The 72,089-nt window shown below is 35.6% G+C and overlaps 1 pseudogene; it reads right to left on the bottom strand.

Moving 5' to 3' along the window:
- Positions 1-14,387: 14,387 nt before the first annotated feature.
- On the bottom strand, positions 14,388-63,270 carry LOC130217847 (ephrin type-A receptor 2-like; annotated as a pseudogene).
- Positions 63,271-72,089: the final 8,819 nt, after the last annotated feature.

The following is a 72,089-nucleotide window of genomic DNA, read 5'->3' as shown; positions in this document are numbered from 1 at the left end:
GTAGGACACTGCGCATGACCCGTTGGCGAATTGTGCAACTTTGTAGACCCACACCTGTTGCTTAGGTCAACTTTGCTAAAATATTCATATAATATTTCTAATTATGGCATTGCTTTCCACACAACTAGCCTAATTAGTAATTACTAAAAAAAACACAAATGCTTGATCACGGCTCCACCCGGCCGAAGATAGTGGCAGGAAATATTGGGTTGGTCAAATCTGGGCTCAGCCTCGGGCAGAGAATCTAACTTTACATAGTAAAAGTAAAATTACATGGCTCAAAAAGTTAGTTTTAAATGCTTATAAAAATATAAAGAGTAAGAAAGTTGAAACAGTCTTTGAATCTACGTTTTCTTTACAAATCCTGTTTTGTGAACATGATATACCTATTACTATGGAGACATGTTAATAAGCATCTCTCAATCAATATCCGTGGTCAGTGAAAACCACACTGCTATGTCACGTTAGCAGCGGGCCTCAATATCAATGAGATTTGGATCCTATTTTAATGTCAGCAAATAAAAAAGAAGCTTGTTTGTTTATGTCACTCCCATATGCCTGCATACACGCTATACCCACACACAGTTGCACAAGGTTGGTTTTTGCATCATAGGTGCCCTTTAAAGTAATATCTTTCACAAAGATTATGACGATAATAATGTACCAAATTTGTGAAGTTGCACTACACCAATATCCTAAGCATAACAATTATTTTACTTAAGATAATTGTTTTTAATTAAATTTAAAACCTAATCATCCGTGTATTCAGTTCTGTGTCATTTAGTATTATCTAAAAAAAAAACATTAAATTGGTATTATTTTAGTATCATATATTTAGTATCATAAACTGACACGGTGGCTCAATGGTTAGCACTGTTGCCTCACAGCAAGAAGGTCGCTGGTTTGAGCCCCGCTGGGTCAGTTGGTATTTCTGTGTGGAGTTTGCATGTTGTTCTCGTGTTCGTGTGGGTTTTTCTCAGGTGCTCCGGTTTCCCCCACAGTCCAAAGGACATGCACTATAGATTAATAAAAAAGCTAAATTGGCCGTAGTGTATGGTGTGGAATGAGGGTTGTATGTTTCCCAGCACTGGGTTGCAGCTAGAAGGGCAACCGCTGCGTAAAACATATGCTGGATAAGTTGGCGGTTCATTCTGATGATTAATAAGGGCTAAGCCGAAAAGGAAATGAATAACCATTTAGTGTTTATTCTTGCTATGTTTATTAACTTTTTTAATGTTTTTTTTTATTTATTAGTTTATTAGAAATATTTAAGTAGCAACAATTTTAAAATAGTGTTCAGTACGTTAATACCAAAAATGGTATTAGTTGTTTGGCTTTTGAAAACTTTGAATAACCCTGCCAAGCACCTTTGAAAAAATAAATAAATACGGGTTTATGCAAGACATTTAATTACTAAAACATCCACCTACATCTCTTTTTAACTTAAACTGCAGCACAATCCACCCCAAATGTCCTTATAATGACTTCCAATAAGCTGTTAGGCAAAACCTATTTTTTTTTTTTTAATGAGCATGTTAAAACACGAACACTCCATGTCGCTTAAATTCATCATCAGCCCTTGCAGAGCCACAGTAAGGGAATTTTCCAGTGCTGGTGCTTTGAAACAACACATTCTGCCTATAATAACTCACCACAAGCCCATAAACTCCGTGCCATTTGTTCAAAGTATTGTATTTTTTTCCATACGCCAGAAGTCATTATTGATCAAGATCTTGTGTGTTTAAGCTACAATCCATCCGCACTTAAAAGAAACCTGATCTGCTCTTCCTGTCCAGTGTTTTTCTTCCAGTGAAAAGGCCTTTCCCTGAGCACAGCACCGCTCAGCAGGTTTCCACTACTGTTGATTCCTCCTACTGTCTGCTGTTCTCACACTTCAGACAAAGATAATCTCACCCGCCTCACCTGCTGCTAGCCAGCAATCTCCAGACCCCCCACACTTGTTGCTAGAAAGAGAAACCCCTCCACATTCCTTATCTGCTCCACAGAAAATGCTGAAAGGTTGGACTCACAGATATGATCTGCATGTGGCATTTCTTGTCATTTCGACTGATGCCGAACATCTTGCGGCGGAGGCTTGGTCCATTGCTTGCAAATATGCCTGTCAGGAAGAGAGAAGCAGAGGAGAGATCAGGTTTTCCACTTCATTCCTGTTTCTTGGCTAATACTGTTAACCTAAACTGTTTTTAACTGCAGTAAATCTTGTAAGAAAACTTGAACTGACAATCTCATTACAAGGGGATTGAATGCTTCGGGACAGATGTGTTGAAGCATGGCAAGAATTCAGCTTGTGAGGATTCATAATATCTGCACAAGAAAGACTGTGTATTTTGGGGAAACAAAAGTCATTGTGTTGACTAGGGCCAGGAAAATGGGGACGTCACATGGTCTCATGACATAGAGATGAGGTCTCGGATCACCCTGAAGGGGTTTATTTTACAATAACGATGTCCTAGCTCTACACTGCGTCACTTTTTTATTGGCTATTTACTATTTAAGCATTAATTTCTAAATTGTTTCAGGGAAGGAGATCATGGAGTGGAACGAGAGAAGCCAAATTTGTTTAGGCTAGATAGAGGGTAGAACGCAAGTCATTAACAATGTTTTAATAAATAAAACAGGACTTTGTTTAGGCATATAGCACGAGTGATTGCTATTGTATGTTCCATGTATTGAACAGTTTAAAAATCAAGTTTATCATCTGTAACTTGAAGGATGGACAAAATTCTCAAAGCCAAGACAGACTAGTAGCTGCCTGTCATCAAGTAAAACACACAGTGTTGTTTGATTCTAGTGCAAATCCATTTTATTGAAAGAACCGGTTGAGTAAATGATTCCACACAAATGACTCAAACATTAAAATAAACAACCCCCAAAAAAGGTGTGAGTAATTTACTAAACACTTTATGCTGACTCGTTTAGTTGTGTCTGTCATCAAGCAAAAAAAACACAGTGATGTTTGATCTCATACAGACAATAACAAAATCTCATACTCATTCATTATTCATTCATTTTCCTTCGGCTTAGTCCCTTTAATAATCAGGGGTCGCCACAGCGAAATGAACCGCCAACTTATCCAGCATATGTTTTTATGCAGCGGATGCCCTTACAGCTGCAACCCAGTACTGGGAAACACCCATACACTCTCTCATTCACACACATACACTACGGACAAATTAGTTTATTCAATTCACCTACAGCACATGTCTTTGGACTGTGGGAGAAACTGGAGCACCCGGAGGAAACCCACACGAACACAGGGAGAACATGCTACTTATACATAAAAATGTCGAGGCTCGAACCAGCGACTTTCTTGTTGTGAGGTGACATCGCTTCCCACTGCACCACTACGCCACCCTAAAATTGCATACTTTCTTACTTAATTAGTAAGTGAGCTGCATAGTATTTTTTTTAAACAGTAGGCAAGAAGAAACCGGAGGACCTACTACTACAGGTTAGTCTCAGGTGCGCATTTGATGGCACTTTACTATTCCATGAGACCACGTGGCTAAAAAACTCACACAACTCAAACAATATAGCAAAGGAAAAAGTTCATATTTCACTGTCACAGCGTCAAGGTCTGAATGAAATGTATTAAGGCATACTGACAGATGAGTTACAGTCTAGTAAGCATAATTAGCCAAACTACAGTTCCTTGCACATTGTAAACACAGCGTGGGCTTCTACTCCCACGTGTGGAGATACTGCACACATCACAATAGTTTTCATGTGAAAGCGTCTCTAAATTTTGCACTTACTGATTGGTCATTTACTTGTGGGAAGCCTTGTTTCAGTGTATAGACATACACTCACCGGCCACTTTATTAGGTACACCTGTCCAACTGCTCGTTAACGCAAATTTCTAATAAGCAAATCAAATGGCAGCAACACAATGCATATAGGCATGTAGACATGGTGAAGACGATCTGCTGCAATTCAAACCGAGCATTAAAATGCGGAAGAAAGGTGATTTGATGTCAGAGGTCAGAGAAGAATGGCCAGACTAGTTCAAGCTGATAGAAAGGCAACAGTAACTCAAATAATCACTCGTTACAACCGAGGTATGCAGAAAAGCATCTCTGAATGCACAACACGTAAAACCTTGGGGCAGATGGGCTACAGCAGCAGAATACCACACCGGGTTGCCATACTGTCAGCTAAGAACAGGAAACTGAGGCTACAATCCACACAGGCTCACCAAAAATTGGACAATAGAAGATTCGAAAACATTGCCTGGTCTGATGAATGTCGATTTCGGCTGAGAGTCTGAATTTGGCATCAACAACATGAAAGCATGGATCCATCCTGCCTTGTATCAACGGTTCAGGCTGGTGATGGTGGTGGTGTAATGGTGTGGGGGATATTTTCTTGGCATAATATGGACCCATTAGTGCCATCTTGCCAACTCCACAGCCTACCTGAGTATTGCTGCTGACCATGCCCATCTTCTGATGGCTTCTTCCAGTTGAATTATGCGCCATATTATAAAGCACAAATCATCTCAGATTGGTTTTCTCAAACATGACAATGAGTTCACTGTACTTAAATGGCCTCCACAGTCACCAGATCTTAATCTAATAGAGCACCTTTGGGATGTGGTGGAATGGGAGATGCGATCTGCAGGAACTGCGTAATGCTATCATGTTAATATGGATCAAAATGTCTGAGGAATATTTCCAGTACCTTGTTAAATCTATGGTGTACCTAATAAAGTGGACAGTGAGTGTACATTCTTACATGCACAGAGGCATGTTCAGAGAGTAATGTAAGGTAGGAGGGAGGGGATGCAAAATACAATTTTTAAATGTAAATGCAAAACAATTTGTGTATTGTGGAGGTTGTACCAAACAGTTCAATAGTTTATCGAGCATAATTTTTGCTGTCTGTTTAAACTACTTATATAAAATGAGTTAAAACAACACAATTCTCAAATTTTTTGAGACAACTTAGTTGTTTCATGTCCAATCCACTTAAATTTGTAAAAACAATAAAAAGTTAACTTCATCAATTTGGGTTGGAACAACATGAAAGAACTGTGTTGAACCCAGCATTTTTTACATGGTATTGCAGGATCCCCAATATCTAATATTTTGTATGCAGCAAGTTTTTGTTGCCACCTACTGGTGTAACAGTGAAATGCTCAGCATACAAATTTAATTGAAGCATCAGAACTAAATTAGCCTGTTTGACCAATAAGAATCATTTATTACAGAGCACCAACTATTGTTTCTCTGTAATATGATCACTGTAATTAATACAATAAATATTTATCCAAGAGTGAAAACAGAACAAAAAACTCTGTTGAATCAAATGAGGAATGAGAAATAAAACATTCCAGTTCCCAACAAAGAATCACGGCGCCATTTCATATCTCTTCTTCTCAGTTGTCTTCACGTTGTCCTCCTTTGTTTGAAGTCGCCTCTTACAGCAGGCCAACAACATACATCTGCATCACCGTATTCAAGGCTCAGCTAAAAGGAAATTGCTTTAATCCAAAATTGGGTTGAAGCAATTTCCCCGGGCCCCTTCCTTAAGCGTGCCAGATACGGGGACCACCTCAGCAGAGGCTCATGCAGGGGATGAATAGCAGACCTCAGTGTCCTCAGGCATGTTCACTCTCGTTCCATATGCTGCCTAATTGGTTTAATTACTGTAATTATCTGCTGGGGTTCACTGTGCAGGCAGGAACGATTAATGGCTTCAAGAACACCATGCAGACAGGAAGCAGAAGAGAAGGGAACTGTGAAGAATGCCAGCAGAACGAGGCTCAATAAAGTTGAAAGGACTGTCACGGCCACTCGGGACAAGGCAAAACAGGTCTAATTGAAAGAATACTACAGAGAACTCGAGAAATAGAGCTTGTGTTGTCGAGCGGGTAATTATTTGACCTGAAAACCTACAACAACACAGGGAAATGTCACGGGAAGCAATCATGGTGGTTTTGTTACCGTTTGCGGCTGTCTTCTTTAAATCGTAACTGAGTAAACAAAGGAAAAAGTTCATATTTCACTGTCACGGCATCAAGGTCTGAATGAAATGTATTTAAGGCATATTGATAGATGAGTTACAGTCTAGTAAGCATAATTAGCCAAACTACAGTTCCCTGCACATTGTAAAAACGCAGATGAGATAAGCTGTGTTAAAGATAACACATCAATGACACTTTCATTGCAAAGCAGCATTGTTTATGCACTGTAGTAAATGTATACTGTGTCGGCAACTGCTAAACCCATACATCCGTTTGAGTCCTTGAACATTTAGGAGTAGAACGAAGCGCTACATTTAAGTTAAACACATGGCATTGGGTGTTGCCCTGTTAATAATACCCTCTTTCAAATGTGTTTTATTAAGCTGAGAACAACATGTGGCCTTTTGATATAACTAGGTTTAAAAATCTTGTCAAATTTTTCCAGTTCACATATGTTTTTACACACGTTACACATTGTCAACACATGTGTTTATATACTGCGCTGAAAAAAATCAACATACAGGGCAAATTGGTGCCACAAAGTAATGAAAAGCACAGAAGTTAAACCAGTGGTTCTCAACTGGTGCTAGTGTGGGGGCTACAGCCCAAAAATCATCACACATATTTTCTATAGGGTCACATACGATGCTAAACGCAAATATACACTCGCCGGCCACTTTATTAGGTACACCTGTCCAACTGCTCGCTAACGCAAATTTCTAATCAGCCAATCACATGGCAGCAACTCAATGCATTTGTGCATGTAGACATGGTCAAGACGATCTGCTGCGTTCAACCTGAGCATCAGAATGGGGAAGAAAGGGGATTAAGTGACTTTAAAGTGGCATGGTTGTTCAGGTTTTCTGCAGGTTTCTTTACGTTAACTTAAATCGTTTTAAAACCATTATAAATGCAAATTTTAGATTTATACAGGCATAAGACTAAGGATTTTTTTTCTAATGGCCCAGTTATTTCTGTAAATAGTTTTTGTATTAATGGAAGATCATGTGAAGGGATGTGTTGCTTTAGTTTTCTTTCCCTGCTTAGGAGAATTTGCTGTAAACATGTCTAACAGCTGTTATGATTTCTATCTCTTTGCAATAAAAACAACTATATATAAAAAAAGGTTTAGAAATGGATTTTTGGTGACTGGGTGTCGGCCTGATAGGGTAGCTTTAATTGAACATTGGAAAATTAATACCTGTTAAGACCTACAACACAATATTTCAGTGAATTTAAGACATTTTAAGGCCTAAAATTTAGTTTTTGAAATGTAAGACTTTTTAAGACCTCGCGGAAACCCTGTTGTTGGTGCCAGACAGGTTGGTCTGAGTATTTCAGAAACTGCTGATCTACTGGGATTTTCACGCACAACCATTTCTAGGGTTCACAGACACCGGTCCAAAAAAGATAAAATATCCAGGGAGCGGCAGTTCTGTGGAAGCAAATGTTTTGTTGATGCTAGAGGTCAGAGGAGAATGGCCAGATGGGTTCGAGCTGATAGAAAGGCAACAGTAACTGAAAAAATCACTCGTTACAATTGAGGTATGCAGAAGAGCATCTCTGAATGCACAACACGTTGAACCTTGAGGCAGATGGGCTAAAGCAGCAGATTGGGTGCCGGCCCGCACCGGGTGCCACCAAAATTGGACTATAAAAGATTGAAAAAAAAAAAAATGGTATAATGAGTCTCGATTTCTGCTGCGACATTCAGATGGTAGGGTCAGAATTTGGTATCAACAACATGAAAGCATGAATCCAACCTGCCTTGTTACAACGGTTAAGGCTGGTGGTGGTGGTGGTGTAATGGTGTAGGGGATATTTTCTTGGCACACTTTGGACCCATTAGTACCAATCAGGCATCATGTCAACGCCACAGCCTCCCTAAGTATTGTTGCTGACCATGTCCTTCCCTTTTTGATCATCTGATACTTCCAGCTACTTCCAGCATTATAGCACACCATATCATAAGGCGCGAATCATCTCAGACTGGTTTCATGAAAATGACAATGAGTTCACTGTACTCAAATGGCCTCCACAGTCACCAGACCTCAATCCAATAGAGCACCTTGGGATGTGGTGGAACGGGAGATGGATGTGCAGCCACTGCTGATGAATTGATGAATTGAATAAACTAAAAATGGCCGTAGTAGCATGTGTGTGAATGTGAGTGTGTGTGTGGTTTTTTCCAGTACTGGATTGCAGCTGGAAGGGCACCGCTGTGTAAAACATATGCTGGATAAGTTGGCGGTTCAGTCCACTGTGGAACCCTGATGAATAAAGGGACTAAGCCGAAGCAAAATGAATGAATGATAAATGGTTCCTAAGCAAAAGCCAACTTCAGCATCCTTAAAATTCATAAACAAAAAGTAGACAAAAGCATGTAAACCATGCATGCCAGATTACATTAAATGCAACAAGGATCGGTGTGGTTTTTTGCTGAATACATTGTTTTGTGCGGTAAATAATTGGTTGCAAACTGCAGAGCAAAAGAAACCATCAACATTAAAGAGGCATTTAAAAACCAAGAACTGTCATTTTTCCAGTTCAGCTTATGTAATGCTAATCATTGGGTTGGGTCTCTGCAGTCCAATTTAAATACACTGAATCATTTGATTTGAGAACATTTTGTCCACTTTTGTGTGCGAAAAAACTGCAGCTGGGTTGTCATTTGAAGCCCAGTGTAAAATCTACGCCCTAAAACAACTTCAAGAACCACTTGGTCGAACATAGGAAAACAAAACACCAGTGATGATGAGAAAAAACAACCGGTAAGTGTGGCGGCAATCCCCTGAAGACGTGGAAAAAACAGGTCAGAAAGACAACAAAGCATTGATTTGAAGAGGAGGAGAGTGAGTAGAGAGTGAGAAACACACAGAGAAAACTGAGGGAGGAAGACCAATATAGCCCCAAAATTGGAGGATGTGTTTTTTGGTCAGAAACCCATCTCTAAAATTAGCAGGGATGTAAATTCCACAACGGTTCTGGCTTTTTGTGTGTTCAGATGTAAAAGGGAGGGCGATGGAAAAGACAAGAAATAAATATAAAAGGAAAAACTCATACTTGAACTGTATAATGATGATTTTTACAATGGGAGCTCTTTAAAGAGCGGGACATTTTCAAAGCCACTGTAAAGAATGGAGGAAACCTAAAAATGAAAGCCACAGGCCTCACACGGGGACATTTCACCACTAAGGTTAAACCATGTGTACAGCGCATAAAGCACCACAGCCCAGCCTTCAACACAGTCCTCACCTATACTGCTGTAGCCCTGTAATTTAAGACGAACACACATATTAGGGAAAATATGACTACTAATCCACATTAAGAGTTAACTCTGTTCATGGGAATGGTCCTGTTTGCATGTTTATGTAAATGTATACCTCAATCATGTGCTGAGCAGTTGTTAAATATATAGCCTAGCCCCCTCACTTCAGAGCAACCTGACACTGATTTTCGCTTTCTTTTCATAGGTAACCTCTTTTGTATTTTTTTTTTACCGTCAACATGTCATTCACAACCCTTTTTTTTCCACAACGTGACGTACTTTCAGCTGAAATTGGATATTTGATAGATAAAGAAAAAGAAATGTGGGGAGTGACTTGTTTTTGTTCGTCGGAATTGACTGTTGCTTTTGAATTTTAAACATCACTGTAAATAAATGGTAACCCTACCTGAGTTATGAATTTGACCTCGCAAAACTTCGTACCCTGTGAGCAAGATTTTTTAAAAAGGCGTGATGTGAAATAAATCATTTTCCAGTAACGTTAAATGTCGTGTTTTAAGCTGTTTATTCACTAACATGACTCCAATGAGTCGACTCTTTTTCACCGAATCACACAATGCAGCAGGAGTCAGATTATCGAACTAATCCCGGTTCTTTTAATTAACTTTATTTATTTATTTATTTATTTATTTATTTATTTATTTATTTATTTATTTATTTATTATTTAATTTATTTATTTTATTTAGTTTTTTTATTTTTTTAATTTAAAGTAAAGAGGTAGATTAAATCAAATACAATTACATACATAGATACTAATACAAATAACATGAAAAAGTTGCAAAGACAAAACGCCAGGGGTAACAAAAATAAAAATAATTAAATAAAGTTCCACCTTAAAGAGAAACAAAGGAAGAATATAAGGATACAGTTTTTGTTGCTTTTGGATTAAAGAATGCTTGATAGTTTCCAAATATTGGTGTAGGTCATTTTTTAAAGAGTCGCTAAACTTTTGTTTGTGAATTTGAAACTTGGAACATAATTACATACACTTTTTAGAATTGTCAAACAACCCAAAGAAGATATCTTTAAAAGAAAAGGAAAAGTCACTCATAATTAAGATTGAATAAACACTAACAAATCTGACCAGAATCTCTGTGAAGGAGCACTGCCAGAACAAGTCTTCCTTCGAAGAGTGAGCAGTAATTATCAATGTCAGACTTATATTTCTGAAGACAGGTCTTAGTAGGATAACATTTGTGAATTAATTTAAATGTTACTTCTTTTACTTTTAATTACATCACCAGAAGTTATGGAATTGACAATAATGGCATATTCATTAGGAGTAGCAGGAATGTTAAACTTCTGTAAGAAATCTGAATAGTTATAATCTGCCTTCTGAGTTAAAGTTCTTTTAATGAACTGTTCAAAAGATTATGGCAGACGAAACCTGCAAAAACAATAATGAATGGACAAATACATAAATTAATTTGTAAATAAATCCATAAATTCCTGGCATAAATAATAAATAAATAAATATGTAAATAAATAAATACATGTACATAAAAATTCACAGATTTCTGCGTAAATAAATATATAAATAACTGGTAAATAATTAAATAAATTACACTAATTTTTAGGGGAATAAGAAAATGCTAAACTGAAAGTTTATTTTTCCCCTTTCAAATGTTTAATCATTCTTGAACTTGACGTATTTACTTTTCCTCAAGTGAACATGCTAATGAGAGAGTGTCTGTCATACATCGTAGGTGATCTTTATGACATCATTGGTTTGATCGTTAGAAAGTTTTGCATTTGATATTTTTGACTGGATTCTGATGATTGACAGACACCCTCTCATTATGTTGAGCTGAGGAAAATTAATAACTTTACATAACTACGTTCAAGAAATGAATAAATGTTGAAAAGGGGAAAAATAAACTTTAAGTTAGCATTTTCTTATTCCCCCAACATTCATGTAATTTATTTACTAATTTATCCCACTATTAATTATTTAAATGATTATTTATGCAGGAATTTGTGGATTTTAATATACATTTATTTATTTATTTATTTGCATATTTATTTATTTATGTTTTATTTATGCAGGAATTTGTGGATTTTTAATATACATTAATTTATTTATTATTTGCATATTTATTTATTTGTGTTTTATTTATGCAGGAATTTGTGGGTTTTTATATACATTTATTTATTATTTGCATATTTATTTATTTAATGTTTTATTTAAGCAGGAATTTATTATTTTATTTACTCATACATTTATTTATTTGAATACTTATTAATTTAATGTTTTATTTATGCAGGAATTCATGGATTTATTACTCCTTTATTTATGTATTTGCGTATTATTTATTTTTTATTTGTTTGTTTTTGCACGCTTACGCAACTAAATCCCTCATCACGATTAAAGTCAATAATTGACTCACTTTGCTTTTGAAACAAAAAGAGTGCACAAACAAACTTCTGAGCTATTCTGTAAAACAGGTGGCGTACTCTGGATTAAGTATTTTATGGTAATTGATCTGTTTTACTCAAGGTCAAATAGGCCTATGCAAATATACATTAAATATGCAGATACTGTATTTTACATATGCTGATTGTTAAATAAATAAAATACTGTCTCACTAGCATTTATAATTTATATTAGTCTCTTAAACTGTTAAAGGCCACAATAGGTAAGAGGTTTTCATTAAAAACCACTGAAACAGTATTTTGCTTAATTGTGATTTAAATACTTATATCTTCTAAATGTATTATCTTTTAGAACATACTTGCTTATAGATAACACTAATTTTTTTTTTTTTTTTAGGGGTTTTCACCTTTATTTGGACAGGACAGTAGAGAGAATTGACAGGAAAGTGTGGGGAGCAGAGAGAGGGGAAGGATCGGCATAGGACCTCGAGGCGGGGAATTGAACCTGGGGTCGCCACAAACACCGGAGTGCATGTGTTGGTGCATTTTTCCACTACACCATTGGTACCGATGGAACACTAATTTAAAATGACAACAATTTACATTTTGATTTCATGAGGACTATAACTTTTAATTTTAACACATTTTGTCATCCTTTACAAAAGAGGGCTTTGTAATGAAGGGCTTTGTTATGGAGTAATTCAAAAATGTTTAACTCAGGGTCATTTCTAAATATATGAAATGACTTATCTCACTTAATGTCTATGATGGTTACAACCCTGAACACTCTCTCTCTGACAGGCGGATACAATAAGACCAGTATTGACCTGCTTGTGAAGTGATGTTCTAACACAAAGTTTTAGTGACATCAATGGATCATCATTCTTTGAAAAACATGCACCAACAAATCATTCACAATAAGTCCAGGAACTTGATCACGGTCAAACAGAAACTGACCACATGGGGCACATATTGTGTAAAATTAAAGTACCCAATTCAAGGCACTGGTGCAAGTCCATCTGAACAAAAGATGACGAAGCTGTCTAGACAATAACAGACACACTCAAAGAAAACCATAAAGACATTTGATTCTGTTCAACCTGTTTGACTTCCGTGATGGGATTTCACCCTCTAGCCAGCTTCCCTTGTCCGACTATTTTTGTGTATAAATATTTACATTCCAGCCTTGACATTTTCTACCTTATCAAAAGGGTGCATTAGGGCATTGTTGGCTTCATCACTCAACGGCAGCTGATAAATTCAATACTCTGGGCCAGACAAAAGCCTCTCTTAATTTGAGTTTCAGTGAAGCTGTGGTTACGGATGGACAGGAGGGGCCTAATGAGAACAAAGTAAATTGTCCTGCACAGGTTATAAGGTTCATTGGTTTCTGTCATAGTTTACGATGGACTGCAACCAGCAACTAATTAAATAGGGCTGCTTTGACCAATTAGATAATGCAGTCATGCAAAGCTTCTGGCTTCCTTGAGTACATTAGTGCTGTATTGACTGCTCGCTTGAAAGAGCTTGATGCATTACAATGAAGATGCAATTAGAACATCTTATTTCTTTTCTATTGTGGCTTTTTTATTGTTGTGAGTAAAAAAATCAATGTGACATTGAGGTTTAGAGGCTACAAAGATTTTATTGTGACTGAAAGACAGACTTTCGTTACAAATAAATCCCCAATTCAGTGTCATTTAAACAATAAATAAAGTAAAAAATAAATAGACTATTAAATAAAGTACAAAACAATTGGCCCAATCAAACTTATTTATGTTATGTGTAGAAATATATCCATGAGTGGGATCCTGTGTGTTCGTACTGAGCTTAACAAATTTCAATGTTTTAGAAAAAGCTCAGAACCAAGGTCAAAAATAACAAATTTTCCCTTTCCGAAAACTCTAACTTGCCAGTTTCAATGTCCCACTTAGAAATGATATGAAACACAATATCAACCGCAAACAAACAGTAAATATGAAGAACCCACCTGCATTCAACATCTAGCAATAATCCGAACAAAGTGGAATTAACAAAGGTGTGTTCACACTTGATGGTTTGGTTATCTCGATTCATTGGTCTAGACCAGGAATGTCCAAACTCAGTCCCTAGAGGGCGGGTGCCTGCAGATTTTAGCTCCAACTTGCCCCAACACACCTGCAAGGATGTTTCTAGAAAGCCTAGAAAGGGCTTGATTAGCTGGCCTAGGTTTGTTCTGATTGGGGTTGGAACCAAAACTCTGCCAGAACAATGGCCCTCCAGAATCAAGTGTGGACACCCCTGATCTAGAACAAAAAGAAAATGATACATTTACTGTAATCCTGGTTCCCCTGACTTAAAATGTAAAGATTAATAGTCCTTTATTTAAGTACACTTATGTATGTGCAAACTAGTAATTTGTTCAGTTGGAAACATTTGAAAATCCTTACAATCCTCCATCACACAAATAAACACAGATCTGCTATAGGGAGAAGTCCCAGCAAGCATTTTTTTAAACATGTATAATAGAAGTCTAAACAAAGACGTCTTAGCTAAAACAAGGCTAAAAATGGTCTGTCAGTGAAAATCTAATAGATGTCTAAGAATAAGCCAAAACTAGACTAGTCATCAAATAAACAGAAATGAATGACCACACATATATAGTCTGTCCAATCTGTCTATTTGACGACTAGTCTAGTCTTGGGCTTCTTAGATGTCTATTAGATTTTCACTGACAGCGAGGGGGGTGTGATTGGGTAGTGATTTTGGGGTCCAAGCAATTCCAGCCATGGGATTTCAAAAGTTTTACAAGGTGCTTTACTTGTTATTATTAATTTTTTGCATTGCGATAAAAATTTAGAAAAGAAGATCAACTGATATAATGATTAAAACTTTTCTAAAATGCACCTTTAATTTTTTTATATCATTCCATCTCCTTTTCTACATTTTATCGTAATGCAAAATAATAATAAGAAGAAGTAAAGCATCTTTGATTTGTTTTCTTTAAATTAATTCACAACTAAAAATATTAAATGAACTTTTTCTTTACTAATTTGACTGCTGGACCGGTCCATGATTGAAGGTGGGGGACACATTTGCACAGATGTAATAATTACGTTCAAATTAAACTTTTTAGACCCTCACCATACAAAATATGCTAGAAAACAATGTTATATATAATTTATAGGTATCCTTTATACTTCTAGGTGTTATTTGGGGGCCCTCAGATTTCCTTGAGGCCTAAGCGGATGCTTACTTTGCTTACTGGTTAAATCCGCCCCTGGTGACGGCCCAAGTTTAGCTTTGTTTTAGCCAAGCTGTCTACATTTAGATGTCTATGAGACGTCTATTAAGCACAAAATTGTTTGCTGGGGTGTTTCTGATGCCTGTATTGAGCACTAATAGGCAACTATGCAACTATAATGAGGGAAAAATGCATTCGTGTGACATCATGTCCTGTTTTGGTTACTTTACATGTCTTTGGTACATGTTACCATGTTACAAAATAAACAATACCCAATCTTTTCAGCAGTCTCAGTCAGCTTATTTGATGCATAGAAATGTCTGGATGACAGCAATTATTCAAATGAACCAAAATAATGAGCAATCCCACCACAGTTTGCAGTAATCAAAGCAAACCTGCCAAATGTGAACACACCCTAAGAGTAAAGCAGATTCTTCCCTCTATAAATACAAAATGAAAAGAAGCTTAACATTAAAACAAGTTTTTCCATACAAGTGGGCCTGTTTGAAACCATACTGAGGTCCTGCAAGTCATAATAATCAAGGAAGGTCATATCCCAGCGTATCTTGATCGGTTAATCATGAAGCAGATCTGCTGAAGATAGTCTCTGTGATTCACAGCTCCAGGCCACTTTAATCTCCTGACACACAATGAATAACAGAATCCACAAATCCCAGCAACAGAACTGTCCGTTTGATCATATTCTTGGTCTGCGAGGACTGTCACTTGCTGCAAATATCTGAAAATCACAACCGTGCGTTTGTTTACAGAACGCCGCCGGATCACATTTTCCCATTTGATTTAATCCGGCAATCGGTTCCAGAACTGCGTTTTTCTTCTTAACTCGTTTCCATTTTGTCATTTTCGCTCGCTCTTTGTTCCATCCGATCCTTAATGTCATCGTGGCTGTAACCTTTCCTGACGATAAGGGATGAGACGGCGGCTGAGATTTCTGATTTAAGTGCTATTTCATGGCGGCGCCTCCGCTCTTCTTGTTTGCAGAGAAAACACAGGACTGAAAGAACGCCTCGCTGCTCTGTTTCATCTAAAACCAGAGATTTTTAAACTTGATGGTCCAAAGCATATAGCGCTGAGAGTGCAATTGTAAAGAAAATGTCATCGCGCGAGACATCAAATCACGGCCAACTCAAGCATGATTGAAACCAGAGAGCATCACAATCAGCGAAACATCACTAAGTCTTAACGCTCGCCTCCATATTTCTGGAAGAGAAAGACCTGCGGGTCTGTTTTTCTCTCATAATTCTGTCAGAAAGACACAGTGCCAGTTCACCATTGGAGGAGAAACGAATAAGATCTGAAAGTAGCTAAAAGTAGCCGCTAACTAGCATTGATCAATCACTCTCTGGCTAAAATGAAGCATGCATATGAATAAAAAAAAAGTAAAAGAAACGACTATATCTTCTCAAAAAATAAAAAATAAACATATGCTTATGGTAAAAATGTCTAATATACATGGTTTTGATGCATACATCAATAGCTTTTTTGATTGTTTTACACGTCTTCCATTTTGTTGGTAAGTACGTCAAATGCTACACGTCTCCACGCCGGTGAAAGTCCTTCTGGCTAGTCTGGAGGTGTTTTATTATTTATTTATTTTTGGCCAGGTGAAGGTCTGTCCCTGCAGTCCAATCCCAAGGCAGATGAGAGTTCATTCAGTCCACAGCCAAAGGTGCTGCTTAAAGACAGTTCACACTGCAAACACACTCAGGGTGCTCGTCTGGTCCTTTAGTCCCAGGATGCTGTAGGCAATCCGCTTCAGGTGACCCGGCAGACGCACTCCAATGTTACGGATGTCCCTGAGAAATAAAATAGAAAGAGCATGGTTATTATGGTTTTACATTTTTACAATTTTTCGGTCACACCCTACCCTATCTTAATGGAATAGTGTTCCATTAGTTAATGTATTTACTAGCATGAACTAAGAACGAACAATAGCCTACTTGTACAAGACTTATTTATCATAGTTTATCATTTACTGATGCATTATTGAAATCCTAAGCTTTGGTTGTTAACATTAGTTAATGCACAATAACAAAAATTAAGAATGAAGGACTTTATTTTCATCAACTAATGTTAACAAAGATAAATATATAATGTAATAAATGAAGTTTATATTAACTAATTATCTTTTTTTGCCCATATATTTAGTTGTTTATGCCTGTTCTCACAGTTTTTCTATAATTCTGGGTCCTTTGCTTAGTTAATTTACAAAATTGTATAATATATCAGTAGTTCTAAAAGTGGGGGACAATGACAGGGGGTTGCTTGGTGATTTCCAAAAGTACAATATAAACACAAATAGTAGTTAATAGTTACAATAAAAATGCAACAACATGCAAATAAAAGCCATCAGCCTTTTAATTTATTTCATAGGATCGTGTGCTTACATTAATATGATAACCTAGCAATAGCATCAGCTGCAGCAGATTGATTTTAAAGCACCAGGTTAAACTTTCTGACACCTTTATGGCAATTTATCAATACATAAAAATAAATACAGGCCACTACAGAATATTGTGAATGATCTCTGATTAGCGGTCTCCAAAATTCAACCAAGAATAGACTTGTGCTGAAAACAGGTGAGGTTAATATTAAATTAAACAAACTAATAAATGACTATATTAAAGATAGCCTACACTGCAAAAAATTAAATGATCAATTAGTCCTGACAGCATAAGCTTTTATGTCATTGTAACTTATTAAACTAAGTTAATCATGTTTTAACTTAATTTTATAAGTTACACAAGTCAGTTTAACATAATACAAGTTCAATGGACTCATACGATTAATTTGATTCAGCTTAAAATTTTAAGCAAGCAAGATTTTTCTTACAGTATATGGTTGTTAGACTCTTCCACTTTTTTGTCTTGTCAATATGCTCGTGTTTATATAGGCCTGTTCTTGTGTGTGCAACATTTGTATGCTTATAACCATCTCAGAGGAATTTGGGGGTCATGAGTCCCTGGCATTGTTATTTTGGGGCTGAAATGTTTGAGAACCGCTGTAATATACCATGAATTTAGAATCTAAAATGAATTTATGTCCGTTTTAGTTCGATTTTTATTAGTATTGAGTCATTAACAAAGTTTAAATATGTATTTTTGCTATTTTTTGAGCCAGGATTCGAACTTGGGATGGCTGAAAAACAATGGCGCTACATTCAAATAATTTACTTTTGCTGCTTGTTCAAACCACTTATTTAAAATGAGTTGAAACAACACAATTCTTACGTTTTTTGGGGGGGAACATCTTAAATGTTTTATGTTCAATCCACTTAAATTTGTATAAAAAAAAATCAGCTAACTTAATTGTTTTGTGTTGAGACAACATTAAGGAATTGTGTGTAATCCAGCATTTTTTACAGTGTACATGTCGGCACACAGTCTGTGAGGCTATTACTGCTGATGATAAAAATTATTTGTATTATATATAAATATGAATCTTATTTGAACATTTTTATTCGACGTTTCCTTCAGTTTCAGTCAGTGATACCAGCACTGTGTGAAGCTGCATGAAAATGACACATATTCTCCTCTTTGAAAAAGCCATTCTGAATCAGCTGTTTAAAAAGCAAGCACGTTATCTGAATCCTAATTACATTTTTAATTAGCGCCTTGATGATTTAACAAGGCTTCCCTTCGCCCGCCGTGACTCAGATTTGGCCAGCACAGTCAGCGGAGGACTTGTAAATAGTTTCTGGTTTTAAAGAGTGCTACCAGATGACACCAGATGGAACAGTCGGGCCATAAAGCAAAAGACAAACACATCAAAGGCATTTCTGGTGCTCCACACAAAGTTCAGCAAGCTTCGAGGCTAAAAACACCCACGGGAGCAGAGCCAGAGGTCCTGGAGCTGTGCTGCTCCTCCACTCCCAACCCTTCATCAGTCAAACTGCCTGCTCGGAGAGTTCTCTACCTCCACACACGCCCGCAGACAGACCTTGCTAAATATTTCATGCTCAAAAGGAAAATCTGAAGTTATATGAATGAAAAATGATTTACAATCATGTCTTTAATATTCGCATGTTGAGTTAATTAGCTACTGAGGATGCAGATGCAGCCTCTGCTAGTTGCCAGATCTAGTTATTATAAATGTTGTATTGTTGGACTTAATGTGGCAGTGTTCATAATGTAATTAATGTGTTGATAAGTAAGAAGATGAAGGTTGAGGTTTACAAAAATACAAGATCTGTTCTTGTTTTGATTAATTTTGGGGGGATTGCTTTTGTTTGTTTTGGCATTATCTGGCAACACTGCACTGCTGGAACTTAAACTCACAGGCAGGAATCAAAAAAACGGAGCACGTAGATATGCTAAGGAGACTGCATTTGGTAAGACTAACCCAATGATCGTGATGATATTATCTGTGGGAAACTATCAAACGCTACAAAACAGTGGCATTATCACCCTCGTACAACAGATCTGCAAAACAACAGAAATTAAAGCACTGGCCAGGATGAAGGGTGTGATGATCAGCGTGTGATGATCAGCGTGTCAAGTCTTTGCACACAGTTTCTGTATCCAAATACTCCATCAGAGGCCAACGCAAATAAATAAATGGTACTGATATTTGCTCAGTGCGCTGCAATACTATTGAAAATCATGTTCGTAAATATTTCAATTTTTCATGCTTAATCTAAGATGGTCAGACAGTGATTCATCTTTTATAAATGGTTCAAATATAGACATAAATAATAGTGGTGATAATATTAATAATAAATAATAAATAATAATAGACAAAATCTTACCGTTTCCCTTTTTATCATTATCCAATCTCTACTGTCTCTCAAAAGACCAATAAAAAGATTTGATGTAAAATATTGGTGTCTGGGATGTAGCAAATGAATGAAAAAGATTCACTTGAATGTGTGATATGACTAAACAGTGGATATAAACAGTTATAGAAAGAGTTTTCGCAATTCAAATGAGTAGAGCTGGGGTAGGGAACCTATGGCTCGGGAGCCACATGTGGCTCTTTGACCAAAAATATGTGGCTCTCCAGCTGTCTCTCTTCAATAATATTATAAAGATAAAAAAATAATAACTGTCACTAGAAATCACATTTCTATTGAAAATACAATTACAATTCCCTTTATATTGTATTTTTACAGCTAAATGAATAAGGACTCAACGCACATGTGTGGCGCTGTGGTTTAACTCAAATCACGACACCAATAAAGGGCGAGCAACTTACATTTCTATGGTAACCTCACGCATGTAAATTCAAACAATATTCATGAGTGGCGATGGCAAAAAGAAAAAAAATCTATAATTTATCCTTTCTTAATACATTGTGATGCGTAATATTTGTTTTTGAATTGTGCATGGACATAATTAAGGTTTTGTAATATGCACACACCTCCAATGGCTCTTTAAATAAATGCATTTGATAAAAAAGAATCAGAAATGGCTCTTTGCTGAAAAAAGGTTCCCAACCCCTGGAGCCCTGACCCTGGAAACAGTTTTCCCAAAACTTACCCTCAAGTTTTTCTAAACCTTTATGAGTTTCTTTTTACTGTTAAACACAAAAGAAGATATTTTGAAGAATGCAGGAAACCCGTTACCACTGACTTCCATAGTCAGTCGCACTCATACAAATATTCTTGTTTTGCCGTTTTATTTCACATTAATCAGGAGACAAACGTTGAGCTCAATTAAAGCCTTCCTCATTGTATAGAGTAATTCAGTCCCTCCACCCTCTTTTCAAAACACTAATTATGTTGATGTCATCATTAATTAGCCAATGTTCAATTATTAAAAACATACTTAATTGGCTTCTATTTAAATACTGAACCTTACTGGACTAGGTTTTCACATCATAAGGAATGGAAGCAAATAAAATAAAAAACAAATGAATATGAGTGCAGCTCACTACTTCCTGTAAAATATTACTGCATGAAACAAAACTGTATATAAATATACATCTCTCTGTTCTCTGCATGAAGATCAGCTCGCTCTCCTTCAGCAGCGCTGCTCTCTTTCATCTCTAGTCTTGACTTTTAAGTCCAGTGGTGTGGATGTGAGGGTTGTGTGGTTTCTGGCTGCAGTGGAAGCGCAGGCCTCGACTAGTGCTGTTGGAAGGGGAGGGATGAGAGAGTCTGCCGAAACAGTGGGGAGGAAGGGAGGGATGGCAGGACGGGGCAGGGGAACATCATGCCACAATCCACCGCAGCCAAAAACCACGGCTATTCTTTCTCTCCTGCCATCACTTCAAAGAAACTAGTAGCCCTCTAAGGTGTTCGCTGAGAAGACGCTGAAACGTTCATGTGTGTTTAAGTTAAAAGTTAGCGTTTGACTCGTCTAAAGAAGGTTAAATCGTCATTACAATTTTATGTGGTTGCTGCGCTCGCCAGATACAGTAAATCAAAAAATGGTCTGTGGTTGTGTGAGATTATCCTTGTAACCAAAGCATAAATTTAAGCCACATTCAATTACCGGATCTCTAGAAGAAAAAACGTGAAAAATATTTATATGTTCGAGGAATTATTAAAAGTTCGAGGATAGCATCTGTTTAAATACAAGCTTGTCCTGACCAATCAGTCTCGGTGTAGACTGTGTGCCGCAGGAGAGAGTGAGAGCCAAACACTGCAGATTCCTTCACAAATTCCCAGAACTCTCAAATTATGTTCATCTGGGGCCATTTTATTCTCTGTTTTACATAATACTAAATTAGTTAGGCTACATTTCTGACATTATGTAAGAGGGAAATTGAAGGAAGTTTAAGAACGGGATACTGCGTGTCCAAAGACTTACTTTAATCATATATATATATATATATATATATATATATATATATATATATATATATATATATAACCGGAAAAGTATACTAATTTAAGCAAAATCAAAATAGAATAAATTATTAACTATATCAAAATCTCTCATTTAAACCTGCTGTTAACCCTAATTTTGACCTTGTTCCTGCACATGTAAAGTCAAACATTCCATTTATCTGAAGCACCAGGATATGGTAACCAATCGCAGCAATGCACTTTGGTCGGTCTCCTCAGATCATTCACTGCTGTTGTTGTCTTGTTAAGTGTTAAAGGTGTGAGCATTACTCACTCGCTCTTCATCTGCAGCACCTGCTCCATGCTGACCACGCCAGCCACGCTGAAGTTCTCACTGTACTGGCTCATCTTGATGGACTCCAGCCCTCGACACAGACCTGAAGGGAGAGCCATCTGAGCCGCTGGTGCTGGGAGCCGAATGGAACTCTGACAAAGACACAAAACACAAAAATACATTCAAGAAAACCACAGAGAGAGAGAAAGAGAGAGAGAGAGAGAGAGAGAGAGAGAGAGAGGAGAGAGAGAGAAGAGAGGAGAGGAGAGAGAGAGAAGAGAGACCTTTTCTGGTCGTAATTGATGGGTGGGGAGAGGAAAACCTGTCTGTTAGGTTCAAGAATTCTGATGAAGATTGGAAGTTTAACAGTGCGATAAACATCAGAAAATGCCAAAACCATTCGATGGTACACGGTGCGTGTCTTAACTTCACAGAGGAATGACTTTGTTTGAATTAGCACTTGAGTTTCTTGGTCAGAAATTGTGTAATAGATGTGTGTGCAAGCCTCGACTTCTCTCTGTCATGTAAAAGCTTTGAAGGAGTCATTTAAAGAATTCCGAGCATGTGTTGTGAGCTCTTACCGAGGGTCGAAGTCTGCGATGGCCTTCAGAGAATCTGGACTCTTCAGGAGTTTGTCCAGAAGGCTGACGATGTCTCCGAATCTGGGCCGCTTGGAGCGATCCTGCTGCCAGCACTGTAACATCAGCTGGTACACGGCTGAAGGGCAGTCCATCGGTGCAGGAAGACGGAAAGCTTCATTAATGGCCTTCATTACCTACAGAGAGAGAAAAAATAACATTTTGCTCAAAGAAAGGTCCAACAAACAGAGCCATAAATTATTGTTGTTAACTGCATTATAGTATTTCTTTATTATATTTGTTTTATAATTATATGTTATTATATTATTATTATTATTATTATTATTATATTATATTATTATTATTATAGCTATTATTATTATTATTATTATTATTATTATTACACTGTTACTATTATTATTACACTACAATTATTCTTTTTTGTATTTTATTTATGTTTATTTTATTTTAACTCTTTTTCTATTCTTAAGCTATTTTAATCATCTCAGTATACCTTTTTACATTTATTTTATTTTTTATAGATATTTATTTTTGTTAATATATATATATATTCTATTATTAGTAATATAATATAATATAATATAATATAATATAATATACTAATTAATATAATTATAATATAATATAATATAATAATAATATAATAAATATAAATTATAATATAATATAATAATACAACAACAACACAACAACAACAACAACAATAATAATAATAAAAATGTTATTATAAAGTGTAAATATTTATTATTCAGGTCATTTATTTTACTAGTTATCGATTACCTACGAAAAACAATATTGGACTTTGGAATATGAAAAAAACAAGAAGATTTTTCTTTATATTTGTATTACGTTATTATGTTGCTGTTTACTATTTTGTATTAAAAATAAAACATAATAATAATCATCTCATTTAAAAATTATTATTAAATTATAAATATTTATTAATCCCCAATAATATTAATTAACTCATTACTAGGCCCACGTGGAATCTGCGCACAAAGAAATCCGCAGATTTCCGCAGATTTTGAGCCCAAGATTGAGTTTATGTATTATTGGCTGTAAATGTGTGTAAATTTATATTTATTCAGTTTTTCAGTTCTTATTCAGTTAAATTAATTTCACTAATATTATTGTGATATAATAATAGTATGTAAAATGTTCATATGATTATTACATTACAGTTTGTAAATTATATTTTCGTATTTAGTAGATATATTAATGAGAGACTTGCTTGTTTACCAAATAAGTGGATCTATTTGGATTTGCATTGTAAACATTAAATAAACGTTAAAAATGTATTGTTTTTTATTTCATATATAAGTTTTTAGTTGTGATATTCCCAAAATAATTCCACATAAATCCACAGATATTTTACAAAATTTCTGCAGAAATAGCAAAAAATGTCTGCAAATTCTGTCTGGCCCCTACTAATTACCTACACACTTTTGCTCAAAGAAATCTTTAATATGGTCAATCCATACCTCATGGTTGCCTCATATCCAATACGGCCCTCTCTCCAAACGCCCATCACCTCCCACATGACAATGCACAAAACTCCACACATCAACTCGCGGATGTGAACTCCTGTACGCAATAGCCTCTGGAGCCGTCCAGCGACTCGGAATTTTACCTCCCTGGGCCCAAAGAACACACATAAACAAGTGTCAGGCAAATCCCATATAATTTCTCCAAATCCTGACATAATAAGCAGGTTGCAGTATTGGCCAAATAAAGACATCTGGAAGTTGTTGAAACCGCACGTTTATTTGCTAAGTGACTTTACGCTAGTCGTGTAGGTTGCCTTCGGGATCAATCCTCCAGGACGCCGGGAACAGACCAAAGTCAGACACCTTGCACTCCAGGTTACTGTTGACCAAGATGTTCCTGGCGGCCAGATCTCTGTGTACCATAACTCATGTCTGAGAGAATTTCATGCCCGCCGCGATGCCACGCAACATACCACAAGCTGGAAGGACGACATCTCGCCATCATGGTCCTGAGGAAGAAAGAGTTTCATTTATACTTTTTTTCTTGTGAAAAGATGAGACAAACTGTTTGTTGAGTTAAATCACTTTGAATTATCATCTGTCAGATTTTGTTTCTTTTCTGATGAGGATGAACTTGACTAACATACCTTGAGGTATTTGTCAAGAGCTCCATTTTCCATGTACTCGTCCCGTCACAATCATGGCATGCTTGACTGCAAAGAAAATAGACAGAGACAAAGAAGCTTTAGAAAATGAAAAATGATACAAATGTTAATTCTGCAGAATTAGATTACGGCTCAAGTAACAATAAAAACGTTGCTCAAAAACTATATTCAGTTCAATTAAATAAAAATAAGACAAAAAAGCTAATAATTAATCATCCAAATGAACACACACACACACGCACACACACACAAACGTTGGTATTGGTTGTTTACAAGGACTCTCCATAGACATAATGTATTTTATACAGTAAAAACGCTTATTTTATGGCCTTATATACCCCACACCAACCACCTAATCCTCATAGGAAACATGTGGAAAGTGAAAAGACCCCTTCAAGTATGATTTTTTTGAGTTTTGAATAATAAGGGCACAAGCCATGTGCTCAAAAACCACTGTAAAGTAGTACAACTGGGTCTTATTCATGTCATTATACAAATTTCTGTCCATTAAACCACCAAAACCAGTAAGCAAACACATCATACGTAAATTATATACATGCCACACATAATATATCCTGATTAACTATATAATTGTTTTTCCACTCATTGCATTCTTAAATATGCATTTATTTATTTGTATTGTTATTAATATTATTATTTAGGTTTTACGTTTATTTAGTTTTAAAATCATAAATCACTGTTTATTATTTTTACTGTCATGATTACCAGAGATCTAGGCCTTGCAGATCACTGGAATACATGCACTATCATCCAGACTACAATTCCGCCACTGAAACTAACTACAACTCCCATCAGGCACCTCACACACACACACTAGTTCCGGATCACCGGATTACACAAAGCTTGAAGCTCATCAAAGACTGATTACATGGACTATATAAAATGCGCACATTCTCACACACATTGCTGAGTCTTGTTTATCTGTCTAGACTAGTCTAGAGTTGCCGTGTTTCCTGATCCTTGTTTTGTTTATTGTTTATACTGTTTGCTGCCTGCATTGATCTCTTTGCCTGTGACCACAACTACTCTTAGGAATACCCTCATGATACAGTTCCTGATTGACCATTGCCTGTCTGACTAAGCTGTAAATAAACTGTGCTCTGTTGTCATCCCGACGACTTGTTACGAGTTGTTTTATTTATTTATTTATTAATTTATTTTTATTATTTTTTGGTCATATTTATTTTAGTATTATTTAGTTATGTATTTATTTCAATTAATTATAATAATTTTATCATTATGACCATTATTCAATTAACACCATTTAACCATTATTAACTCTGTTTATTGTTTATTGTATTAATGTCATTTCTGTTACATAGCTATTTTAAAGTATTATTATATTATTTTATTATTTGTAATGCTGTTAAATATTATTATTATTTTGTTGTTAAATATTATTATTATTATTATAATTATAACAATTAGCAGTCGACTGCACTTACATTTAGTGACGACCCCTTCCAGGCGGATGATGTTCTGGTGTGAGAACTGTCCCATGATACTGGCCTCACTCAGGAAGTCTTGTCTCTGTTTCTCAGTGTATCCCGGCTTCAGCGTTTTAACAGCTACAGCCACTTCCTTCCGGCTGGGAGCTTTGAGGATTCCTCGATACACCTCTCCAAACTCACCTACAGCATAAAAACACACACCACCAAACGCCATCAGATAAACCACATTCCACACGGAAACTCCTCAAACACGTCCTGTGACAAATAGGGGTTATTTAACAACATGCAGGAGATGCTTTGAAATGATAACCAGCATGCACAGTTAGCAAGTGGATTCATGGGACGTGGGGTCAGAAAGGCCATGAGAATCTGTGTACAACAAGCGGACAGAAACTGGAGGAGAGTTGCCGAGGGATAATAAGAGGGAAAACGTGACCACAACACACAGATCTTCTCATTTAATGCTGATGTTTGAGATGTATACTATAAACATTTAAAATTATTTAAGGCTAATTTAGTGTTTGTTTGTAAGTTGTGGTTACTTATGTATTACCGTTGCAATCAGAAATACTAAACTCCCTTTGAATTTTGTTATTTGTTAAATATTTCCCAAATTATGTTTAACAGAGCAAGGAAATTTTCACAGTATGTCTGATAATATTTTTTCTTCTGGAGAAAGTCTTATTTGTTTTATTTTGGCTAGAATAAAAGCAGTTTTAAATTTTTTAAAAGCCATTTTAAGGTCAAAATTATTGACCCTTTTAAGCTATATTTTTTTCTATAGTCTACAGAACAAACCATTGCTATACAATAACTTGCCTAATTACCCTAACCTGCCTAGTTAACCTAAGCCTTTAAATGTCACTTTAAGCTGTATAGAAGTGTCTTGAAAAAGATCTAGTGAAATATTATTTACTGTCATCATGGCAAAGATAAAATAAATCATCTTAGTTATTAGAAATGAGAAAACTATTATGTTTAGAAATGTGTTGAAAAAATCTGCTCTCCTTTACACAGAAATTGGGGGAAAAAAATAAAAAGGGGGGCTAATAATTCAGGGGGTTTAATAATGCTGATTGCAACTGTATGTCAGATTTTTTTCACCGCTCCATGTGGATTATGAAGCAAATCTCTAGAGAGCGTTAAGAAAACAACACTAATTCAATTTGAATGACGTTGGGAGGAAAACTGATAAAGAGGCACAAACTGAAAAGTGAAATAAATATCAGTAATTCTGAAGAAAATGTATTGAGAAGATAAGACTTAAGTAATTAAATACTATATTCAAAACATTTTGAATTTGAAAAAATGAGTTTAAAAATGATTTGAAATAAAAATATGGAAAACGTGGTCACTATAAACAAGCCATTAACTAAGACTATCAGCTTAAAATCTATATATTAGCAGCTTATTAATAGTTAGTAAGACAGTGATTAGGGTTACGTATTGGGGTAGAGTTAGAGATGTAGAATAAGATCATACTATATAACTACTGATAAACAGTTAGTATCTTAATAATTGGCAGGTAATAAGCATTCGTTTAAGTACAAAACCTCATTATTAACTAAAGTGCTAGCGAAAACATTTTTATACTTGAGGATTGTCATATGTGTTTATTTGTATCTTTTTTTTGTGCTGGGCAAAAATAAATCATGATTAATTGCATCCAAAATAAAAGTTTGTTTTGACATAATTTATGTATGTGTACTGTGTATATTTATTATGTATATTTAAATGAACACTTGCATGCATATATTTAAGAAAATTAGATATAAAATATGTATGTATATGATACAAATTACATATGAATTGAAATATCTATGTAACAAAATAGTTTCTATTGTAGTATTGTATAGTTTCTAATATTTCTATTAGGGCTGCACTATATTGGAAATTCCAACATTGCGATATTTTTTTTATTTTGCGATATATGTTGTGATATGAATACAGTTTCACTATATGACTTTATATCTCTATTTGGAAAGAATTTATAACGTTAGATCGATTGGGATGATTCTGCAGTGGGACTCCTTCTCTATAAAATCTAATAAGCAATCTATAACATTTCTGGAGTGCCCCAACACATTTTCATTGTGGTCTATGCTACTTGCAGTACGTTTCTGTATTTGCATATGTTTTTTTCTGATTTGGGGGCCCAAAGCAATTCAAGGTATGGGGCCATAGCATTAAAACTCAAAACACTCTCTTTCTCTATAGACATTTTAATCTCTGTAGATTCATTATTTTCTTTTTTTTGTAAACAAACTGCATGTGAAAGATATATTTTCAGTGGAACCTTTTTCTTCTTAATGTAAAATAAATAGAATAAATTCACAAACTAACTATGTACAGCCATATTTGTGATTAGATGTTAATATTTGCATGTGTAGTACCGAAGGAACGTTCCACTATTCATGGGGGTCCCCGGTTTTGAAAAGAAGCAATAACATTAAAATCTTAATGGTTATAGACAGATTTTTACAACATATAATCGAAAATTTATAAAAGAGCTTTATGATTAATATAGGTTTCTAGGCATTGATCGGGGCCCCCTAATTCCCAGGGGCCCTAAGCGGCTGCTTAACTTACCTATTGATTAAGTCCGCCCCGGGTTGTGAGTATTTTCATGCACGTGTTTAGTCAGAGATTGATGAATTAATGTTTACTATTTGCATCTCTATAAAATCTATTAAGCAATCTATAAACTTTTTGGTGTCCCCCGACACACTTTCGTTGTGGTCTGTGCTATTTGCACTGCATTTCTGTATTGGCATGTGTTGTGAATATTTTCATGCATAACAATCTATAAATACTATAAATAATTGAAATAAAGTGTTTATCACTTCCCAAATCTAAGAGCATTCAAGTACAGTAACTGAATGATCACATTAATTCAATAAAATAAATCATAGTTAAGGTCACAAAAGGTACAATTTCTTATACCTGAATGTTTTTAAAAACAATATACAATCACAGGCATGAAAAACACACACAAATCATAAATTATAATACAAACTCAACAATGCATATCCTGTGATGTGACTATTGCGAATCATCACATTGCGATATCGATGCTGAAACAATATATATTGTGCATATTGTGTAGCCCTAATTTCTATGTGTGTTTGTGTATCACTTATACATAATAAATATATATAATACACACACATATATTATGTCAAAACAAACTTTTACTTTGGATGCAGTTAACTGCAATTAATCTTTGATCAGCACTACTTTTTTTTGTTTTGAGTAAGTTTTTCTCCTTACCAAGGCTGCTTTTATTTGATCAAAATACAATAAAAACAGTAAAGTTGTGAAATATCATTGACATTTAAAATAACATTCTCAAATGTTTTATAATGTAGTTCATTCTTGTGTTTCTGAACTGAATTTACTTCTATTCTTCAGTGCCACAAGATCCTTCTGAAATCATTATAATATGATTATTGTTGGAAATTAACCATTAATAATGATTCTAATAAAACTTTTCCGCTTCATAGTTTTCTCCCAACAGGAATAGAAAGTAGGACCAATTTAGCAGTTATTTGCTTTATTTTTAAGTCATGATTAATTAACACTGATTTTTTATAGTTGTACTCCTCCATGTGGGATACGAAAAAACCTCCAGAGCGGGTTAAGAAAACAACACTAATTCAATGTGAATGACATCGGGAGGGAAAAAAATAGTCTCTTGAGGGAAAGCAGTACTACACTAAAAATATTCCAGCTCTAACATGTAAAGCTGGAATCAGACAATTTGTGATGTGCGCCTTGTTTAAGCTGTCACTCCACTGAACTGTAAAAAAGCTGTCACTTTCAATGAACTGTAACATAACTTCAAATCAATGTGTTGAAAGTCATTCCTCCCAGAATGCACTCCTAACAGCCCCACAGAGGCTTGTCAAACTGCCACGGATGTACTAACCTGCTCCGATGACTTTCTGCTTGGTGATGTGATTGGGATGAATCTCGCTGGCAAACTTTAGCACTGCTGTGTTCGGGTCTTCGTATGTGTGAGGATCAACATAGGTCTTCAGCGGCTTCAGCTGATCTGGATTGATGAGAATTTTGCATTGGATTAAAATATAAATCATCAAAAAAATCACTTAAAGATTCATTTTTTTTATTTATAGTTGTTTTTTAGTAAAATATAAGTTTTGTTTTATTCTGTAAATTACTGACTTAAAATTAAAATGTTTTCATTTAAATTATTGTTTGCAAAAAAATAACAAAAAATAATAAATATATTATTTAATATAAAATAATATAATATAAAAAAATAATATAACATTTTAATAATAATATAACATCAGGCGTGTTTATAATAATTTTAGACAACACAATACCATTGTTTTAACTTCAGAGGAATTAGGAATGTAATATTTAGTGGGAAAAAATTCCTTTTAAATCCTTTAAATCACAATAATTTAGAAGGAATTTAGTCAAATTTAAAGAATAAAACTAATATTTTCGAACACTTTGCTCAATTCCACACCTAATACATCCAGCCAATGCAGAGAAACTGAGAATTTTCAAGGGGTCTCTTTTTTAAAGGGGTCTCCCTCTAAATAAAATCAGGTTAAAATTAACCTTGTTCACATTATTCCAAACACATAACCCACCTTCATCTTAGGAACTCAAATGAAGATGTTTTAATGAAATTTGAGAGAATTGTTTTTGATTTAAAATCTGTTCACCCAAACCCCCCACCACGAAAAATAGATTTTATTTCAGATTTTATTCAAATATAAACAATGAAACCCATAAACTAAACCACAGCCTATTTAACAAGTGAGACCAATGCTGCGTCTGAAATACCTCCATAATATATAGTGCGCTAAAAACAGCATTCAAAATTAGAAAAACTGAATTAGAAAAACTGTATGCGAGAAGTAACCGGATGACCGACTACTTCTGGCGAGATTCGGAGGTGCGCATCTGATGGACGCTATGCTATCTAATAATGCTTTGTGCAAGAATTTATAAATAGGAGTGAAGAAATTCAACTTACGCAGGTAGGTTACGCAATCATGACAAAAAGGCGTATGTGATACGTCCGACTTCCATTCATACTACTCATATTCACACTATATAGAACATACTTTTATAACGGTCGAGTAGTAAATTCAAATTCACATGCAATACCTACTGAGTAGTAGGCAATTTTGGACGCAGCCCAAGCCTCAGTAGTTGTTGCTGAAGCTTACAAATACCATGTGACACACAAAAATGAAAATGATAGGTTCTCAGGCATCAAGCAAGCATATATGAGCTTCCATAATCAATAAGAACGTTGTAATTCTTTAAATGAATATTCTTTTCTTTTTTCCACATTCCAAGCCAGAGATCAGAGATTTGACTGAACGCACTTTCAACGTAGGGACAGAAATCTCTCAGATTTGTAGAAAAATACCTTCATTTGTGTGAACTAAAAAAATGCCATATGGTTACATGAATGAATTATTAGGGAATTTTTATTTAGGTGTGAACTAACCCTTTAAGAGTTTGTAAAAGAATGAAATTCGACCCCACTAACCTGGGCTGGAGAAGTAGGTATCCTCTGGGCCTTGTCTGGTGTGAGAGCTTCTTCGCCTGTGGAAGAAAAACAACTCAATGAGCTCTCTATTTTTCAGCAAAGCCACATTTCCTTTCAGACTCCAGTTTGAAGAGCAACTAGCGCTGGATTCAGTCCATTCAGTCCAGGAGTGCTTTGAAAAAAAAAAACTAAAAAAGCGGCCTGTGTTTGCCAAGTGCTGACAGAGGTCTGGGTTATCACAGGGAGCATGAAGGGCTCAGGTCGCCTTTGTAGAAGCCCTACAATCCCGTCGCCTCTTATCTCACATAATACGTCTCTCTGATTCGTCTCTTTTCAAACATGCCTCTTGTTAAGATACACTTAGTGAGCAGTCAGCGGACAGTCACCCGATTGATTCTTCCTCTAAAGAGGTAAGGAGCCGCTTCAGGAAGAGTGTGAGAGCGGTGAAAAGGGAACACTGAATGGATTTTGAAGGAGAATGAAAAGGAACGGCTTGAAGGAGTGACTGAGGGAGAGATATAAAGATGGCTGTGTGTGTGTCAAGTGCTTGTTTCTTACCGTTTTCGAAGGAGGAGGACCACAACCACGATGAAAAGCATGATGGCTCCTCCAATGGCTGCTCCGAGGATCACTGCTGTGTTTCCCGCTTTTTGAAGAGATGGGAAAACAACAACAACAACAAAGAAGCCCAGGCAAATTAGTCACTCGAGAATAAAATGCTCTTCTTTACATAAAAGAGCAACAAAAAACATGTTTGTCACTTCAGAACAAGTATCTTGTTCAGTATGAAGAGTATAAAAAGTTTTTAAAAAATAAAAAAAGGAATACAATTGAATGAGTTCAGATGCAAAAACCTCTAGGGGCCATTTGAAATTTCCTTCTAAAATTAGCATTTTTCTCAGCCTCCAATATTTATGTTATTTCACTTTAAAGGCAATGCAAATAACCAATTCTTTGCCATAAATGTGGATTTATTAAACATACACAGGATTTTCTAAACATACACACATTTTAAAAGGAAAAATTCAGATGGCATTTAGAGGTTTTTGCATCGGAACTATTTAATTAATAATTACAATAATATAAATAGTTAGTATTGTATGAAAGTAAATAGTATTTTTTGCTATTAAAATAACATTTTATTAAACATATGCATGACAAGCCCTTTTCTCTGTGTTGATGTATTTTCTATTGAAAAAAAACAATATATCTTTATGTCTATTTTTTTTAATAGATATACAAAGTAGTGAAAAAAGCTGAAGGTTTTTTGGAAAACACAAAAAAAATTAAATAAGTGAACTCAAAACCAAAACTAAAGATGAAATAAAATTGTCTAATATGTTTGTAATTTCAGAAAATAGCCATTTGTATTTTATTATAGGTCTAAAATCTGTAGAACTACATGTTGATTTCATAGGGTCGTTGAAAACTAATGCAAAGTGATCCAAATAAAACAATAAAAATAAAATAAAATACAAATAAAATAACATAAAATAAATAAAAATAAAATAATTAAAAAACAAAAATAAAATAACACGAAAAATAACATAAAATAAAAATAAAGATAATTATTTTTTAAATAAAATAAAATAACAAAATAAAATAAAATAAACAAAATAAATCAAATAAAATAAATAATAAAATAAAATAAAATAAATAAAACTAAATTTATAAATTAAGTAATTTAATTAAAAAACTATAATAAAATAAATGAACTAAAATAAACTAAAATTAATTAATTAAATTAAATAAAATTAAAATAATAAATGAACTAAAATAAATAAATGTAATTAAATAAATAAATAAATAAATAAACAAAACAAAACAAAAAAATAAATGAATAAATAAAATAAAAATAAAAATAAATAAATAAATAAATAAATAAATAAATAAATAAATAAATGAATGAATACATAAATAAAAAATAATAAAACAAAACAAAACAAAATAAAAAATAAAATAAAATAAATAATAATAATAATAAAATATGTCCACTCAAATCAAAACCTTTTCACTTGTATTCACCTGGTGGGAGTGTTGAAAACTCCTGCTCAATGCTGTAGCTGCCCGGGCTTCCCTCTGAGCTGAGAGCCTGAACTTTAAATAAGTAGACGGTGGATGGAGAAAGATCTCTGATCTGAGCCGAGTTCTTCTCAAGCACCAGCACAGTGAAGGTAGTGACCGTTCCACTGGCCTTTTCCTCATCATTTTCCTGCAGACACACCAAGAAACGCAAGATGATGAAAGGAGAATAACAATGCCTCCGTTCCAGAGGAGGGAAAGTGAAATATCAGGGCTGAAATGGATAGTGTTACTGACCTTCTTGCGAAACATCAGCTCATAACGCGTGGCCACTGGTTTGGCACGATGGGAAACAGACCACTGAAGAGAGAGGCTGGTCGGGCTGCTTTCCACAAGGTGCATTGCAGTCACTTTTGGGGGATCTGTGGGAAAAAATATATATTTACCACCATATATTTCCAGTTGTGTGATTTCATTAAGACCTGAAATATTTTTTGCACTACAACTTTTCTTAAATGTTATGTTTAACTATGCAAATGATGCAACATTTCATTAAATATGCATTAATTGCACATATTTCTAGCACAAAAATCTGAACTTTGGATGAATTCAGGTTAAAAATTCTAGTTTTTTTTACATTATAGTCAAAGATTATTGCACATGCCTCTGTAAAAACTTCAGAATGTGAATAAAGTTGTGCAGTTTAGAGTAAGTTTAATGTAAGAGCTGCTGAAGAGGAGATTTATGATTATTTATAGAAGAAAAAAGCTCGTTTTGAGAAAGCAGCCTTTCAAAATATGTATTGTAATTGAAATCTACAAAAACGTTTAAAGATATGTTACACTTAAAAGTGTTTTCTTTACATTAGCCTGGAAAAAACACTCAAAATCTCAAAATTGGCAGATGCATAGAAAAGCAGTAATTTTGCCTGCTGTGACTTGGTTTAAGAGCCTCTAAAGGACATGGATTTGTTCATACGACACAACCAAAATGGTCAAATTCGTTTAAGTGTAGGCTAATGTCACATGGTTGGCTATATGAGAAATGAGTGGGGGGAAAATGAGCATAATTGGAAACAGTCCCAGTAAACACTGTGCACTTGAGTTGGGGGAAAAACTTGAAATCCGATCTGACCGGAGTCACCATACTGACGATAATTCAGCAAAATATCTGATTTTAATCGGATTTCAAACCACAAATGGATGTGGTTTGAGTCAGGTTTGCAAACATCCGACTTTGTGATTTTTTTGTGTGTGTGTGTTTAGACTACAAAAGCTTGAATCAAAAAAGTAAAACAAAATCTCATTTTTGATGAGTATCTGATTAATACCTAAAAAAAACTATTCTAATTTTAATGCACATATATTGTTTATTTAATAAAAAAGATCTAATGGAATACACATTTAATTTAATACACATTTGCTGTACCTTGTGCTCAGTATGATTATAATAGTCTCTTCTGAATAGATTACCATTAATAAAAAAAGGAAGAGCATTTTTAGTTTTTGTTTGTTTGTTTGTTTTTATGTTTTTGTTTAGTTTTATATATATAAATCCTTTTATTTTGTATAATTTGTAAATGCAGCAAGGTTATCAAAAAAAATATGTGAAGCGTTGTATAAAAAGTCATAAAAAGGCTGCATTTATCTGATCAAAAAATAAAAGTTTTATATGTATGTAAATATTATTGCCATTTAAAATAACTTTTCTATTATAAAATATATTTAAATATGAAATATTTCTGTGAAAACAAAGCTGAAGGTTCAGCAGCCATTACTCCAGTCTTTAGTGTAGAATGAAATAATTTTAGTATGCTTAACTGATGCTTAAAAATAAATAAATAAATATAAATGAGGCAATTCATTCCGCTGTGGTGACCCCAGATTAATAAAGGGACTAAGCCGAAAAGAAAATGAATGAATAAATAAATAAATAAATATATAAATAAATAAATAAATAAATGTATATATATTAATTAAATTTATTATATTTAAATATATATTTTTTATTCATATTGAGGATTATTTAGATCATTTGAATAGAAAGTTCAGAGGAACAGTGATTACTCGACATAAAAAATATTTTGTAATAATATAATTTTCTTTTTCTTAAATATATAATAAAAACTGCTAATAAAAATACCATTTTAAAATATATTAAAAATACAATCATTTAAATGTAGATCATTTAAAAATCCACACGAAATGAAATCATGCACAAAATACACTATTTAAACAGTCTATTTAGCCCTCTTCTTCCACAAGCACTAATAGCACTGACCTGTGTAATGTAAAGCAGTGTTGATGCTGCTGACGGCTCTCTTATTGCTGAACTGAGACACTCCGCTGCGAGCTTCAACGCTGAAGGTGTAGTTCAGATGGGGTTCCAGTTCACTCACAATCACTTTGGTCTCCTTCAGATCAGTGTTGCTGGGTTCGAATCGCACTTTCTCGCCACAAGACTGGCATGTTCTTCCCTCACAGCGTTCGCAGACCACAGAGTAGGTGATATCAGAGCGTCCGCCATTATCTGCGGGAGGCTTCCAGGACAGCTGAAGCCTGCCGATGGACATCTGAGCCGTGGATGACAGCAGACTCTGAGGAGCGGACGGCAACCCTGAGACCACAAACAACACACCAGACTGTTATTTAGTTGGTCTTGTTAAAACTTGAAGAATAGTGTCAGAAAGGGAAGAGCTTAACATGACAGGAGTTAGCTGATAGCAGTAATGGATGTATCATTGGGTTGCATTTACTGTAGATGAAAAATAATTAGTAGCTGGGATTTGCTCATCACCCTGTGTTAAAGCACTTTTTGAGGAACTACACAAGTAACAAGTGATGGAAATGTTCTTGAATTTGCAAAAAAAAAAACATTTTTAAAGTTAGATGGAGGTGCTTTTGGTAAAAAAAATAATGGGTTTAATGGGAAATTGAAATGCATTTGAAATGACAATCAAATGACCAATTAGCTGGCTCCATTGGGGGCCGATCACACTGAATGTGCTTTTCCGTTCTAATAACGCAAGGCTGTTTGCTAACAAGAAAAAAGTAGTGCAGTGCACTTTTTTTATATCGCTAGGCAACGTCTGAATCGGCTGCGAGTGTTGCTGTTGATATTGATATAATTGTAATATTTAATAATATTGTGAAATTCAAGATTTGTGAAGTCATACAGCACTGCATAAAACAGCAACCAGGCACTGCAGGCAACTCAACGGAAACCCTGTCTCTGCTTTCATTTGATTGGAGAATGAAACAGATGCGACTGACGTAACGTGTTTTTTTTTTCTCAAAGTTAACTTTTTTTCAACTGCGAGCGCACATGCGTAACGTTAAAATGCGAGGCACGCAGGGCGCATAAGTAGTGCGCAAAATGCTCATCAAATCATTCAAAAAAAGGTGCCTCTCAACGCAAAACGTGCCTTCGGTTTGATCGGCCCCTTAAGCTTGCCTTGTTTACTGTTGGTTACTAGGTTACCAATACTATAGTCAGCCACTCTAAAAATTAAATGGAAACGCGCCTAATTCACATTTTCTTTAAAGGTTTTACTTCATGTTAGAATGGAAACCTGCTTACTGACAGCAACTGCTTTCCTGGAGTGTACAGTGTGTATCATTCTTAAAATCAATTTAAATCAATTTGATGTTACTTTTGGATGTTATTCTGTCATTTCAGCTAAGATCTTGTTTAGGAAAAAATACTAATGACTATAAATTCACAGAATCTCATTCTTTTTTTAGTTTGTATCAGCAAATGTTTTTTTTTTTTTTCAATTTTAATTTCAGTTAACAGAATTTTGCACTTCAAAATGTTTCTATTTAAAATTATTTTTTAAATAGAAAATGACATTAATAACTGAAAGTAATGTTGGCTAAAAGGATTTATTTTTATGAATTGCTAAATTTTTGTGGGTATTTCCAAATGTTTTCATATTTGTTTTTACTCCCTACAAAAACCACCACAAACTGTAAAATGAGCATAGTGTTTATTTTTATCTAAAATAAATTTATTTCAAGAGTTCACACTTAGCTGATGATTAATTATAAGCTTGTTTGGAATGATGTCCCGGGAGAGAGCCCTGAGCTGAAAAGATCCTTGAGCCCTGGGCTCCCTCCCAATTGCAGGGCGAGAGGGGAAATTGAGCTCAGGTAGATCAAGAACTCCCCCGCTTATTTGTGGCTAATAACAAGTACAGGCTAGGAACTTGACTATGGTGCCAATTTGGTTTAGTCAGTTTACCAATGACACATATCTTTGGACGGTGGGAGGAAAACAGGGAACCAGAGGAAACCCACGCAAACACTAGGAGAACATGCAAACTGCACAGAAACGCCAAGGTCAAGAACCAGCAACGTTCTTGCTCTGAGGAAATAGTGCTAACCACTGGGCTGCCTTGCCGCCCAATCTATTGAAAAAGGGGGAGGAATAGGGGAGGACAGGGGGATTCTTCAGGACGAAGATGACTGTGGTATAAAGACTATGGTTATTTATAGTGACTTAGGAATCATCTGACTGGAGAATCGTGTATTAGCTAAAGTTGATCCAGCCGTGATCAATCATAAGCACATGATCTTCTTGATATTAGTTTATAAATAAACTTCACTTAAATGAGTTTAAATTTAACAAAAAAAAATTTTAATCGAGCAAATAAAAGTAATTTTAAACATAACATTGCAATACTACAATCTACAACTACAAGTTCTTCGAATGATCTTTGTCTATTCCTGGAAGTTTAAAGGCGTATGCAGTGTTTGCTCATTTTCATGCATTGAGACTGCCAACAACCGTATCAGGATCGTGTATAAATGAACACGCTTGGCTCTGAAACAGACTGCAGATATATTTACACAGTGATCATATCAAGACATCAAATTCCTCCCGATGAATCTTCTCACCAAAGCAAGCAGCCGTTTCCGGATCCTCCGGTGCTCGATAAAAGCCATCACTACAGGAGCAGCGCGTGGCACCAGGGCCCGAGGGCTCGGTGTTCGTTGGACAGGGTGTACAGGCCTCACTGGACACCGATGATTTGAAGAAGCCTGGCTGACATTCTGCATTGGGAAAAACACACACACACGTATGACGATGAGTTGGATGAGGATGAGAGGAAACGGTGCAATTAAACTGCTCACAGCGCATATGTCAAGTGATCGTCTATGTATGAACACAGTAAATTAACCCCCTTTGAAGATGTTTTTTTTCTCTCTACAGCTTTTTTTTTGAAGCTCTGTGCAAGAGTGCACAAAGTTGACAGAGCAAGACTAAGCACACTCCTACTCATCCTGAGTGAAGCAACCATCCCCCCCCCCCCGATTCTCCAAAAACAGGACCAGTCGCCCTGCATTCCAGCACGGTTCCTGTGCTCTCAACACTCCAGCAGAGAAAACACCACAAAACCAATAGAAAAGCTGCACGCGGCATGAAGGCTGCATCTCACAAAGGCTTCAGTACAAAAGAAAACAATGCTGTTGTCTACCATGCATGGTCCATATTATACATCATGTACAAATAATGCCATAAAAAGCCTTTTGACAATATTTACTAGATTTATTAGGTTTTGGGGTCGATTAAAATGTTAATATTTGTTTTAATTTATAAAGGTGTGAAATTTCTTACAAATTTCTAGCACAAATTACTGTAATTTAGAGCTTTTCGGGAAATGAAATGCTTTTATTTGTTGTAATTGATAGGGTTATTCCACCACATGTTTATTGTTTCTTTACTCTTCTGATGTTAGGGGTTGTTTTGTTTACACCTGAATGTAAACATGTATGTAGGCATTGCAATTTTTTTGTTAATTTATTATCTAATAAAAGTATTTTAAATTTGGTAGAAATGATAATTAGTTTAAATTAGATTAGATTCAACTTTATTGTCATTACACATGTACAAGTGCAACGCAACGAAATGCAGTTTAGGTCTAACCAGAAGTGTGATGGCAGCAAGTGCAGGATACAGGTATAAGTTATAAAGTGCAGTTATAGAAAAACTATAGTGATATTTACAGATGGATGTACTATGAACATTTTATACAGGTTGTATTGATATAAAAAACATATTTTATTTTTACATAATAAAACTAAAACAACATTTATATATTACATATACATGTATATCAGGGTTTCTGCAGGTTTTACCAAGTCAAATTTAAGACTTTTCTAAGACCATTATGAACAAAATTTTAGTCTTCTTTTGAATTTGCCAATTAGAAAAGATTTTCACATGCCTTATCAAAAATATGAAAATGTATTATTCAAATAAATTTAATAATACAATAATAATAATTTTGCTTCAATATTTTTTATTAATTTTCAAATATATCTATTTAAAAACCCTAAAACCCTTACCAATAATTGAACAAAACATAGCTGTCAGTTACTTCAGTCTGTAATATTAATAATTTAATAATAAAAAAATATAGATCAGGTCAGTAAACTCAGCAGTAAACAAATGGAGAACCTTTAAGCAAATGTTACTGTAAGGAAAGTAACTAAATGCTATTTTTAAATAAAAGTTCAAAGTTTTATTAAGATGAATTGTTGGCGATTGTCTGGGTGTTAATGGCCAGACTGGGTAGCTATAGATGAACAAAGGAAAATTAAGACCTTTTAAAAAACATTTAAGGCCTACAACATAACATTTAAGTAGATTTAAGACTTTTTAAGGCCTAAAATTTAGCTTTTGAGAAATAAGACATTTTAAGACCCTGCGGACACCCTGTATGTACATATATATAAATTTACTCACCACCCAGGCCATCAGAAATCTATCTGACTTTCATTCTTCAAAGTAATCCACATGACAATTATTTAATATTCCAGTAAAATATTCATTTTCTTTTTCCCTTAAATGCACACCTTGTTCCAAAATATTTAAATATTTTATTTTTGTTTTATATATCTTATTTTATATGGCTTTAACTTCTATTTCTACAACTAAAATTGTCTGTGTTTTTACATCGGGACATTTAAACAGGACAAAAAAAAGGAAGGTGTCCTCGGACTCGATGTCTAGAAACATTCCAGCTTGACCAGCTCATGTCCTTCCGCTGTCCAGACTCTCATTCACAATCCACCAACACCCCGTGAGCAAACACACTCACACACACACACCACTTCCTTTCTCAATCTGGCTCTTTCACTTCTTGCAGCCACATATCCAACCATTTATTTACTTTCACATGGAAGCTGTGCTATCTGGTTTTTAGTTTCAAGTGTGAGTTTTATCAGACGAGAGACAAGCTGAGACACACGCAAGGTGCAGATTATAGCAATATTACACAACCATGTACATCATGTGTCTGATCAGGTGAGAGATTTGTATTTGGGTGTTGAAATACTGCCAGAGGCAATAACACTGGAGAGATTATTAAACATCCATCCAACAGTTTCACTATTAGACACTTTAAGGAAATCTGTCAACAGTATTCAATGTTGGATTCTGATTTGATTTGAAATGCTGATTCACTGCTCATGAATCCTTTTTGATTATTAGTAATCCTGAAAAACTTTTTTCTTTTGAAACCACAATCTGTCATTCATTTTTGCATATTATTTAAACGATTTTATTGTTCAAGACTGCATTAAATTGACTGAAAGACTTTATTTCAAATTAAAGCTGTTATTTAAAATATTGCATTCGTGTAAAAATCCTCAAAAAGTGTTATGTATCATTGATTAGTGCTATCATGATACTGGAATTTGGTACCAATCGATACTGAAGTTTTAAAAACGTCAACGAAATGACTGGCTGTGAAGGCTATCAGTTCACCGAACTCACCGATGTTTACATAGTGTAACCACAGATACAGGGACACTAGAGCGTTTTAAAGCAGCAAAGGTCAGTTGATTCATCAGCGGATCGCTCGTATGTCAGCTCATAAACAGACCAGCTCATCTACACGGCTCTAAAACATTCCAGTGTCCGTGTATCTGTAGTTACACTCAGTAAACAGCGGTGAGTTCAGTAAACTAATGATCTTCATGGCCAAGTCATTTCTGTTGAGCATGTGAACACAATGACAAATCAGTGGCGTTTAAGAATGCGCTCAACAGCGCTTAAATGTTAGTAGAAAATGGACGTTTTTAAAATTTCAGTACCGAAAAGAGCAAAAGAGGCTTCCTTAAAATAACTAAATGTAAATTTCTGCAATTTATCACATTTTTTTCCATTAAAATAAATATGGATTAATAAAAAAAAGCACTAATCCTGATCTTTTGAACAGTAGAGTGTGTTTATGTACATATTTGTGTACATATTTATACAGTGGTTTTTACAATGAAATAAAGCACAACTACTCAAATAAAACTTTCAATTTAAAGAAAATAAATGCTAACTGAAGAAATAAATATGTAAAATACACAAATAAACCCACAACATTTTTTATTTCAGCTAGTTTTCAGCTTAAAAGTAAACTTACAAAATAATTACAATAAAAATAATGTATATAAAAATTTACAACAATTAAAAAATCTTAACCTCTTAAAGCTAAATGCTATTTTGGTGTTTCCGCCTGAATTTTGCATACCCAAATTTAAAAGCGTCCCAAATCCACATGCAGAGGTGTATGCGAAAGAAAAGAGGGTTTTAAGAAAACCTTTTAAATTTTCATAAAACAAAAAGTGATAAAGTGATAAAGTTGAAAGTGATAAAAATAATCATACATATTGTCTGTGTTATAATAAACCCCTCCAAAAAAGAGGAGCTTTTTTTTGTAAACTCAAATTTAAAAGAGTATCTTTTAGGTTCTGTGTGGTCTAGGTTGCTGTAATTAATTTTGATGGTTCCTGCACAGTAATATGAAAAAAGAAAAATGTCTCTAGTATAATCTATGCAAAAGTTATTCTATTCCAACTGATGAGAGAACGGAACCACTAATGGGGGTAATGGGTCAGTACGCACCTTTAAAATTTAAAGAATGCGAAAATAAAAGAGTTTATCAGAAAATAAAATCAGAAAAGATAAAAAATAACTAAATATTCCAAAAAAAAATTATAATTCAAACTATGAATAAAAACTATAATAATTACTCAATGTTACTAAAAGCACTGACACACATATCCACCATACATACTAATAAATAGGGTTGAATGATACTGGAAATACTATGTTTTGTTATTGTGCGATATATACTGCGATAAGTATACCACTTCACCACATGACTTAAATATCTCTATTTGGAAAGAATGAATACATTTATATTAACTGGGACGATTCTGTAGGGGAGTGCATCTGCATAAAATAAACATAAACAATACCTACAAGCATAAATAAATAAAATAAAGAAAAAGATTTCAGATTAAGACTGGGCGATTTGGCCTAAAATCAAACTCTTAAAAAAATTTAACTCGATTACGATTAATGAACGATTACTTTCTTTCTTTATTATATTTTTCTGCCCTCATAGTTCACTAACAGGTTTTGTACAGTAAATATGCTCACATATTACAAGCTTTTTGAATGAAGGGTGCATTACTTAATTTTGAAATAATTGAAGGAAACACACACCATCTACGGTCTATGGTTGAACAACTGAAATTAATCTACGCCATCTACACTCGTCACCACTATCAAACCCACCAATCATAAAAACTGCGCTACACATCGTCGCAACATGTAGTTACATTTTTTAAGGGGTGCATGGGTATGCGACTGCGCGAAGGCTGTGCCGGACAATACGCATGCGCTCAACGCTGATGTATAAATCAGTCTTAACAGAGTGAGGTCACGTGACTCCATATGCGGTAAGGAAAGTCATCTAAAAAAATCGATCTGAAAATATGTGATCGATTATAGGTTATAAATGTCGATTTCAATTAGTTTTCGATTAATTGCCCAGCCTATTTTAGATGCAGTAGTTGAATAATCACATGTAAAATAAAAATGTATAGTCTTTGCTATATGAATAATTCAATAAAATTAATTGCTATTAAACTTACAAACAATATAATATAACAATATCCATGCTGAAACGATATATTGTGCAGCTCTACTAAGAAATAGGATATACAGTTACAAAAATGATAGTAAAATACAAGTTAAATTAATCAAATAACGCAAAGAAAATGCAGATCAAATTATCCAGACAGTTTTCGCAGCCGTTGTCTCACAAAGCATCCCAGTGGCCACAAACCCAATCATTGTTTCCATTCTCTAATGGTTTGTTATCTGCAGATTTGCCAAACAGTTATAATTACAGAGTAGGTGCTTCCTACTTCCTGAACGCTTTGTATCAATCGAGGCCCTTGTTTTGGGCAGAGCCGCTTGCTCTCCCTCGCAGGAAGGGGGTTAACAGTGGTGTACATTACCTCTAATATTCCAGAGCACGCATTCTCTGATTTCAAAAGCAAACTCGCAGCATGAAGACAATTGAGCGTGGCAGCGGCGATCGGGCCAGAGTGTTATTTATTCCCTCTTTCAAGTGGACTTGTTTCTGTGCCAGCTGTTGTGGGGACTTTACTGCGACTCATTAACGGAGGTGCGGATGGTGTTGGAGACACAGAAAGCGAGGGATAACGAGTCCTGGTGGGATTTGAAAGGAAAGGGGGGAGACGGAGGAAAAAAAAGAATTGTCCTATTCACGGTGAAGGGGGCCAAACAGCTGCTGTTTCATATCGGCCCCCTACTCGTAATCTCCAAATTCTTAAGTCCCCTCGCTTTCCTCATGGCCACATGTGAGAGAGTCCAGCAAAACATTGGATAGGCTATTCAGGACAGACAACAGGCACTGAATGCCAGTCGGGGCCGGGCGAGAGAAAACACTTGTTTCCAGTGGTGTAGATGCCACATGACGTGCTAATACGCTAGCTGGCTTCTTTACAGCCACGCTCACCAAAAAAAACAGCGCTTTAATCCTTTTATGCTAAAAGTTTACAAAAGAATCTGAGAAGGACTTGAAACTTTTATTCAAAGTACTTTGAGTCTACTTTTCAAAATATTCGGTGTAGGATTTATTTTGAATTTCAATTTTGCAAGTACTTACAATGAATTAATGAAACTATTTGGGATTCATTAATATTACAATGTTATTTATTATAATTGTTTAAAAAATATATACACAGTTAAAGTCTGAACTATTAACCCACCTTTCTCAAATATTTTCTAAATGATGTTTAACAGAGCAAGGAAATTTTCACAGTATGTCTGATAATAATTTTCTTCTCAAAAACGTCTTTTTTGTTTTATTTCGGCTAGAATAAAAGCAGTTTCTAATTTTTTTAAAAACATTTCAAGGTCAAAATTATTAGCCTTAAGCTATATTTCATTCAATAGTCTACAGAAGAAAACACTGTCATTCAATAACTTGCCTAATTACCCTAACCTGCCTAGTTAACCTAATTAACCTAGTTAAGCCTTTAAATGTCACTTTAAGCTGTATAGAAGTGTCTTGAAAAATATCTAGTCAAATATTATTTGCTGTCATCATAGCAAAGATAAAATAAACCAATTATTAGAAATGAGTTATTAAAATTATTATGTTTAGAAATGTGTAGAAAAAATCTGCTCTCCATTAAACAGAAATTGGGAAAAAAATAAACAGGGGGCTAATAATTCTGACTTCAACTGTTTAAGTATTTAAATGTTTAAGATGTATAAAAAACTGTATCTACAATATATTTTAATATATTTTGTAGTTATTATTTAAAATAAATAAAAAAACTTAGTATTTTAAATGTAAATTTCTGATAATTGTTGGTACATAAAAAAATGTGCAATGTAACTAAACAAAATTGATAGAAACTAGGCTGCACAATATATCCTTTCAGCATCAAAATTGCAATGTGCACATCCGCAATAGTTACATCATAAAAATATGCAATGTTGAGTCAGGATTATAGTTGACCAGGAGCTACACAATTGTATTAAATCACTGTATTTATACAAAATTTATATGATTTATGCAACAAAGAAAGTTTTTTGTCTTTGTTTCTAGTCCAAATATCTACATTTCAAAGCGAAAACAAGATTATTTAACCTACCTCACTGGCTTTTTGCCTTATTTCATCTGTATTTTAAAACAAAACAATATTTTTTCTTAATCTAAGAATTTTTGCATTGCGATCACTACATTTCTGGGCCTGAATACTGTTAGACTGTCAGATAGAGCTATTCAACAGTCTTGTGAAACTCTATTTATATCGCAATGTTTATGGCAAAAATAAAAATATCGCAATATCACATTTTTCCAATATTGTGCAGCCCTAAAAGAAACAAATAATACAACAACTCATCTGTTTTTGGTGAAAGTATTTTAAAATATTTTCTTTTATCAATCAATATTTAACATGTACAAGTTCGGATTTATTTTTGTGGATATGTCTTTGTATAAAATTTTTTTAAACCACATAAATGTACCTAAAAATGTTCTTAATAATTAATAGAATTAAACTAATAATAATTTCTTAATTTCACATACAATTAAACTAATAATACAAAACAAACCAGCAGATGAAGCCCTGAACTCCTTTACAGAGAACGTAAACAAAGACGGGGGAAGCGCGGCGGGCTAAGAGCTAAGCTAAAGCGAACACCACACCGGCTCTCTTTACCCAGCATCTTTCTCGCCAATGTACGGTCACTGGTGAACAAAATGGATGAGATTCGACTGCGCATCAACCACAGCAAAAGATTATGGAACTGTAATGTCATGATTTTCACAGAAACATGGCTAAACAGCGGGATACCAGACAACGCTATATCGCTAACGGAGCATCAAACATTCCGAGCAGACAGAACGGCGGATGACTCCGGTAAGACCAGAGGCGGAGGATTATGCATTTATATTAACAAAGCTTGGTGCACAAACTCTGTCGTCGTTGGGAGACATTGCTCTGTTAACCTGGAATTTCTAATGGTTAAATGTAGACCGTTTTATCTGCCACGGGAGTTCACCTCCACCATAATAACTGCTGCTTATATCCCTCCCGACGCTGATGCCAAGCTCGCTATGAATGAACTTCATGCAGCCATCAGCAAACAACAGACTGCTCACCCGGAGGCTGCTTTTATTGTTGCGGGGGATTTTAATCACTCAAACTTAAAGACAGTGCTCCCCAAATTCCATCAGAACATTTTCTGCCACACAAGGGGAAACAAAACTTTAGACCAAGTTTACACAAACATGGCTGAAGCATATGCTGTGACCCCCCTCCCCCACTTGGGTCAATCAGACCACCTTTGTCTGTTTCTCACCCCCAAGTACTCACCCATCGTCAACCGTGTGAAGCCATCAGTAAGGACCATCAAAGTGTGGCCAGCGGGGGTGGACTCCACACTCCAGGACAGGTTTGAACACACAGACTGGAGTATGTTTGCTTCCCAGGCCACATGTGGCTCTCACACAGACATTGACAGTTACACTTCCTCTGTTCTGGAATATATCAACACCACCATAGACAGTGTTACAACCCAGAAACAGATCACCACATACCCAAATCAAAAGCCATGGATGAACAAGGAGGTGCGCCTCCTGCTGAAGGCACGCAACACTGCCTTCAGATCAGGGGACGCACAGGCCTACAGCACTTCCAGGGCTAATCTGAAGAGGGGCATCAAAAAGGCCAAGCACTGTTACAAGCTAAAGCTAGAGGAGCACTTTTCCAACTCTGATCCTCGGCGCATGTGGCAGGGCATCCAGGCCATCAGCAACTACAAACCCAGCCAGTCCACCCCCACAGCCACAAATGTCTCCTTCCTGAACGAGCTAAATGACTTTTATGCCCGCTTTGAAAGAGACAATACAGAACCCTACACCAGGAACACTACCTCAACCGACCACTCACCTATCACACTCACCTCCTCAGAAGTCTACACCGCACTGAGTCGGATCAATGTGCGTAAGGCTGCAGGACCAGACGGTATTCCTGGGCGCGTCCTCAAAGCATGTGCAGAACAGCTCGCTGGGGTGTTCACAGACATTTTCAACCTGTCGCTTAACCTAGCAACTGTGCCAACAAGCTTTAAAACCACCTCTATTGTGCCGGTGCCCAAACACTCCAGCCCAACATGCCTGAATGACTACCGCCCTGTAGCACTCACACCCATCATCATGAAGTGCTTCGAGCGGTTGGTCCTGGCACATCTGAAAGACTCTCTGCCATCCACACTGGACCCACATCAGTTTGCCTACCGTGGCAACAGGAGCACAGAAGATGCCGTCTCCATAGCACTGCACTCTGTCCTCACACACCTGGACAATAAAAACACTTATGCACGAATGCTGTTTGTTGACTTCAGCTCAGCATTCAACACTGTCATACCCTCTAAGTTACTGATCAAACTCAGAGACCTGGATATCAACACGTCTCTCTGCAACTGGGTTATGGACTTTCTGACTAACAGACCTCAGAATGTTAGATCAGGCCACATCTGCTCCACCACCGTCACACTCAACACTGGTGTACCACAGGGCTGCGTGCTGAGCCCCTTCCTCTACTCCCTTTTTACCATCGACTGTAGGCCTGTGAACAGATCCAACACCATCATCAAATTTGCAGATGACACCACAGTTATTGGTCTAATCAGCAATAATGATGAGACTGCCTACAGAGAGGAGATACAGCATCTAGCCACTTGGTGCACTGACAATAATCTGCTCCTTAACACCAGCAAGACCAAGGAGCTCATTGTGGACTTCAGGAAGGGACGAACAGGCTCGCATGATCCCATCCACATTAACGGGATGGCCGTGGAGCCTGTCTCATCCTTCAAGTTCCTGGGGACCCACATCTCTAAGGACCTTTCCTGGACCACCAACACCTCCAGCCTGGTCAAGAAGGCTCACCAGCGCCTATTCTTCTTGAGGCAACTTAAGAAGAACCAGCTTTCATCAGCCGTCTTGGTGAACTTCTACCGCTGCACAATAGAAAGCATCCTGACCAACTGCGTCACAGTCTGGTATGGAAGCTGCTCTGTTGCTGAGCGTAAGGCACTGCAGCGGGTGGTGAAAACTGCCCAACGCATCACAGGGACTACACTGCCAGCCATAGAAGACATCCAGAAGAAACACTGTCTGCGCCGAGCACGCAGTATTCTTAAGGACACCTCTCACCCTGCTCACAGACTGTTTTCTCTCCTGCCTTCCGGCAGGCGCTTCAGGCTCCTCCGGACAAAAACCAGCAGACTGAGGAACAGCTTTTTCCCCAGAGCTGTCTTCCTTTTGAACTCTGCCCCTCACTGACTCTTTTGCCCCCCAATACACCCCCCACACTCCTCTAACTTATACTCCTCACAATCACTGCACTATTTAACATTTGCACATTTAAAGTTTGCACATATTCATTGCACTGATTCATTTATCTGAACTGGACATACCCACTGCACATGGACATTTGTAATTATGTTTATCTATCTGCACACTTCTGCTATTAATAGTATCCTGTACATATATTCATTTATTGTAAATCTGTTCATAGCTAATACAACCTGTATATAATGTTGATAGTACATCCATCTGTAAATATCACCATAGTTTTTCTATAACTGCACTTTATAACTTATACCTGTATCCTGCACTTGCTGCTATTGCACTGCTGGTTAGACCGAAACTGCATTTCGTTGCCTTGTACTTGTACATGTGTAATGACAATAAAGTTGAATCTAATCTAATCTAATCTAGAAATACAGATACTATATTTTCTTATACTCCAACAATTTTTGGGTTTAATTTCTGTTGTTTTTGAAGTGCATTCAGCTGTGATCTAAAGCAGTGTTTTGAGTCAACATTTCACTTTCCAGAATCCATCAGGAATGTGGTTGAGCACGAGGGGCTTTGTCTTGGCGTTGTGGACACAACAGGAAGCAGGAAGCACAAGGCTGACTCGTAGCTTCCTTTCTATGGCAGCCAATCAAAGCATGAAGAGATGTAGACAAGGCCAATGTAGGACACATTCTGCAAAGAAGAACTTGCTCATTAGCAAGCAGAAAGGTCAGGGGCGAAAGACAACTATTGGCTCTTGAGGAACGTCGATTGGGTTTATGTAATACAGTTCCCAGAAAAGACTTCCCGCCTCATCCCCGTCTCATCTCAACATGAAGCTATGTTTCAACCATTAATTTTTATGTGTATTTTAGAAAATCTTATATAAAAGTTTTGATTTTAAACACCAAAATGTAAATTCTGAAATTATGTATTTTTAAAAAAATGTATCAGCTCAATTGAATCAGATTATTTTTAATCCAATTAAAAGATATGTGCATAAATTACACTCTAAAACATGCTGGGTTTAAACCCACACAGGGTCAAATATGGACAAAACCAACCACTTGGATGAAACAATTACCCCAATGTTGGGTTTAAACAAATTTAAGTCAATGTTAACCAATTTAAACCAGACTTTTTTTTAGAGCTGTACATTAAAAACACATTACTGAATGAAATCCTTGATGTGAATCAAAACAATTGATCATTTGATTTTGTCAACAGATGATGTGATTGGAGACTAACTACTAAACTGATCTCATCTCACTGTGTCACAATCACCAGTGATGTAGTCTATACAGATCACTGGAGAACTACAAATCTGCAACCAAAGTAACTACAAATCCTGTCATGCACCACACACTCACACCTGTTCCGGTTCTATACACACACAGCTGGAAGCTGCTCAAAGACTGATTATGATTACATGGACCATATATACAGCACACAAATACACAGACTTTGCTGAGTCTTGTAACACTGTGAACATTCTCGTCTCAATGTTTTGAACCCTTGCCTTGTTTTCTCGTTTTAATTTGTTGCCGCCTGTAAGTGACCACGATTCTGGATTATCTGTATGTATCTCTTTACCTCTGTTTTACCGTTACCTGTCTGACTAATCTTATAAATAAACTGCACGTGGATCATCCACCCTGTTGTCCAGCACCGTTGTGTTACACACTGCATCTGAGATATTTTATATACCCGAGTGAAAATATGTCCTCAAATGATTGTGAGTAGAACTGTTTTATACAAAGGTGTTCACAAACATCAGTTACAAGCCTCCAAACGCAAGATAACAGGACAAAGTTTGTGACTGTGTGTGTACTTTCCTGCTCTGAGGTGCAACTTATTTCCATTGGAGACGAAAAAAGAATTACAGTGGAACCATAATTTTTATTATCCAAATATTGCGCTGGTTTTAGGAAGAGACGATTTTGATTCTCTTGAACAGATGGGATCAAAACAGTGTTTTATGCGCTAATGTTTTATGCACATAATGTAAATGTGCAACTTTGAATTTAAAAGTTTCTAATATCTGGCACCGAGGGTCCTGGCCGTGTGAGTGACTGTTTGTTTATTGTGAGAGTATCTGGATCCTGCTCGCCGCTGACCTACAGAGGCCTGAGAGCCGTTTGCTTGAGTGGAGCGAAGACTGATGAGAGGCTGACGTTAATGGACGGATGTATGGATGGATGGGTCGACAGAGAACGGGAAGGAGGGCTGAATGAATGAGTGTTTACATGGCGGCGGGACAGCGCAAACCCCTCCAGGACAAGAGTTTGACAGGAGGGGGGGGGGGGGGGGGGGGGGGGGGGGTTCGAATGAGAAAGAGGAAAGAAAAACAAAAGGGCCAGTCATTTAAACCTAGGCACGGAGGGGTTTACATGTAGCCCTAGGCAGAGTTGAGTTAAAGTGTGCTGCTCCGCCAGGTGTTGATGGCCAAGTAAAACAAACAGCAGAGCAGAGTGAGTGCGGACAGCGGCCAGGGGCTCCATTCACAGGGGAAGAGGTTAAATTCAGACTGAGAGCCACTGAAAAAATAAAACCTGCACGCTGAACAAAATGAAGATTAAGATAGCATCATGCAATTGTAAACATTGGTTTTCTGGGGCTTACAATAAGGTGAAGACAACTCCACTTCATGGGCTTATAGTTTCAACTAATCTACTTCAATTTTATTTATTTATATAATTATTATTAAAAATAATAACCTTAATTATTTATTAATAATACCTGATTATACATTACTAATGATATTTCTTTTATTATTCCATGGTCTGTAATAACAGCTTAACATAAATGCACCTAAACATTAGTAGTAACCATAATAACTCAGTGTAAGTGCCTTTATTGATACAGTGTAATCTTGAGATCACCAACATGTGTTTCACTGGGAGCCGATCTACCAATGCGCCAATGTGCTCAAATATATTTGCGAAGAGGTAGCTAGGACATGATATTGTGAGCTATTAGATATGCTTGTTTCATTTACATGCACACACAATCTTTCCCACTCCTCTCTCTGTCTGCCAGTTACTGCAGATTCAAGGCAGGAAGATATAACATGTCATAACTTGGTGATAAATTGGCATCGTAATTTGGTGAAATAGATTTAACTTATCTGAAATGTGGTAATGACCATGGAATAAGCAGGATAATCAACATTTGCTATGTGTTAAATGATTTTAAAAGCCTAATGGACTTAAAATCTTTTAACTTTAATGATTAATAAACTAATTAATAAACAAGTTTTGGGGCGCACAATAAAACAAGTCTAAAGTGAAGCAATACTAGTCATTTTCTATTTATCATACCAATATCAACATAGGTTTATTCTGAAAACGTAGAAATTTCCAGAGATCACGAATTATGTAGCCAGAAGTACGTATGGCTGCATTTGGTATTTAAAATGAATGCTACGGGGCGGTATGACAGCATTCCTTTTCGTGTTTACCAGCTGACCGTTTACCTCCATATGGACAGCTTTCCCGCTGTTACCAGTTTGTCTAGTAGCTCGTCATGCACATCAACGGACTTGAGATGCAGAGGGGATTTGACCACGGTGATGAGGTTCAAGTCTGGTGAAGAACTGTTCCAGAAAGCGGGTAAGACAAAAAAACAGCATCCTCTGGTGGATTTACGCGAGAACAGCAAGCGCAAATGCCACTAGCGGGAGAAAATTGAGATCGTAAAAGGATACACAGCGGCCTCTGGTGGATTCGTGAAAATAAACACTGCAAAAAAACATACCGCCTGGTATGTATTTGACGCTCTCCAGAAATTTGTATAGCGGTATGTTTTCAGAATGAGCCTGGGTTAACCAAAATATGACATTTTAAATTTGCCTTTTAAAGTATATATTTCTTAAATGAATGGATGGATAAATGAATGATTATAATGTTGTTATTTCTAAATTCACAGGCGTAATACCACTAATACCACTGAAAGTAAAATAAATAAAGAAATTAAATCCATCGTTTTTTGTCTGAGAGAAATTGGATGGTAATACTTCATTTTACAGTGCCCTTGTTACACTCACTTACTGTAGTAATAATAGTGAATTATGCATAATTACATGCATCTAACCTTAAATCAACCTAACCCTATAATACATACATATTAATTAATATTCTTCAGAACTTAAATGCAGGGAGTGACACAACCAAACTGACGTTTCGTTTCTCCACAAGCGATCAAAATATTAACAGTTAAAATGCTTTTAGTGTCGTCATGAACAGCCAAAACTGAGGTATCAGTTCATCAAAGTTTAGGATGACCATTATAAGTTTTGATGACCAGTTAATATGCATATTTTAACAACACACCAGTATCGAGTTCCACTGAAAACATTCACCGCATCCATGAATGGTCAGTGGAGTGGCTCTTATGGTCAGATGGGACAAAGCCAGGGTCTGTGGTGTGTGTTTGTTCGTGTGTGTAGGGGGGATGCAGTGGTAACATGAAGCCAGCGGGGAGGTAATGCTCTCTAGGTGTGGTGAAAGCATTAGTGCAAAGGATTATCAGCCCAATGGAAGAGTTGTAAGAGAATTACATCTACGCTTTACAATTCCACTCACTCTTTCATCTAGTCGTTAACAGACACAATAAAAAGCTCTAATCCCTCTCTTTTCACACTTTCACTCATTCTAGAGCAAAGAGGGCAAGAGGAAGAGAAGATGACAGAGCACAAAAGGACACAAACATTGAGATCCATCCAGGAGATTTGTTAATTAAGAAAAAAGTTCACTAAGAAACTTAAAAACCTACAAACAACGCTGAATAGTGCCGCTGAATGGCCACTGCTAGAGATTTGGTTTGCTCTCATTCTCGCCCATCACCCGTCAACCGAACTCTGGGATGGCCACAAGGATGGGAAAAGTTTGGTTTAGGCCAAAACCATAAACAAAATTCCTTAATGAATTTGAAATGAATAAGTGAATGAAGCCAGTGGCTGAAAGCGACAATAGAAAGCCCTGAGCGGACGAGTTGGAGGGTCACCGAGGATTAGCAGGCCTCCGGTTTCCGCAATAGCTTGTCCTGTTTCAGGGGACGCAGAGCTGACAACGGGGGCAGGAAACATGCTGATCTCACACACTCGCAGTACAATACACTCAGCACATGCACACAATCCAGCAGTTAACTCCTCTCAAAACTAAATATTCCACCCAAACTATATCTCAGAGCTGAAAAAGAACATAATTATACGCACAAAAAATGGTAGAAACGGCATGAAACCCATTTTCTTTTCATTACTAAGGCGGAAAAATCCACACAATCCCCTCCTTTTGGTGACTCAGAGAACTCCACACACCTCCTCCTACGTGGTCAACACATGGATTTCAAAGAAATGGAGTAATTGTGAGTTCCAGTGAGTTTTCGCTGGTCATTATACTGAAATTAACTCAACAACCATGTCATCTACTGCAGTTTCTTTTGATGTTGGTACATGAGTTTGACAGAGGATCAAAGAAGTCAAACAAACCTATTTGGAAGTGCTCATCATTATCTAAACTTGCCCGGGCAGATAGAATTGGAATAGAAAGAACCAGCAATGAATTGTTGCGGTTAACTGCTGGTAAAGTATGATTAAGAATCTCAAAGGTGGAGATGGTTTCTGTGGTTTAATAGGTGTAAGAGAGTGAAATTTAAATGCAAAAGAAGAGGACACAAGTTTCATATGCTCATATGCACAAGGTTCATATGCTTAAATTTCATATGCAACACTGCTGAACTATGTTTAGTGCAAAGTTAAAGGGAAAGTTTACCCAAAAATGAAACATTCCTTACAATATTTGATTCCAAATCTTTATGAGATGTATGTGAGTCCAAACCTTTATACCTTTTTCACTTGACAACAAAAGACCATAACCACTGACATCCATAGTGAGAAAAACAATTGTATGGAAGTCAATGGTTGCTGCTTTCCAAAATTATTCCAAATATCTTCTTTGTATTCATCAGAAGAAAAAAAACATATGTTTTGAAAAGGTGAAGGATGTAAATGTGGACAGAATTTTAACTTTTGGATGAACTATCCCTTTAAGCTTGCACAACTGCTTATATTTTATCTCTCATGCACACTCTTTAGATATCTCACTTACTGTATTCCCCTTCTGCACTGTCACCCAAAGGCTTATGGTATTCAAGAGCTCTGAGCACTTTCTCAAGAGAGGAATTCCAAAATTTCTCAACCTTTTGACCGTACACGTACATGTATGTGAGTCAGAACTAACGTTTATTTAAAATGTTTTCCGCACGTAAACTGGGGAATGTTCTAAAAGCATCTATTTGTCTTGGGAGACAGCTGAGGATAAGCAAAGCTGTTTATTTACAAGACACCATTTGAAATCTCCCTGAAGAGCTTCAACAGTGTTTGCAGGGTCGTGCGAAAGTGGATGTTTAAACGTTCAATACATGTCACTTTCCGAGACCTGCATTCAAGGCCAAAAATAACATATTGTTATCGGAACAGCCAATGACGATAAATATAACTATGTTTACTTGGTTTAATTTGGGAAAACTCTAGAGATCACAATCCGTTTGGGAGAGGGTATGAAGGTGGGACTAACTAATACCAAGAAAGAAAGTAAACAAGCAAGACAGAAATAAAGCAATCTAAGGCCCCGTTTACACTAATACATTTTAATTTTAAAACGCATAAGTTTTGCAATGCTTACGCCCATCCGTCACACTACGCTAGACTTTTCAAGCACCCTTTTGAAACGCTGAAGAGGTCATTTCATTTAAACACTGCTGCTCCGTGTTAGTGTGGATGGGGAAAACGGAGACATCTGAAAACGGAGGCAGGCTTTTTGAAAAAAACATCTGATTGGGGCTTTTTTTTTTTAATATAGGTACACAAGTTCAGTCTTGCATCCTTTGCTTGTAAAGTTCAGACTTTGCAAGTTTGAAATGGAAAACAAACTCCAGAGGACACGTCAGGTAAATCTTCAAAGGGAACAGTGTACTTTATAACCTCATTCGTATTACCCTGCAGGCTACGCTCTTTCACTTTCTTAACAATAAAATGAAAACATGAGATGAGGAACTGCCTGTTCTCATTTTGATATCAGCAACTTAACAGACACCAAAAATGTTGAGGCGTCGTATTTGTATATTTACATATTATATGACCGTCATCTTCACTGTATGCATATTTATAACAAAATGGAGCCTATAAACATTACTGCCTCCTGTCATTTTCATTTAAAATACGAAACATACCCTCTCTTTGGCTGAATATCAGTTTTAATAATCAATAATGGTCATTATAACATTATAACGCACAAAAATGTTTATACATTATAGGAAATAATTGCAAGCAATCAGTCAATATGCAGGATCAGTGTCCATGGTTGTATAAATTAATATATTAACTTATATTTGCGCTCAGCAAAAACAGAAGAAGTAACAAGTAATGGATTTCAAAAGACCAAAGTCGGGGAATATGTTGTGTTAAATATAGTGACATTAGATCTAGCGGTAGATCCTTGATGAAACGGTCCAATGTGCACAGCTCTCATCTGGGTACATGTGCTCAAAGCACCCGCTGACTGCCTGAAGCTCAGACGCGCTCATACGCACAGTGTGTGTGTAGTCACGAGATCAGCATTTTCAGCGGTATAGTGTGGACGGAAGATGTGTTCAAAAAACGCTGGGTTGAAACGTCAGTGTAGACGTGGATCGTTTTCATTCTAAAATGCAGTTTTAAAACTAAAACGTATTAGTGTAAACGAGGCCTAAAAGAAAGACGAAAGACCAAAAGAAGCAAAGGGAAAGGAGCAAAAGCAAGGATCCAATCAAAAGAGAAAGAGCCAAAAGGCAAGAATAAAGTCAGCAAGTAAGGAGCAAAACAAATAAAAAATATAGCAAGAAAGAGGGAAGCTATCAAAAACGAAAGATGCCAGAAGAAAACAATCAAGTAGCGAAGGGTCAAATAAGCAGAAAAGAAACAAAACAAGCAAGACAGAAAGTGGCAAAAAGAAAGAAACAACAAAAAAAGTCAAAAAAGATTATAAAGAAAGCAAACCCAGGCTCATTCTGAAAACGTACCTCTATATACATTTCTGGAGACCGCGAAATACGTCCCAGGAGCTACGATTTTTGTCGTTTTTGTTTTCGCAAATCCACGAGAGGCCATTGTGGATATTTTTTCAGATCTCAAAAAGCCGCCCATACGAAGTTAAGCAGTCAGCTGGTAAGTGTAAACAAGGAACAACATCATCCCGCCCCGTAGCGTTCATTTTAAAAATGAAATGCAGCCTACGTAGCTCTGATTACCTAAATCGCAATCTCCAGAAACATATTTAGGGCTACATTTTCAGAATGAGCCCATGTTGCAACAAACACAAACATACAAGAAAACAAGAAAGAAAGAGGCAAAAAGACAAGCAAGCAAACAGGAAATAGCCCCAAAAAAGCAAGACTTATAGACGTATAAAGAAAGCAAGAAAAAAAAGAAAGCAAAAAAAAGAAAAGACCAGAGTAACAGGATAGGAAGAAGATCCATCCAAAACCAGTACTTATGGCTCTTAAGGACACACACCCAAGTCAATTACTACCCAGCCAGTCACTCACCACACATTATATACACACAACTCCAACTTGGTCACACATAACTCTTAGCTGTAGCTTGTTCTAGTGCAAGGAAAGTTTTATTTACAGTAACGCACAAGGCTTCCTCTCAAAAAAAAAAAAGTTAAGACTATTCTGCTTCAACGTTGTCCCATTTTTCCTACAGATCAACAATATGGAAGCCAGTGGCCATTTGAAGCATTCCAGAAACTATAGCTATCCAACTCTGGTATACTGCGAGTGACAGGGTGTGGGCATGAATTCCTAGTGCAATCTAGTATAGGTCAGGCAGCACGTCTTTGTGTGGTCAGCAAAGGTATGCGCTCTTTTATTCGTTATGACTGAGAAAGGGTGTGTTTTATTAGTGAAACACAGTGTGAATGTCAATACTGATTAAACCGCAAAGCAGCGTGCATGTCAGATTTCTACATTTTAAAGAAGTCTCACTACCACTTGATAACTTACCATCCTTTTCTTTTTTTTTTGGAAAACGAAAGGTTTGACCCCACCTACGCATTTACCCATAGTTCCCTGATCTGGCTATTCGACAATGATTGCCTTTAATCAACAGTACATCCATCAACATGAGTCAGCTCTGGCCTGGAGCTCTCCACAGGGAATTCCTCAGGCCGGCAGTAGTTTGGAAGGTTCCTTAATAAAGCTAGCAGGAATGCATCATTGGAGTGAAAGAGGCGCTGGTGGGGGGGTCTGAAGAGGGGGGCTTGTCTCTGAACACAGCACTACATTGTTCTGTTACCTTTGCATTCCATTCTCCACCTTTACACTACAGTCTCCTCCCTCTCCAAAGTCTGACACTTTATCTTTTCCCCTTCTAAACCGTGCACACACACACTGTTCCCACAATCCCAAGTCCATAAAACAAGGAATGTGTGTGAACCAAAAATATGCGTGTGCTTGAGCTTGGGAATGGTAATGTGTAACCGCTACAATTAAAAAAGTCATAATGCAGTTGCCCTATTTGAGACATTGCTTTCGTTCCTGCTGTTCTTTTTTCACCTGTCACTGCATGTGGCTGAATTGTGGAAATATGCTAAAGTGTTGAAGTTAGAGGACGTTTAAAACTGAATTATTCTTAGCAAGTCCTAGCATGCCGGTGCTCTCATTTCTGCAGTCACAAAGCCTTTTTGGACTGTCACATGGTGGATCTCGCTCACTCTGGTATGGCAGGGACAAAAACACAAGAGGGTGAACATTAAAAAAAAGACAGTTGGTGACAGTGACATGCGGATAATAAAAAGAGAAATTGTCACATCCTCAAAGCCACATTTACCTGGCTTTGAAACGTTCTGCCTAAAGCACAATAGGTTTGCATCAGTCGTTGACGTCTGAACTTGTTTTCAAAGAATGCTGGGTCATGGGAGTCAAATGCACAGTGAATAAAGCAAACAGGTTTTGAAGCACTTGAAAGTTTAAGATTAACAGAATGAGCAAAACGGCTGGTGGTGAGCAACTTAAAATATGCTAAATAAACTGCAAGACAAGTGAAGAATGCAAAAGGACTATTTAAAAATAGTCAATGAAAAATAGTAAAGCATTAATGTATGGTATGGATGCAAGTAGGTAACTCAATATGTGAACTTTAGTGTAAGAAGCAGTGTTGGGGTAACGCATTACAAGTAACGCTGGTTACATAATAATATTACTTTTATTATGAGTAATGAGTAAAGTAACGCATTACTTTAAAAAAATAAGTAATTATATTGAGTTACTTTTTAGTTTAATTGCTTTTAAAAAATAAATTGCTGAACTAAAATTAAAGTATTCACAATGAATCATGCAGTCACGCAGTTATTATGAACACATTGAAAAAAAAGGTAAAGGTGATTGTCTCTATGCACAGTGATTTTACTTAAGACAAATAGTACAAGAGTAGCAATCACACTGCTTTAAACTTTCAATAATCTGTATTAGTGCTGTGCGATTAATCAAAATCGAATCACAATCGCAATTTGAAATGTTGCGATTAGCTAATCGCAGGAGGCTGTGATATGAAATATATATCTATTATTTAATTTCCCCTGCCCAGAGCAAATGCGTGACTGCCGTCTGTGTGTGATAGTCGTACTAGTCAATTGAGTGAGCACGCTTCGTTCTGGCCAAGAGATTTGCGCAACCGAACTATGCAGAAACCCCACAATAAAAAAAAATGTAAAAAAAAGGAAAGCTTGGAAAACTGGAATATTGGCGTCTGCTTCTGAAGCATTAATAGACAAACTAATATCAAAGAAACACAGGACACCTGTAATACATGAATATTTTGGTTCCTGTAAGTCACAGACACCAAACAAATACAGGTCATTTTTAAGAGCTGTTGCAGAATTGTTGCCCCGGCTTACAGATTATTGAGCTGAAGCTTGAATACAAAATTAAATCCAGATCAAATCGCAATCACAATATCTGTCAGAAAAATTGCAATTAGATATTTCCCCAAATCACACAACCCGAATCTCTATATACAGCATGTATAGCTCTGGTATCAGGACGTTCTCAGATAACATTATCCTAAAACATTTTTTGATGGTTTTTTTAAAGGTAAATGAGAGTGTAGGTTATACAGTGTGTTGCTAATTGCAGAGCTCCTCTATTAAAAAAAAACTAGTTCTGAAAGAGATCAAGCCTCAGCCAGGTAATAAATAGTAACTCAAAAGTAACGTAACACATTATTTACTGTGAAAAAACAGTACTAGTACTAAAAAACACAACTAGTTACTTTTTGGGGGTAACTCAATATTGTAATGCATTACTTTCAAAAGTAACTTTCACCCAATACTGTACAATACAATAATTAAGTATGGTACTAAAGTAAAAGTGAGTAAATAAAAACAATAATAGGGAAATATATAAATATTATATTATATATATATATATATATACATTTCTTTTATAGACAGAAAACAAATCACAAGCATGCATGGTAAGGATAGATAAAATCCACAATGGTATAAATAATTCTGTAACATAATAGAATAATTCATAATATATATAATACGACTTAAGTGAATCACAATCCATGTGAAATTCTAGTCAATACTCCTGACCCAAACCCAAAATCTTAAGTGACAACAGCTGTTTCTGGCCTCGATCTGTGGAAAGCAAACAAAGAAACGTAGTATGTCTTACCTTGGCAAGTTTCTTCGAGGGCTTCGAACCCGGGTTTGCACTGGCACTGGCTCATAGGTAGACCATTCCCCATCCGTGGTGCAATAAATGCGCGGTTGGCCCTCACTGACAGCATTTTTGACACAACTTCCTGCCACCTCCCGCAGGGCTTGATTCTCCCCCCCTGCCACTGTCTCAGGGAATGCTGCCAAGCTCTGCACTGTTGCAGGACATGTTTTATAGTAAACCCTAACAGAGTAGATGGCTACAAGGCCCAATGTCCTGGAAGCCCAGGTAGAAGCCCTTATGTGAAAGGTTATCCACTACTTTAGTCTCAGTGTTCAACTTCATCTCTCCAACGACGGATATTTCATCTGGAGCAATGGTGGCCACTTTTCGGAACTGGCTTTTGCGGAAAGCAGTGCCAATGTCTGCATCAGCCTCATAGATGTACAAGTTAAAGGTCTCCTTGCAGGTAAGAGAGTCTGCCTCGAAAGTGTTGCAGTCACGGACAAGGAATTGCAGCTCCACAAAGACCCGAGAGGCAGCGGGGTTGCGCTGGATGAACGTAGTACGGAGCCAGTTGTCTTGTTCTCGTTCCTCCACGTTACATATATAATAGTTATACAACAGAGAGCCATTCACAGCCTGTTGGCCTATCTCCCACTGCAATGTGAAATAAAAAATGGATGTTAGCAATAAAGTCAAAACCAAGATTGTGAAAAAAAAAAAAAAGAAATCAAAGAAAAGATGCCAACGAATGCTGAGGACGAAAATGTCCTGACCGTGGAATTTTAAGTAGTAGTGAGGATGCTGGTCAATTACCCACCAACGTCTGGCAAGAAACAATACAGCAGTCTTTCTACAGCATGACTGATGTAATATGCTGTAACATATCTGTTCACATGCAGTGTGCATGTGTGTTTTAGCTCTGATTTCATGTGCCACTGTGATATTAATTACAGGAGAGGTGCATGTTTTCATAGTGTGTGGCATGGCAGTAAAACGAATGCTTCCATATAAAAGGAACTTTGCGGTTTAAAGCATTTCATACATTCGAAAGATGTCGAACTCTTTAAATAAAAACAGCAGCTCATTAAGAGTGCAATTAACTTTCTATAAAGCTGAACATGCTGACACCTTGTTCAAATTCTTTATTCTCAGCTTTTTCCACGACAATGGAAGGGAAAATGCATTAAATTTAACTACCTTGTGTGCATTTGCTTTTTTCCACAGTTTTCAAATTCTGTTATAAACTGGTCATGCACGGGAAGAAGACTTAACAAGTCTGTACATGCGTCTCAGATCATTCCAGTAAGTTTTAGAACAGGGTTTTGAAATACACTAGCTAATTTAGGTTTGTCAACCAAATATCAGTTTTCAAAACCCAGACTATCCTAAAATGGTACGAGCAATACTAATTTAGCATTATTAATTTAATTTAAACTAGGACCAGCTAAACCTAAAACCAGCTACTGTATGTTCTACTAAACACATCCTTTGATTTCAAAACCAATTACTTTTCTAAATTCTAGTTAACATTATAGCTTCAACTCACGTCACACAAAGCACCATATGCGCCAAACTTTAAAAGTTAATTACACCCTCAGTTTTACACACTAAAACAGGGCTTTAAAATCGAACGAGACTACAAGTGTTCAGCAGGCAAGAAACTACGAGCAATCCTTTAATCGTCCACAGGAATGTTTTGAGTCAAATGCAAGAGCTAAAAGTCTTTTCATTGCAAATGAAGTGAAACAATCGGAAAGAAATGCATGCAACAGTAGTCGTACACAAGAAGGGAACTCACCCCGTTCTCAACAGGCGATGTCAACCAACCCAACTCAGCTGCCGATGCCACCATATCCAATAACACCTCTGTGACAATAACGCAAAATTTGCATTTATGACGTTTCTTAAACATAGAGAGCAATTCACAAAGCTATATTAGCTAGATTACATACAAAACACAATGGTTCATACAAGAAACAAACAAGTAGATGTGTGTTACTACTGATTATAAAACATTCAATAATTCATTATAAAAAGCAAACGTCCCGTGTTGCAATGTCGCCAGGTTAATTATTTGTCGTAGCTAAGGAAATTGCGCACTTCTTCTACTTGAAAATAGATTGTTTTTACTTGCTTTAAATTCTAAAAGTCTTGTTTTATTCTAAATGTAGCCATTTTTAGATATATAATGTGTTTAGTGAACATTTTAACAATTTCAACATTTAAAAAGTAGATTGTTACAAATTTAAATACCCAATTAACGTTAACTTCTTTCAGACTCGTTAACTTTAAAACACTACACATTTTACTCAGAAAAAAAAATGTATTTAATATCAACATGAGAATTAAACATCTTTTGCGTAGTTCTGTTGTCTTTAAATAGCCTAGTCTAAGCCATGTGAGTCAACTGAGTGAGAAAGTTTTAGAAAGTCTCTCAGAGAATAACCGTACCACGTACCTTCCTTTTTCTGAAGAGAAATAAATACAAAGTTCATAAATACATTGACAAATAATACACGCTTAATCCGTCTGTAATCCATGTTGTGCTCGGAGTGGACAGTGATGTTCGCTGCTCCACGCTCAATCCAGTTGCTGTTCAATCCAGTTGCGCTCTCGACAGCCTCATTGAGAAGCGCGGCGCGTCATCAACCCCGCCCCTCGGAATGTGATCGATGTCTTTATAGGAAGGAGGGGTGGTGGCTGGCTATCGGCATTCACATGTATGAGGTTGTCCCAGGACCCCGCCTCTGACCTTCCTTTCAGCCTGGGATTTACCTGTGAAATTTAGTGGAAAAAGTGTACATTTTTTAAGCGTCAAATAACCAAATCACCATTTGGACAAGGATTTTGCATTGTTGTATGTAAACTGACAAAAATGGATATCTCCGATATTTAAATATTTGAGTTGGTATTTAATGTAAAATTAGATAACTAAATAACTAAATAAATAAAAATAATAATAAACAAATTCCAAAATGTGTAAATTTGTTTTATTTAAAATATTTATTTATGAATTTTATCGCAAATAACAGAAAAAGACAAAAACAAGTTTAGATAGTATCAATTTAAGTCCATACAATGAAATAAAAGAGAAAAAAACTTACCAACAAATAAAAGAAATAATAATGTGGCTTAACAAAAACTACAATTGTACAATGAATGAATAAATTAATAAAACATGTTCTTGGATATATTCCTAAATGGGTCCCAAATTTTCTTAAACTGGTTAGATGAACCTCTAGACCAGAGATGCCCAAAGTAGGGTCCGTAGGCCAAAGTTGGCCCATTGTAACCTTTGATTTGGCCCACTATCCCATTTAAGAGAAGAGTGAGTATGATGGGGTGATGGGGCAAACGCCTTTAACACAGAAACCGTCATTTCTAATTTGACATATTTTTCTTTGCTTTAATGCTGAGCTACAAAAAATCTACTGAACTTAAATTATTCAATTAAATGTAAATAAATCAGATTTTTTTTATGTAATTATTGTCACTCGGTGGGTAGAGGATGCGGAAGATATCAGGCAAAAACTAGTGTAATTCTGATATAAATTAGATTGTTTTGTTTTTTACTGTAATAAGTTCATTATAAAATAAAACAAAAAAATACTGTATTAGCTAATATAAAGCAATGTTTTCTAGTCATTTTTAAACATTATTAAATAAATTAGGAAACTACCCATGGTAAATTACCCCAACTAGATTTACTTTCGGCCCACTAGCCTCAATCAAGTTTGGTTTTGGCTCTTCATAAGAAAAAGTTTGAGCACCCCTGCTCTAGGAAGTCTAATTTTTTCCAACTTTAGGAAGAAGAGGACATCACAGATCCACTGTGTTAGGGTTAAAATGTTTAAATGTAATTTCATAAAACAAGTTATTCTGGAAACTTAAAGCTGATTATTGGGTAGCTGTATTTTATTTGAGATGAAAGGAAGGACTGGAATAGAAGTTGAAATATAAAGGACATAAAAACGGCCCCAGTTAAGTAAGCTGTAGCCTAATGGTTACAGAAATGGTAATCTAATTATTTGGCTTTGTTGTATGAATGTTAAATTTCTTACATTATTATTATTTTAGGTGGTTCATTCCGCTGTGGCGACCCCTGAATAATAAAGGGACTAAGCCAAAATGAATGAATGAATGTTATGAATGTTAAATTTCTTACATTATTATTATTTTAGGTGGTTCATTCCGCTGTGGCGACCCCTGAATAATAAAGGGACTAAGCCAAAATGAATGAATGAATGTTATGAATGTTAAATTTCTTACATTATTATTATTTTAGGTGGTTCATTACGCTGTGGCGACCCCTGAATAATAAAGGGACTAAGCCAAAATGAATGAATGAATGTTATGCATATTAAATGTCTTACATTATTACTATTTTAGGTAGTTTATACCGCTTTGGTGACCCCTGATTAATAAAGGGACTAAGCCAGAATAAATGAATGAATGTTATGCATGTTAAATTTCTTACATTATTTTAATTTTAGGTGGTTCATTCCACTGTGGGGACCTCTGATTAACAAAGGGACTAAGCCGAAGAAAAAATTATGAATATTATCGTTTTATTTTTCTTTGCATCATTCTATGCCCTGAGATGTGTGTATATAAATATGGTATGAATGTATAATTTATTACATGTACAATACACAGCATACATTAAATATGCCTATGTACAATATCTCATTGATTGTTGTTAATACTGTTTCTTTATCTGAATTATTAAAAATGTACATTACTATTAAACAAAATAAAAAAAAAGTTATAATAAAAATGTTAAAGCCACTTCATTGAAATCAATACACTGTCAAAACACTCCCATGCATTGATGGATTTAAGAAAAAACTGTTGCTCTTTAATTGAATATGATTGCCAGTACAGTGTCATCAACCTTTAATTTTGAGACTACACCCTTACCCCGGAGAGATAATCAGATGTATGTGTGTGTGTGTGAGAAAATATTATATATCGTGTTTAAAACTAAACGACATCATACATGAGAACACTTGCACTCTGTGTTTGATTCGAATACCATCAGATGAAGCAGGGCTTACACTATATCAGCTTTTGTTCAGTTTTGTTCAGAGGTTCTTCCCAGATTTTCTGGTAATGTGAGGCTTTTGTTGTAAGATTGAATCTTAAACCTCACCGCAATCAGCACGAGAACACATTAGGATCATATTTAAAATGTAATAAAATCAGGAAGATCAGAATGTGTCAATTGGATAGCGGAGATAAAGAAACCACATAGACATATATGTCAAACTCCAGACATGTTGATGTGCTAATGCTGGAACGGTCAATGTGTTGCCACAGAAAAAATCAAGTTTTCCAAGTTTCCCATAATGCCACAACATTACACACACAAAAACATCAATATTTAAATCCCTGAAAAAATGGGATATAACGTTCAGAGATGAGAATGTATATTATTTATACTGTACATTGCAGGTTTTAAACAACAACAGCTATTTTTGAATGTATTTGTTAATACAAAGAGCTTAGAATGACCAAGAGGCGACACTCAATAGAACGTTCCATTGCAACAGCAGCACCCAGCAACAGCCCCAGATTCTGCCAATTTGGAGTGAAAGCGGTCGGTGTCCATTGGATTATTGCTTTCACGATGGCAAGCAGCTGATTTGTTTAACATTTATTTATTTAAAAAGCGCATTAAAGCTGAGATACAACCTGAAAGACAACAATACAACACTTACAATCTCAATCATCAGCACTTTTAATAGTTTATTTTACAGACTTATAATTTGCTGTTGTTCTATTGACATTTTCATTCCAAAATGGCCGCCGCGCCATTTCCCAAATCGCACTAGAGTGTCACCTCTTGGTGATTCTATGCTCTTTGGTTAATATCAGCAAAGTCTATAAAAGACATGTCACTTGTATAGTTTGAATGGGTGAAAGTGTAACGGTCAATATGGTGAATGAAGCCCCACCTTCTAGTACAGCAGCCAGTCAGCAATCGTTATAGACTGACGAGTCTCTGGGGAGGGGCCTAAACCAGACGTGAATTTCAGCAGATTTTGTGTGGTTCAAACATTTAGAAAAGAAACTAAAGAGAGACATTTGTTGTTTAATTATATTGTTTGATTCCTAATAAAATTTTATCATAAGCTTGGCAAGCAATTTTGGAGAATTCGATGTTTGCCCATTCAGACAGACTGCCCAAGCATACAGGCATTTCAAAGATGGCTGCCGAGTGAAATGACTTGCCTTAAAGCAACTTTGATATCAGCTTGTTGGATTGCGTTTATTAAAATGATTTATTGCTGAAATAGATTCTCATACATGCATACAACTACAATTGCACATGGTGGTAGGCATACATTTAGCAGCTGATGAAAATACCCGCTGATTGATACATCCATGAATATTTATCTAAAGGAGAAACTGCTAACTGACAATTGCCGACAATACAACTGCCTGTTTAAAGTCATAGTTTACCCAAAAAATGAAAATTCTGCCATCATTTATTCGTCTGCTCTTGTTCCAAACCTGTTTGAGTTTTTCTTGTGTTGAACACAAAGAAAGACATACTAAAGAATGTTGGAACAAAACTGTATTCAAAACAGACTTGTATTGCATTTTTTTGCTGCTACAATGGATGTAAATGACTGCTTTTTTTCAAAAACATTCTTCAAAATATCTACAGTAAAAATAAATGCATAAAAGTTTAGAACCACTCGAGCGTGAGTGGGGAAATGGTCATTTTTAACCTTTAAAGTGTCAAAAAAAGTACCACATTCACACATTCATTCGCAATCAGTTACTGGTGTTTACTGTTTTCTAAAAGATCTAAAGACTTTAATGACTTTTTTCCATTTAAATTCTTTTATTGTGCACTCAACAAGGATGTTTTATTTAAACTACTCATTTAAAATGAGCTGAAACAACACAATTCTTGATTGTTTTTTGGGACAACTTAATTGTTTATGTTCAATCCACTTAAATTTGTAAAAAGAATAAATTATTGGTCCTTCATGTTGTCCCAATACAAATCGATTGTGTGGAAGTCAGCATTTTTTACAGGGATTTAATATTGTTTATATAGTATATACATTCTAATATAAAATGGCCTTACACACATTATTGCTCAAACATTTAAAAAATATACATATATAATATATAAATAACATATAGTTTAATTTAGATTATTTAATTTATTATCTTCATACTTATTGTATGTGTGCTGCTAAAAAAAGGCGTACATAAAGATGCTATCTGGTTGAGAAATGTATCAACTGTAATCAGAACTTGAATACAGGACTTAAATCTTGACAAAAGAGTCCCATAGCAACTCTCAGGAATTTTGGAGTCAAGCTCCTTGTGTTTGAAACCCTACTTAACTGCTCCACTGACAGCCACACGGTGCAGTCACCAACAAAAAGTGCCCCCGAGAAAGAAGGGTTACTTGACAGAGAGAATTTTACGACAGTCTCCCCACTGTAAGTGCATTTAGATAAAGAACAGCAGATTTTTTTCAGTGCGTAACGGATACATTGATTTCAAAATTGCTCAAACTCTTGAACAGTGGTTTGATTTTGAAACACTCTTGAATGTTAATTTTCTGTTAGCTGAACTGCTCTGCTTTTCTTAAAATATCCACACCTCTGACGACAATGTATCCACAAAGTCTGTCACAGCGGTGCTCCCAACATTTCAGAGATTTTTTGGTTAACAATGCCATCTCTTTAATTTACCCACCGCGATTCTCACCTCACTTCCCTTTTTTTCAACATGCATGTCAACTTAGGTGACTAATCTGAGAAAGAAAAAGCACTAAGAAGGACTAAGAACTTAAATATTTTTAATTATATAATAAAAGTCAGGTAATTAAATTAAGATCAAACTATAACAAATTTTAATCTGTTTTTAATCATTTTATTCTTTGTTATTTTTATTGTCTTATACTTGTTTCTTTTATTTCTGTTTATGTAAAGTAATTTTAAATAAACTTGTCTTGCCTAAATTGTACTTAAAAACGGAGCGTCTTCATGAATAATGATATTTTAATTTTTCTAGCATTTGTGACCCTGGACAACAAAACTAATGTTAAATGTTAATCTTTGGACATTTAGATTAATACATCATCTGTTAGCTGAATAAATATCTTTATACTGATATTTGTAGGATAGGACATTATTTGACTTAAATACAACTATTTGAAAATCTAGAATCTGAGGGTTAAAAAAATCTAAATCGCCTCTAAATTGGACAAATTAAATTCTTAGCAATGCAAATAATAATCAAACATGAAGTTTTGATATATTTACAAGAGGAAATGTACTAAATATATTCATGAAACATGATATTTACTTAATATTTGAATTATTTTTGCTATAATAAAAAAACATTAAGTGAAGTTTGTTTATAAACTAATTTTGAGAGGATCACGTGCTTATGATTGACCACAGCTGGTCCTGCATTAGCTAATCATGATCCTCCAATCATACGACCCCTAAGGCACTATAAATAACCACAGTTATTCCACAACTATCTTTGTCAGGAAGAAACCCCCCTTCCTCCCCTTTTTAATGTAGATTGGGTGGCACGGTGGCCCAGTGTTTAGCACTGTTGCCCAACAGCAAAAAGGCCAGTTGCCGTTTCTGTTCGGAGTTTGCAAAAATATACCCAATCAACATTAGACTGGCTTTGTGATCACTCTATTAAACCGCTCAATAATTTGCGTATTAATATGAAAGGAGACAACTGTAAACCAAATCGCTCTAAAAGCCACAAATCTATTTGCTTAATGCTGAGTTTGTGTTAAAATTGGGACTAGAAAGACAACACTTGCATTTTATATATTTTTGTCACCTTCAACTAAACTTTAAATCCTAATTGGCCAGCTTGCTTTAACATGTCCTAAAAAATTAAGAATTAAAGGGATGGTCCACCCAAAAATGTTCCATGGAGAACTTCCATAGCATGTTTTGTGGCTACTATGAATGTTAAGGGATGTTTTTTCCAACATTCCTCACAATATCTTGCTTTGTGTTCAACAGAGTAAAGAAAAGCATAAAAGTTTGCAACCAATTGATGAAGAGTAAAGTAAATGGTGGGGAAATGTACATTTTGGGTGAACTATCCCTTTAAGGGTTTGTTTAAGTGCCTTTTGAACACATTTGACCACATAAGCATTTAAAACCTGATCGAATGCATTTCAGCTACCTTTAGAAGCTCTGAATTGAGATGATTCTAAAATGTAAAGCACTTCAAGGTGTCACTAACATCGTAAATCTGTAAACCTAGCACTCTTGAGTAGTTTGAGATTGGGCTGTTTTGAAAGTGTGGGGAGTGCTGTTGAAGACAGGTGGTATTCGACTCAACAGCAGAGAAGCAAACAGCAGGTCCATTGTTAGCAGCCATCAACATACAGCAGCAAGTGTTGCTCAAAGACGCATGTGTGAGCTAATGTATATCTCAGTCAATCACCTCCCAACACTGAGACTTCCTGCTCTTAAGGTACAGTTCACCCTGTCATGAAAATTCGAACATCCTTTACTCACCCTCATGCTGTCTCAAACATGCAGGACCATCTTTCTTCTGTGGTAAACAAAAGAAGCTCATTTTAAAGACCATAGATATGGATATCTTTAAAAAATGGGAATGCACAAATGATAACATACATAACTTTAAAGTAAATTGTTTATGAGACCAAAAAAATTATTGTTAATTAGGCTAAAATCAAATTAAATCACCTATATTGTCACATCATTAGCAGTATGTGTACTATGATGAGTTAAAAGCTCAGGTGCTGGCTTCAGACAGTGCAAAATTCAACAACATACTCCAAAAAACAAAACAACGTACTATATGTTGACAGTAATGTGAGAAAAAGACAATAAATGCATGAAAGACGATAAATAGGTTGGTGGAAAATTATTGTAGGCAATATTGTTTTAAGTACAGTCATGCTACATCTTGATGGTATGCGGTGAGGGGGGTGGAAAGAGTTTGTGTGAGGTGTGTTAAGTGTTCATCAACCTGATAGTCTGTGGGAAGAAGAAGACCATAACTTTTATAATTTCTATACTTTCAGACATTTTTTTAAATTATTATCTTAATCTTGTGGTCAAGGCAACATTTCAAATTTTTGTGTAGTTTAACTTGAAGTAATAAAAATTTAAAGCAAAATTATTTTAAAATATGGAGATATAATTTTTTTGTATAATATTATATAAATTATTTGTAAAAGTATAATAGAAAATGGAATATATTATAATATTCTAAAATATTTATAGGGCATCATGGTGGTGCAGTGGATTGCACGATCGCCTTACAGCAAGAAGGTCGAACCTTAGCTGGGTCAGTTGGCATTTCTGTGTGGAGTTTGCATGTTCCCCGTGTTGGCGTGGGTTCCTCAGGTGCTCCGGTTTCCCCCACAGTCCAAAGACATGTGGTACAGGTGAATTGGGCAAGCTAAATTGTCCGTAGTTTATTCCACTGTGGCAAGCCCAGATTAATAAAGGGACTAAGCCGAAAAGAAAATGAATGAATAAAGTATTTATATACACATGCAGGTTTATTGTATTATAAATATACATATTGTATTACAAATAATAAAATGATTATATATATATATATATATTATATATATATATTATAATATATATATATATATATATATATATATATATATATATATATATATATATATATATAATATATAGTATTAATCCATAATACTGCATAATACTAACAACCTAATATCTACAATATTACAATGCATGTAACAATATATACAAATATTGGTTAAATAATAAAACACAATAAAATTATGAATGAAAAATACAATATTTAATAAAAAATATTTTATATTAAAAACTAAACTGTATCTTTCTTAATAGTTATGAAAAAGAGCAATACAGCAAAATTAAAACATTTTAAAGACCAATTTAATAATAACAGAAAATCTAAAATGTTTAACTTCCACTTTTAGCACTCAAAAGTCCTTAATTCACAATGTTGAGAATTTCACAATAATTTCACAGGTGATGATGAACCTGATGAAGACCATGTAGGTCGAAATGTTGTTTTGCTACTTAATATATAAAATATAGCTATAAAATTTTCTAAATGATACAAAATATGATAATATATAATTATATATATAATATATTATATAATATATATATATATATATATATATATATATATATATATATATATATATATATATTGTGCTCAGCATATATGAGTACACCCTTCATATTTTATATAATATATTCATATCATTTTTAATGGAAGCTATACAATATTGTATTTGTGCATATTTAGATTAGTCAGTACTGAAAAAGCACTCAAAAAGTCCTTTAATTTCACAATGTTGAGAATTCACAATAATTTCACAGGTGATGATGAACTGATGAAGACCATGTAGGTCGAAATGGTGTTTTGCTACTTAAAATATATAAAA

Source organism: Danio aesculapii, chromosome 23 (assembly GCF_903798145.1).
Source record: "Danio aesculapii chromosome 23, fDanAes4.1, whole genome shotgun sequence".
NCBI lineage: Eukaryota > Metazoa > Chordata > Actinopteri > Cypriniformes > Danionidae > Danio > Danio aesculapii.
The sequence above is the reverse complement of the archived record's forward strand: the minus strand, read 5'-3'. Positions and strand labels throughout refer to the sequence as shown.